Below are 72,089 nucleotides of genomic sequence, written 5' to 3'. Positions count from 1 at the left end.
CACAAAGGCTAGACAAGTACTTGACAACAGGATAAAGTGTAAGCTTTTCAAACTGTAGTTTGAAACTTCATATTGTGATATTGAGTCATAAAAATGAGTTTCGTGAGTTGTAGGGTCAGTACTTTTAAATGAAATAAAATAGAAAATATAGGCATATTAAGTGTAATTTGACCTTATATAACATTAGTTATACTTTTATTTATTTAATATGTGTGTGCATATGTACTAACAAGTATACGCATGTATACTGGGACATGTTAAAAACATAAAATTTTAAATTGTTAGTTGTGATCAAAGAAGTTTGAAAAGTATTGGAATAAATGATAAGGTCCCTCCTAATCTTAAGATTCTATGATCCCATGTCTTATCAACTATTATTTGATAGGCACTTCCAGTCTCCCCAAAAGGTCAAGAATGGGGGGTGGGGACTGATCACATCTCCAGCCCCTGGCCCTATATCTGACCCACCAAACATCCTTAAAGACTCATTCAGTGAAGGGGACAGTGACGGAAATGAGCATTAAAAATGTTTCCCTCCAGCAACAGGAACGCAGTTCAGTTCAGTTCATTCAGTTGAGTCGTTCAGTCGTGTCTGACTCTTTGCGACCCCGTGGACTGCAGTACGCCAGGCTTCCCTGTCCAGGGGCAGGAACTCAGTCACACGCAATTTACTCAGGAAGAATTAAGCCTAAAATGGTACTTTTCAGGACTTCCCTGGTGGTCCAGTGACTAAGAATCCGTCTGCCAATTCAGGGAACATAGGTTCGATCCCTGGTCCAGGAAGATCTCACGTGCCACAGAGCAACTAAAGCCAGCCCCGGGGCGACGACTCAGCCAGCACTCTAGAGCCCTTTGAGTGCTACAATTACTGAAGCCTGAATACCCAAGAGCTCACGCCCCACAACCAGAGACACCTCTGCAGTGAGAAGCCCGAGTGCACAGCTGGAGAGTAGCCCCGGCCCCGACTCGCCACAACTAGAGAACAGCCCCAGCACAGCCAGTAAATAAATAAATACATTTTACAAAATTATACTTTTCTATGGCACTCTCTCCCCAGAACTGCCCTTCCGGTGGTAAAAGTGCCCTGCAGAGCCCAGTCTGACCAAGGCAAGCTCCACCAGAATTTACGGGTGGAGACAAGCAGGGGAGTGACTTGCGGACAGAGATGAACAAGAGCCGTGCACGGGATGTTTGCCTGGAGCTCCTGCTGCAGGAAGAAGGGTAAACTCACACCCAGGTTGAGGAGAGAAGGGTGGCCAGGAGTGAGGAAAGAACAGAGAGAGCTGAGGAGAGGAGAAAGCAGCAGGCAAGACTGTGGTTTAGTCAAGAAAAGCCGCATGGTGACAGAAGACAACAGTGCCCAGGATTTGGGTACTTGCAACAAACTGCTTGCTTTATGTCCATTTTCCCCCTCTGAATTCTGAATTCTCCAAGTACCAGACTCACTGGCTGGTCTGTCCCTGTCACCTCTTCAAGAAAGCAATAAATTATTTGTTCAGTCAACAGACAGATGAGTTTATGAAGGTGGGACCTACTATAACAGAGTCCTACCACATATTCTAAACAGGACTGCCTCTCATTTTGAAAATCCCATTAATAGGTTTCAGTTCCTTGTAACCCTGGTGCTGGGCAAGGACCAGAATTTATTCAACAGATGTTTCTGAGACCCAACTTATGTCCCAGCTGCATTTCTAGGTGGCCAAGTATTACCAGCCATGCCCAGGTCTTGGTAGGATGGCCATGGGCTTCTCCTTTATTTACAAAACTGAATCCAACAGGCCAGTTTGCTCAAACACAAAGGAGAACAGTCATCTCCCAATCTCTGTAGAGAACTGGTGGTGGAGCTTTGAGGGCAGGAGGGAGTGCGTTTCACCTTTCTCATCCCTGCTCTCCCAGCTCCCAGGGAAGTGCTGAATAAGACAGAAGGCATTGGCTATCAGGGCAAGAGCTGAGTTAAAGATACCTTGTGAAAAGGTGCTAGAAGGCAGATCAAGGAGCACCACACACACACGCACCCCGCCCGAAGAGAATTTTTAGAGGACAATTGGGAGGCACTGGCTGCAGGAGGTAGGGCAGAGCAGACCTCCCCAACCCAGGGCTCGAGAGGCTGTGCGGCTCCATAGGAAGAAGGCAGGTTTGGAAGTCAAAGAAGCCAGACCTCAGCTTTTGACTTTGTCCATCACCGACTCGGTGGACATGAGTTTGAGCAAGCTCCGGGAATTGGTGATGGACAGGGAAGCCTGGCGTGCAGCAGTCCATGGGGTCGCAAAGAGTTGGACACGACTGAGCAACTAAACTGAACTGAACCAAGAAAGTTCCTGACCTTCCCTGAGACTTGATTTTGTTGCCTGTAATACAGAGCTATCATCATCTACCATCCAGAACATTTTAAGGAGTCGTGAATATAAGTGCCAAACATATAGCAGACGTGCAACACTAGTTGATACGAACGTTGAGAACTGGGTGGCAGCTGTGATCCTCACTCCCAGCCACGCCAACACTGGAGAGCCTCTCAGGGCAAGTTGCTGGCACCCCTTCGCCTGGGCAACCAGTCTCAGTGAGATACACTCACATGGCTTTTTCTGAACCCCAAATACCTAAGGTTATTCCCCATCTTGCTCCATATCTCAGAAGCATAGCAAAAGTGAAACTAATAAAAAAAAAAATGGACAAATGTCTAGTCTCACCAGGTTTACATGTTTTTCAAATATTCTGTCTACTTATATTAAAATTAGAAGAAAAAAAAATCCCTTACGGAGATAAGGTTGGAGATCAACAGCAAGTAGAATTAAGAAGAGAAAAAAATTACTTGTCCTGTAAAGAATTACTTAGGAAAACTGAGTTCAGCAAGATTGCAAGATCAATATACAAGAATCAATTGCATTTCTATATACTTGCAATGAACAATCTAAACTGAAATTAAGAACAACACGATTTACTAACAATAGCAAAGAGAATTAAATACTTTGGGATAAACTTAACAAAAGAAGTGCAAGCTTATATTCTGAAAACCACAAAACATTGTTGAAATCAAAGACGTAAAAAGTAGAAAACCATCCCACGTTCCTGGATCAGAAGATTAACATTGGTAAGATGGCAATACAGCTCGAAAGTATGTATTGATTTTATATATCAAAATCCCTACTGCCTTTTTGCAGAAATTGACAAACTCATCCTAAAATTCATATGGAAATTCAAGGGATCCAGAATAGCCAAAATAATCTTGCAAAAGAACCAAGTTGAAGGACATATACTTCCCAATTTCAAAAGTTATTTCAAAACTACAGTAATCAAGACAGTATGGCACTGCCATCACCATAAATATATAGATCAACGAAATAAAAATGAGTCCCAGAATTCAGTTTTTTATGTCAAGCATACAGACTTGCAATTAATTATTTCTAAGTCCTCTTCCCGCCATCAGCCTTGGGTACTTAGGTCCTTATGTGAAGTTCTTCCAATGCACTCAGCCAGGGCAACTTTATTAAAAATGAAACTGAAATTCCCTCATCAATTCAAAGTGATTTGATATTCTTATGAAATGGAAAAGCAGCAAGGAAATCAAATAAAGCAACACACACCACGGAATAGGCACCCTGAGCCAATGCCATGAGGGGCCACACTAACTCCCATCACACAAAAGTAGTAAGATGCAAGCCAACCCATTGTTTTGAATCACCCAACACTGTTTCTAGGACTCAGGTCAAAAGTCTGGACCTCCTAAAACCCAGAAACACAGCCCCTAAGTTTATGCTTCTAAATCAGTTAGGATTACTTCAGCTGCAAGAGAAGCAATATGACCAACAGTGGCTTAAATTATAGAGACAAATATTACTTCCTAGATAAGAAGTAGAGGTAGGTGGTCCCAGGATAAGTACCCCAGCTTGTCCATATCTTTGGGACCTAGTTCCATCAATCCTCTGCCATTCTCCTTATATTAATATTGCATTCCCCTCATAATTGTACCATGGCTGCCATATTCCAACCATCATATCATCACACAATGGTGTCCAAAACACTATTCAAGAAAGAGAGCAGCAGCATAAACAGCTCGTACAACTCAACATTAAAAAAAAGGCTGATCAAAAAATGGAGAGAAGAATTGAATTTTTTCAAAGAGGAAATGCAGATGGAAAACAGGCCTATGAAAAGATGCCCAATGTCACTAATTATTAGGGAAATGCAAATCAAAACCACAATGAGGTATCATCTCACACTTGTCAGAACAGATATCATCAAAAAGAACACAAATAACAAACGTTGACAAGGATGTGGATAAAAGGGAAGCCTTGTACATTGTTGGTGGGAAGATAAATTAGGACAGCCATTATGAAAAACATACAGATGTTTCTCAAAACACTAAAATTAGAAATACCATATGACCCAGCAATTTCACTCATGGGTATATATCCCCCCAAAACCAAAACCACTAATTTGAAATACTACATGCACCCCAATGTTCATAGTAGCATTATTTACAATTGTCAAGATATGGAAGCAACCTAAGTGTCCCTCAACAGATGATTAGATAAAAAAAAAAGATGTGATACAAACATACACACAATGGTCTACTACTCAGCCATGAAAAAAAGAATGAAATTTTGCCATTTGCAGCAACACAGATAGACTTTGAGAGTATTATGCTAAGTGAAATAAGTCACTTATATGTGGAATTTTTCAAATGCATCAAACTAGTGGATTTAACAATAAAAGTAGCAGACTTACAGGTATAAAAAACAAACCAGTGGTTACCAGTGGGGGCGGGGGGAGGGGCAACATAGGGGTAGGGGATTAAGAGGTACAAGCAATTAGGTATGAAATAACCTGCAGTCCCGGAGAAGGAAATGGCAACCCACTCCAGTGTTCTTGCCTGGAGAATCCCAGGAATGGGGTCGCACAGAGTCGGACACGACTGAAATGACTTAGTAGCAGCAGCAACCTACAGTCCAAGAATACTTTGTACAACATGGGGAATTATAGCCAATATTTTGAGATAACTATAAATGCACAATAATCTTTAAAATATATAAAAAATAATTTCTTTTAAAAAGAGAGCAGCACAAATGGCTTTTTCCTTCCATACTTCTCACTTATCAGGAAGGAAACACCTTTCCCAGAAGCTACTATTGCAGCTCATTGGCCAAAACTTAGTCACACTCACCTCAGACCATCCGACGAGGAGAACTGAAGGTAACCTACCCTGACCCCATGTTAAGCGCCTTCCCAGATTTAGTTGGCCTGGCTTGCTCCAGGAGAAGGCTCAAACCACCACTGCCTTCAACTCATCTCCTGACATGACCGCACCAGTTCAGCCTCCCTGAAGGTGAGGGTCGGGCTTTGCTGTGGCCCCCACCAGCAGCCCTGGCTCCTGGGACTGGCCCCTAGGGGACCATGGAGACCGGTGCCACTGTTTGGGTTTGTGTACTCCTTGGAAGGAAAGTTATGACCAACCTAGATAGCATATTAAAAAGCAGAGACATTACTTTGCCAAAAAGGTCCGTCTAGTCAAGGCTATGGTTTTTCCAGTAGTCATGTATGGATGTGAGAGTTGGACTATAAAGAAAGCTAAGCACTGAAGAATTGATGCTTTTGAACTGTGGTGTTGGAGAAGACTCTTGAGAGTCCCTTGGACTGCAAGGAGATCCAACCAATCCATCCTAAAGGAGATGAGTCCTGAATATTCATTGGAAGGACTGATGCTGAAGCTGAAACTCCAATACTATGGCCACCTGATGTGAAGACCTGACTCATTTGAAAAGACCCTGATGCTGGGAAAGATTGAAGGCGGGAGGAGAAGGGGACAACAGAGGATGAGATGGTTGGATGGCATCACCGACTCAATGGACATGGGTTTGGGTGGACTCCAGGAGTTGGTGATGGACAGGGAGGCCTGGCGTGCTGCAATTCATGGGGTCACAAAGAGTCGGACACGACTGAGCGACTGAACTATGTGATGACATCAGAGGTTTCTCTTGCTATGGGCCGTGAGCAAAAATAGCTTGAAAGCACCTGCCTTTCCTCACCTCTCTCACCCAAATGAGCCGTGGAGACATATACTGAAAAAGGTTCCAGGCCACCCACGGCGGGTACACAGTGAGAGAGACACAGACAGGCAGCTATGGGTCTCTCCCCACACCCGTCCGTCCATGTAATTACAGACTTCCTTCACAGAGCGTTAAGTTCACTGAGAAAAATTGATCCGTTCTCTTGTTTCTTGCTTGTTTTTAAACCCTCTTGACCTGTCTCAGCAGGCAGCCCCTGGCCCTTGCAGCCTCCATGGAGAAGTGTGGAGGGGGGTACGAAGCCCGGCTGGCAGCCAAGGTCAAGTCCCGCTTACAAATCACGCTCTGGCCAGGCTGGAGGCAAACTTCCACCTGGTACTCAGAGAACCGAAGCCTTTAGATTAATCCTGGATCTGTCAGCTTCCATCGTGTTCATGCAGGAAAGGTGGCAGCCGGGAGGGGGCTGTGAACCGGGTTCTGATTCGACTCACACTTGCCCTTTTTTCTGCCCCACTCGCTGCCCTTTCCCACATACCGGGTTCCCACACGCACATTTCTTGACTCTTGGCATGCCCTTCCCCCCTTCTCTGATCTCCTCCGGTCTCTGTAGCAATATCCCGCCTCTGCAATTCCCAGGTGGGTGGGAGCCTGAGCTTGGGGGTCAGCCAGCCAGGGGCTCAGCCCGGGTGCACCGCTGCTGGTTGGGTTTCCTAGACAGAGTTGCTTGGCCTCCCTATGACTTGGCTTCCCTTATGTAGAAACCACGATGATAATGCCTCCCCTCCCAGGGCTGCTGTGAAGATGACAAGGAACATTGATGGGTAACGTGTTCCCAGCACTTATCAAGGGCAGTCACCCTTCTAGATTTACAGATTATCCCCACAGACGTGGAAAAGGCTTAAAGCAGTATCTGGGATATGTAGGTGCACAACGAGAGCTAGCCATGGCTAAGACAGTGTAATTAGAGGTCTCATTCCCTCTCCCCACCCCACCCCAGCCCACCCCATGGGCACTTGGGAATTCATTCATTCATTCATTCTTTCAACAGTCAACTGGTGCTCTTCCACTCTTGGGGTGGCCCAGAGCTGAATACGGGAAACACGGCACCATACCGGCGTTTGCAGACTAGCCAAGGGTCCCCCTTCTCTTGTTGGGCTCACTGATGACTGTTAAGCCCTCATCAGAATTAGAGCATGCTGATGGAGCTGTATCATTGCTCAGAGTCACAGTGTTTTGAAAACTGCCTCTCCAAACAAGCAGCAGCACAGGCCACTCTCCACGGAGCTGGCGATAAATCCTGTTGGGGGCACCCGGACCTGTAGGAGGCACAGCATGGGATTTCTTCACCCCCATTCACCACACAGAGCCTCTCTCCTATATCTCAAGTCAAAAAGGAGAAACGAAACCCATGGGGAGAGGGGGTCCTGGGCAGGACAGATAACACTGGCCTAGAAGGCCAAAAAGCCCAAGAGTGAGAACTCACTGCCACTTCCCTGTGGCTTCATGAGAGCCCCCCAGGTCTCTGTGTGCACATCCCTAAAATGGGTACAGCAATCTCCCTGACCTCTCTCCTGAAACACTGTGACTGTTCAATGAAACGTCAGGTAAAGAAAGGCTAGGAAATGCCCAATGTGCAGTGTCCATAGAAGCGATGAGCATTACTCATGTTGCTTTTCAACACAAGGCAGGTGAGTTGAGAACAGAGATTTCAGACCGTGGCCCCATCCAGCTCTTAGCTGTGTTAGGCTTGGCCATGCTCTGGGTGGCGTGTTTTTTAAGTGTGGTTTTAAATGCTGGTTTGTTGCCAGCATTTAAAACCCAGGGCATTTCACATAAAAGTCCAGATTTCTGGCTCATTCTAAAAATCGGAGGATCCAGCAACAATTAGCCACAACTAAACAGCATTGGCCCCTTCAGCCAGGGTGGACACACACACACACCCGCACCCCGTTCTCTCACTCCCCTTAGTAGCCTTGGCCCTGTGTTTGAGACTCCACTGGCAGGACCTTAAGCTCTGAAGACGAGCAGGTGCTGGTGGTGGTTTATTCGCTCAGTTGCATCTGACCCTTTGCGATCCCATGGACTGTAGCCTGCCATTGGGTCCTCTGTCCATGGGCTTTTACAAGCAAGAATACTGGAGTGGGTTGCCATTTCCTTCTCCAGGGGATCTTCCTAACCCAGGATTTGAACCCACGTCTCTTGCATTGCAGGCAGATTCTTTACCGCTGAGTCACCAGGGGATCCCTAAGATAAGCAGAATGAAAGCTAATTTCAGCTAAGTCACTTTACATCTCACGTGACCCAGAGAATTCCTTCACCACTCTAAGCCTCAGTTTCCTATTCTGTTCAATAAATATTCATTTCTTCAACAAATATTTCTTGAGCGCCTATCCTAGGCCAGGCAATTCAGCAAACAACATAGAAGAGGCAGACACTTCAGTTCAGTTACATCCAACTCTTTGTGACCCCATGAACTACCGCATGCCAGGCTTTCCTGTTCATCACCAACTCCCGGAGCTTACTCAAACTCACATCATTGAGTAGGTGATGCCATCCAACCATCTCATCCTCTGTTATCCCCTTCTCCTCCTGACTTCAATCTTTCCCAGCATCAGGGTCTTTTCTAATGAGTCAGTTCTTCACATCAGGTGGCCAAAGCAGACACTAAAAACAAGTGGAAAAAAAAAAATCATAAGATAACTGTCTGATTATGATCAGTGCTAGGAAAGAAGAAAAATATGGTGAGGTCCTAGAGGATGGCTAGTGGGTATTCAGGTGTTAGGGCCCCTTTGGCTAAGGTGCTCAGGAAAGCTCTTACCAAGGAGCTGGAGGAAAATGACTGCTCTCACCCCCAGTTTGGGGGGATTAAATGTGAGGCATTTAAACACCCTGTGAGAACACTCCTGGTGGGGTGGGGTGGAGTGTAGGGGGTTGGTGGGGGGGTTGGTGGGCAACACTGTTTGCCCAAGCTAGGTCCCCTAAGAAGGAAGGAAAGGAGGGTGGGGGAGGGGCACCGCCCAGAAGCAGGTGGAACCTCCCCGCCCCCACCCACCAGCCCCTCTCTTCCAGTGTGCCCCTTTCAAAGCCTCTGCAATTATCCCATCTATAAATCCAGCCTGCCAGCAGACAGGGGCAGACACACTGGCAGGAGGGATTAACCCTTGAGTGAGCCTCCCCCAACTCTCACCCCCTGCCAGGTTTTGTCTCCCCCTCCACCCCAGAACCCTTTCCCACGAACAGCTGAATCAATGTTTGCCTTGAAGACGCAGTCATCTCACTGTGAGCGTGAGGGATTTAGAGGCGGCCGCGGGCAACAACCTATTCTGGATGTTGTTTCTCCTCGAAGCCTGCAGCACTCAGCGTCAGCCTGCCCACCAGCCCTCCGCTCCTCCTTCCAGACACCCAGGGCAGGGCCTCGCTAGCGGCCTCTTTCAAAGGGCATGTCTCCAGCCTCCCTCTCCCCTGGGAAGGGGAACTGGTTGCTGCAGGCCTAGGATTGAGTTACACTAAAAGCAAGCCTGTGTTTCAATAAAAAGCCATGGTTAGAGTTCTTATTTGTCCACAGGGACCCATGAGGTGCCCCTTCACCCTGGCTCCTAGCTCACTGGCCTTCTCTGAGTTTCCAGAGCATCACAGCTTCCTTCTACCTCAGGGCACTTCTGCTCCCAACGTCGACAAAAGCAACCCACTGTGTCCAGGGAACATCTCCTCATCTGTCAGATCACAGAAGCCCGCCCGGGTACCCCAAGCTCTAGCAAACTCCCTTATGCAGCTTGACGTGCCTGTGGCTCTCTGTCCATTCCCCTCTACCCTGTCTGGAGAGTTATGTATCTGCTGACACTCACTGTTTTATGCCTACACCAAGCACAATCTCTAGAACCTAGTTGGTACTTAAATATCAATGAATGAGTAAGTCATTGATGATTGAATGAATGAATGAATGCTCAGTTGTGGGTTAACACCACGGGATGTGCAGAACCACCAGAAAACTCCTCTAGGATGTAAGCATGGGGGCTCCAGGGTGATACATGTCTGTTCAATCCTGACCTCAGCACCTCGCCTAGTGCCTGGCCCATTTACATGCTCGGTGAACCCCTGGTGATGGAGGTGAGTCAGTGAGAGCTCCTGCCACCAAGGAGCCCCTGTTTAGGTGTGACCAGCCCAGTGAAGGGCTTCTCAGCAGCACTGAAGCACAGTTCAGAAACTTCCTTTTGGCAGCAAAGCTACAATAATCATTAGAAAGCAATCATTAGAAATCATTAGAAAACCACCCAATTAATTTTAACCATCGATAAGAAGGGAATCCTCAGGTAAGTCATGATCCGCATGGGGAATGACGTTCCCAAGCAGTAAGTGGTGTGATGGAGGAAGATGGCTAGTGCTGGCCAGAATAGTCAAGGCCCAAGGACTAGCCGTGGGCCAGAGACGTGTGTGTGTGTGTGTTGGGGTGGGGGGTGGGGACAGTGTTTCATTAATTTAGTCAACAAGTCTTAAAAATGAGAAAACACAGGGAGAGGTCCAAGAGCAGTGCCTGTTCCAAGGGAGGGACCTGAGTCGCTCCCATAGACCCAATGGCCATCAGCTATTAACTTGTATGAAGGAGCTGATTGACTGTGGGCCTACCACGGTAGAGAAGATAAGATCCCAGGTCTCCTGGAAATCTCATTCTAGCAGAAGGACAAGTAAATAAATTAACTTCCGAAGAGGAGAATCCTTTTAAAGAAAACAATTGCAGAGGCCAGCTTTATGCAAGGCGGTCAGGAAATCCTCTGCGAGCAGGTGAGGCGACCGTGGAGGCAAGGATGAGGCAGTCACTGAAGAGCCAGATGGGGCTGGGGGGGGCAGTGAGGGGATGGGGGACTGTTAGGACAAGGAACCAGCCAGGCTGCTCATGCAAAGGCACCGGCTAGCTGGAAGAGTGTGATGGACTCTAGAAACACAAAGACCAGAATGACGGACCTGGTCGAGTGCGTGTTGTAAAGAAGGACCCACAGTCTCTTGATTCCTGTTACAGACCAAAGGTTTGTGCCACCCACCGCCCCCCAGCTGGTTACCATAGTGGGGCCTCCCACGGCAGAGCAAACTGAGGGAAAGGTAGGTAAAATTCCACCGCTTTCTTCATTGCTTCAAGCTTTTAAGAACTTTCAACATGCTAATGGCTCTTCAAGATAGGGATGCAGATGTAGTATTTTCCAAGCTTATTTGAAAAGGGAGGGAAAGCCCCTCAAAGAACTGTGCTATGAGGAAGCCTCTTCCGGAAGGGCTGCACTAGACACTGGAATGACATCCTTCCTGGCCCTCCTGTCAAAGGCCAAGATGCTCTTGAGCTTCTGAACCAAAATCTGACAAAATCCCCTCTCTGGGAAGGGTCAGACACAGAAGGGAAAGAACAAAGGCTGTCCTCGATAAACCTAGCTCCTCAGCCCTCCTTCCAGCACCCACACCCCCAACCCCGACTCTACATCTTCAGCTGACTCACTCACCCTCCCACTCAGAAAGAACTTCTGTTGTTCCAGGCCTGGGCAAGGCCACAGTCACAGAGCCTCAGTCCCTGCTGCCCCATCTCCTTTGGCCTCTTCCTTCCCTGCATGGCTACTTGGCTCCCCAACCACTGAATTCTGCTTCCCCTGATGCTTCCCTGGTGATTTAGACCACAAAGAATCTGTCTACAGTACATGAGACCAGGGTTTGATCCCTGGGTCCGGAAGATCCCCTAGAGAAGAGAATGGCTATACACTCCAGTATTTTTGCCTGGAGAATTCCGTGGACAGAGGAGCTTGGTGGGCTACAGTCCATGGGGTCACAAAGAGTCAGACACGACTGAGCGACCAACACTTTCACTACTATCATACACCCTACACTCACCTCTGTGGTTTCCCCAATGTTACACACTCCCTCACCTCCTGCATCCATCAGACATTCTCAGTAGCCACCAGCCAGACCAAACAGCCCTAATCTGGAAACACTCTGACGTCAGCACACACAGCTGCTCCCTGTTGGAGGATGGTGATGGGTCCTCAAGCCTCAACCGATGGGTTACTCATATCAATTACAGAGACACCAATCAGCCTCCAATAAGATCCATTAGTAAAAGGGAGGTGTACTTCCACTGGGCAGAAAAGTTATCAGTTTCAGCTGAACAATTTGGCAAGTCTTGGATAAGTTAGTGGCTAAGCTATAGACTCTGCTTTATTTTATTGTCCAAGGAATTACTCGCCACAACCACCAACCGTATACTTTACTTGTCATTTACAACCTTTGTGCCATTAGGGTGGAGCGGTCAGTTTAAACAAACAAACAAGGAACAAAATCAGAGGGCTTTTACTCCTGGGCAAGAAGAAACAAGACAATGGTCAAGAAGCTTCCATTGTGGCTCAGACAGCAAAGAGTCTGCCTGCAATGCAGGAGACCCTGGTTTGGTCCCTGGGTCAGGAAGATCCCCTGGAGAAGGAAATGCAACCCACTCCAGTATTCTTGTCTGGGAGATCCCATGGATGGAGGAACCTGGTGGGCTACATTCCATGGTGCCGCAAAGAGTCAGGCACCACTGAACGACTTCACTTTCACTTTTCACTTTCAAGAAGGAACAACAGGGCCTAGAGTTACTCTCATGCCTTAAGCAACTTGGAAAACCAGACAAAACGTAGGAACAGAGGTTTTCAGAGATTAGGTAACAGGCAACACAGGGCTGTGATCTCTGAGCAAAGGAAAACACACCAGAGGAGCCCTCCTATCACACCAGCCTACTTTACTTCGTAGGGTGAATTTCTGACCACAGCAAAAGAGGGGGTGCACAAACAGAGGCTGGCAGTCTCTCTCGCAGAGTTGGGGAGCCAGAAATCAAAGCTCAAGGACCCCATGATGGCTAAAATTTGTGGGCAGAGAACCAGAGAGAAGACACTGCTGAAAGCTCTTCTCGAGTAATCTGCAGAGCACCAGTGTGCACCTTTGTAAGAAGGAACCACCTGAGACCTGGGGAAGGACGCTTTGAAAAGGAGTAAGCAAGATGCCCCCCAAAATGGAAAGAGCTCAGTTTCCAACCAGCCAGAGTTCAAAATGGCACTCCAGGTCTCCAAGGATCCAGGTCTCCAAGTATCAATGTCAATTCTGATCCTGTGTCAACCATCCTTCACAAGTTCAGGTCATTCTCCTTTCCCCCGTGTAGTTATACCCGAGTAAACAGCCGTGATGATCATCCTGTTGCTTCGTTACACAGTTCGAGTAGTATCCTTGTTGGCGGCCCCTCGGAGAAGGGAATGGCAACCCACTCCAGTGTTCTTGCCTGGAGAATCCCAGGGACAGAGGAGCCTGGTGGGCTGCCGTCTATACGGTCGCACAGAGTCGGACACGACTGAAGCGACTTAGCAGCAGCAGTGGCCCCTAGAGATGCCACGTTCAATTAACCACCCCTCAACACAGCTGAGGACCCTCTGACTGCCCATGCCCTTTCTAGGCACTACAACAATGTGTCCACCTGGCTTCTGACGGGGAGCCCCATCACCTGGGTTCTATTGCCTCAGGTTCCTCTCTTCCCCATTGCTCTCATTGATCCCTATTCTGTGAAACATCTCCTGCCACCCATCCTTGGTCTCTGGAGGAGAGCCACCTCACTGATGAGGGTGTTTCTCTTAACATATTTCTATACTGCTTCCATAAATCCTCAGGGTCTTCCATGGATCATCATCCTTTGTGGGTTTTCTGGCTTTAATAGTATATCCACTCTACCATGCTCATTTCTCTCACCCTCTTCTTCAAATCCCTCTTCCCTCCCACCGAGCCCCAGAAAAATCCAGGCATCTCTTTATGTGGGCCAACACTTTTCCCAACCCTATGGACCTATCTTAGCAGTGTACCCCAGGCAGAGGACATACTCCCAAAGTGATAAAATCTCCATTAACCAACTCTACCTTCTGCCCCACCTGATCAAGCATCTCTAAACTCAGCCCCAAGCATGCTCTCTTGGCTCTCATTGGAATATACTATTTGGGTCCTGCGGCTTCTTGAAATGGCCTCTCTTTCCTATCAGGCTCAATTTGTCCCTAACCAGGTATTGTGATCATACCCTAATTTTTGGCCCAATGACCAGGATAAGAGTTGGGGCATTCTTGGGCAGGCACACACCATCTTGCAGAGACCTTTGCATTGTCTTCAAGGAAAGGGGAGTGCTAGCCCTTAATAGAGAGAAAAAGGTCATTCCTGCAGACTCAGGGAGTATGGGGAAATCTGTGATTTAAGATTTTCACGTATTATACACCAACCGGAAGACCCCATTCCATGTGTCAAGGTCCCATTTTTTCCTAACTAGGGCCCTGACCTTGGTTAGACTCAACCTAAGCACTTGTGTGGGCTTCTCTTGTGGCTCAGCTGGTAAAGAATCTGCCTGCAATGCGGGAGACCTGGGTTTGATCCCTGCATTGGGAAGAGCCCCTGGAGAAGGAAAAGGCTACCCACTCCAGTACTCTGGCCTGGAGAATTCCATGAATTGCATAGTCCATGGGGTTGCAAAGAGTCGGACATGACTGACTTTCACTTTCACTTTCAAGCACTTGTGTATGTGGTTATTTAACTTTCTTTGAAGTCACTGCTCCTTTTTAATGATTAAGTCCTGAGCCTGGGCCTCAGATTTCCCTGTTCTCCTTCTGCTGGTGATGAGAACCTCTTTACATAGCCACAAGGAAGTCCTCTGGTCTTCACACTTAGCTTTATAGTTGTAATCAATCACTCTCAACTCTTCAATATCTTCCTCCAAAGCATTATTTGAGCTTAGCAACATTTATCCAATTTCACTGGCCTCACAGCTACTATTTACCCCTTATTTCTCAAATGCTGATACACTGCCCCAGCTAACCCATCGTTTCCACTGGGATTACTTCCCAAATCTCCACAAGGTAAAGCTTGTACTGCCCTGCCTACCATGAGTAACATGATCCTTGGGGCCAGCCAGGCAGAGGTGATTCAGCTCCTAAATCCCACCCCAGAATCCCATACCCCAGACTATGCCAGGCGGCTACAGACATGGGTCAGGTTCACTATGGAGGGTTCTAGGAATCAACACCACCCATGGAGGGAAAGAAAGGGGGAAGAAACACCAGGTTAGCCTGCACTGATCCTCAGAGTTTTGAAGCTGAGATGACGCCTCCAGTTTCAAACTCAGCCTGAGATGGGGAAAGGAATTAGACCTTTGTGCCCCATCTTTCATCAGTTTTTGGATGTAAGTACCCCCAGAAATGAGTGTCACCTTGAGCTGGGTGGCTCTTGGTAACTGAAGCCACCCTGTGTTGGGGTAGGAGGGGCATCCCTGACAGCCAAGGGCTCTCAGCCACAGTGCTCCCAGCAGGTAGCGAATCAGCCCTTCGTTCCTAAGGGGAGATCTGATGGTGCGTCCAGCGTCCACCACCCCTCCCAGATAAACTACCTCTCCACAAGTCCTGGCTTCAAACTCTGCTCTCAGGGAAACTGAAATGAAAACAACACAGACCAACTTGGGTGTTCAGTTCATTCTTAAGGGAGGAGAGATTCCCATAGCCCACTAAATTGGTATTTAGGAAAAGAAGAAAAGGCATGCTTCTCTATGAGACATGGGGTCTTCCCAGTCTCTGGAAATAACTAAGTGAAGCCTCAGAGATTTTATTTCCTAGTTCTTTTCCAGGAAAGTCCTTTATTTCATCCACACTGGACCGACTATTCAAGGAACTCTTTCTGGGACTCCGAACAACATCAATCTCTGTGAATGAAGCTCCGAGCATTCAGGAGCCAAGACCTGGTGGGAAGCTCTGGGCTAAATGTGAGAACAGAGCAAGGCCTGGCTGGGTGTTCAAGCCCAGATAGAGCTTTAGGCTTGGAGCGGAGCCACTGGCAGGAGGGCAAGCTCAACCCAGCTGTGCCCAATATTTGCCCTTTCCTCCTCTTCCCGCAGCACGTTTTTCCAGAGCACAACTTATCTCCAGGCAACCCAAGAGCATGGGGAGAAATCTTCGCGCTTTCAGCAGCTGGTAGAAACTGGGAGGACTGGTTACATTGCAAGTCCAATGTAGGCCTGAGGGGAAGTCAGGCTGGTGTGATGTGATGAGGCATATCCTTGGGGCTGGCATCATTTACAGCATCATTCTAGCCAGAGTCCTGTTCCACTGGCTGCCTCAGCCCCACCCAGCAACCTCAACCAGAGCCTCCAGCAACCATAGGTCAGCATCTACACGGCCCCAGCCTCCCTTCTCCCTAGCATGGACTCTAATCTACCCTCCTTTTCTGAAAACATCCTCTCCTTATTAAAGAACAGAAAGCTTGGATGAATGAGGCATGGTGTAAGAACCAGTACTGTTGGCATCAGACTGACAAAGATTCAATCTCTGCTCTTGGTTCTTGGGCAACTTCCGTATGCCTTGTTTTTCTCATTTGTAGATTGTGACTACTGCTTCCTAACTTATAAGGTGGCTGTGAGGATTAAATGAGATCATATATTTGAACTTTGCCCAAGATGCTTAATGAAATCTACTAACTACCCCTCCTGCCATAGCTGATTTTGATTGCCCTAAACTATCCAAAGAGCTTCCTTGGTGACTTAATTAGTAAAGAATCCACCAGCAATGTAGGAGACCTGGGTTTGATCCCTGGATTTGGAAGATTCCCTGGAGAAGGGAATGGCAACCCACTCCAGTATTCTTGCCTGGAGAAATCCATGGACAGAGGAGCCTGGTGGGCTATAGTCCATGGGATCACAAGGAGTTAGACATGACTGAGCAACTAACACTTCACTTCATACAAAGAGCTACTGAGATACTACACATGTCATTTATCAAAGAATTTACAATCTGTACACTCCACAAAGACAAGGACCTTGTCTATTTTATTCACCAATATATGCCCAGCCTCTGGCTCAATGCCTAGCACATGTAGGTACTCAGAAATATTTGTTGATTAAATAATGAATGAATTGTGTAACCTGAATCTTAATATCTTAAAAAAAGTATCTGTCTAGACCAGGAATGGCAAATCATTTACTCGTTGCCCACGCCAACTAATACATAATTAATACCCACAGCAGTGTGTTGAGAAAGAGTCTGAGGACATGTCTGTCTTGGCAGCAGAGAGAGATGTGATCAGTTAGCAGTATCTGCCAAAAGTATGAACGAGGATCAAGCATCACTTGTGCCTATACTTACCATTTTGGGTTCAAACTAACGTATCAAGCAGCGAAGGCCTGATGTAGAGGAAATGGACTCCCCCAGTTAGGAGGAAAGCCAGAGACTCCAAGCAACCTTTTCTTCCAGCCACTGTCCCAAAATACATATTTCTGCTCACCCCCCATCAGCAGAGGCACAAACAGAAATCCAGAAGCAATGCTGAGGGACAGCACAGACTGAGAAAGTTCAATTAGGCCCAGTGACCAGACTCCCCGTAAGTCCCTCTTAGCCGCGTCACTTCCCTTTAGGCCACTCAATTCTTCATCCACTTCCTCCTGCTTCACTTTTGGTAAGTGGCCACCCCTCCCTCATCCTCAGCCTCCCGGTTTCCTGAGTTGCAGCTCTCACTAAAGATAGATTTGTCCCATCTCTCTCAAGATCACTGCTTAGGAGAAGGAGAGAGAAGAGTAATTAGCAAATTCAGCATTCCGGTACCCCTTCTACAGGGAAGGATAATCATTTGTTAGCTTAAGTAACTCCCCACACCTCGATCAGCTGTCAGACGTGGAGGAAGAAACGAGAATGGGCTCATTCACTGCACCTGGGAGGCAAACAAGGGTCGAAATAATTTTTTTTCTTTTAAAACTTTTTAGACTCCTCCCAAGGAAGGGGAGCCTAACTTCCCACTCCATAAGTGTGGGCTATACACAGTGTGACTACTTTCTAAAGAGTACAATATAAAAGGGACAAAAACACCAATAATAACTTAACATTGGAGAAACCTGACAAACACTGTCTTAGCCAGGTGGTCAAAGTCAGCGTCATCAGTGGAAAGTCACATTGAGACTACGTGATAAGAAGGTACTTCATCTCTGTGGTCTTCCTCCCCAAGAGCCACAACCCTCAGTCTGATCATAAGAAACACATCAAGCAAAGCCCAACTGAGGGACAGTCTACAAAACCCCTGACCAGTGCACCTCTGAACTGTCAAGGTCATCAAAATCAATGAAAGTCTGAGAAATCATCACAACTAGGGGGAACCTAAATGTAGTGTGATATCCTAGGTGAGATCCCGGAACAGAAAAAGAACATTAGGTAAAAACTAAGGAAATCCGAATAGAGCACAGACTCTAGCGAATAAGAACGTATCAGTGTCGATTCATCAACTGTATTAAATGTGTCATACAAACATAAAATGTTAATACCAAAGGAAACTGGATAGAGGGCATATGAGGATACTCTATTATCTTAACAATTTTCTGTACACCTAACATTACTCTAAAAGAAAACTTGTTTTCTTCATTGACAGAAAGAGTCTAAATGGTCATCTCTAGAAGAGCCCAGGCAGGTGTTTCTGGTAGCACTTCTGGCAATAGGGATGATCCACATTCTCCCTCCCCCTGGAATGACTTTTTCTCACTGAGCGGCCAACTGGCCTCTTCTTTTCCCATAGTATTGGTCTGAGGTCTCCGAAACCCATAGAAAAGTCTGGAGTCTAGACTGTCTTCTCCAACACAGCTCTCAAATGTCTCAGAGTTTTGCTTTGTCAAACCCAAAGAGACCGGTAAACATGCTATAGTTCCAAACCTTCGCTGTTAAGACAAAGAAACTCAGACCCAGCAGACGGGCCCAAACAGCCTCCCAGAGTTCCCCAGGTGGCTCTGAGATCTTCATTTGCAGGAAGCCAGCAGAAGTTCTGAAGGTCTGAGACCAAAGGAGAGGTAATGAGACAAAAGAAGGAGAGAGACAGGTGAAGGGAGGGAAAAGGAAGCTCCTAAGAGAGAGGGAGAGAAGAAACAGTTACCCTGTAAGAGCAGCTTTGGCTTCCAGGCACTGCTCATAATCATGAAATGCTATTAATAACACCATATTTATTTCCTTTTTCTTCTTAATCCCACTAAATCAGAGAGTTTCTTTTTTCTTTTTTTTTTTTTTTTGGCCACACTGTGTGGCTTGGGGGATCTTTGTTCCCCAACCAAGGATCATACTCGGGCCCTCGGCAATGAAAGCATGAAGTCCTAACCACTGGACAACCAGGGAATTCCCTAGAGTTCCTAAACTATAGCACTGTTGACAGTTGTGACCAGTCAAGTCTTCAGTGGGGGAAGAGGACCACCATGTAAATTTAGCAGCATCCCTGGCCTCTACCATATGCCAGAACTACTTGCCAATAGCACCCTTCCCCAGTTTTAAGAAACAAAAATGTCTCCAGATCTTGCCAAATGTCCCATAGTGGGCAAAATCACCCCTAATTGTGAACCATTGCCCTAAATGTTATTTGGTGTCCATCATCATCCCATGCTACCATAAACCCCAAGTAAGCCATTACCCTGCAAAACGAAGACATAACCTCTCCTGGGTATTAATGCTTGGGCTCCAAACTGCTTTCCAACAGAGCTTCACTGCTTACTGTCAGGTTCTTTGACTTCTAATCACTCCTGAGGGACCATCTCAAACCTCACCATTTCCTACCATGAAGTCTTCCTGCCAACTTGAGTCAGCTGTGACCTACCCTCTTCCTGTGCTATCCTACCACTCATGATACAGTACCATACAATAGTGGTACATGACTGACTTGAAGATCTACACATATTTCACCTTGCACTGCCCCATAATTCTTTCTGAGTGTGCAAACATTGATAGATTGTGTGTGATATGTCAGAAACATGCTGGTGTGGTGGGATGTAAGAGACGTAAGGGCATGATCTTTACCTTTAAAAAGAACACAGTCTCATGGAAAAGGCAGACCCAGATTTACAGTCCTACTGAGCTGTTTGTCTCATCTCCTCTATGGAATCCCTGAGCGTGAAGGCAAAAGTCCAGTCTTTCTTTTATGTCCAGCACAAAGCTGAGCACACAGTGGATGCCCAAGAGATTGCACTGAACTTGAATCAGCTCAGAAGGAGAACTGCTGCAAGACCTCACCTCCACAAAGGCAACCGCCATGCTTCCTGGACTCTACTGGGCAGCTTCTTTTATGAAGTGATGGTAAAAGTAAAGGGTATTCATCTTTATTTGGAAAAATTAAAAGATAGCAACCCTACATAAGTTCCCTGCCTCTCTTTTTTTAACTTTCATACCATGAAATCCAAAAATCCATAACCCACTGTTTGAATAGTGAAAATACAGGAAAGCAAAGAGGGAGGCAGCCAAGAAACACTTTTAAACAGGAAGTGAAGAAGACTTTGTAAAAATAACTATCAACGACAAACAGGCTAGGGGATACTTGGAAAATATGGACACGTACAAAGTCAGTAAATCTTGCATCTGCATTACTGAGTCTTTGGGTGGGAATATACTAAGGCTCTCACATTTTTGAGAGGTAATGAAAAACAGCAACAGAAAGAGTGTGAGAAGACAGGTTAGGTTTTCACCCTCCTAAGCCAGAAATTAACAAGAGTCCATGATTTAAGAGAGCTAGCTTTCAGTTCAGTTGCTCAGTCATGTCCAACTCTTCGCAACCCCATGGACTGCAGCACGCCAGGCCTCCCCGTCCATCACCAACTCCCGGAGCTTGCTCAGACTCATGTCCATCCAGTCAGAGATGCCATCTAGCCATCTCCTCCTTTGTCATCCCCTTCTCCTCCTGCCTTCAGTCTTTCCCAGTATCAGGGTCTTTTCCAATGAGTCAGTTCTTCACATCAGGTGGCCAAAATATCAGAGCTTTAGCTTCAGTGTCAGTCCTTCCAATGAATATTCAGGACTGATTTCCTTTTACATTGATCCGTCTGATCTCCTTGCAGTTTAGCATTTCAGAGAAACAATGGAAGAGAGTTTAACATGTTAAAACAATAAAGATGAATCAAGGTCACCTGAACCGCAAGATGAGCAGAGATACAGCTAACCAGTTTGAATCAAGAGATTGAACTCACTGTATCAAAGCTCAGAAATGCTCAGTAAATAGTACCAGCGGTTGTTAGTACTATTACTGACACATTGAGTTCCCCCTAACCACGCAGCCTGTCTCTTTCCTCTCCTTTGATTTGAACTAGTAGCACATGTGGCATTTATACAGAGGCCTTGAAAAGAACTAAGATGATGGCTAGAAAAGTTTCCCAAGGATTCTGTCCTTACTGTTAACCTGAGAAAACAGAGAATGACCAGAGACAGTGAGCATGGACCAGGGCAGCAGGTGATGCTCAGGCCCACGCATTTCAGAAGGGCTGTCTGGAGCCTGCATAGTTCTAAACCCACATCAGGACATGTTCCACCCAGTCTCTCCTTCCAGCACTCCACAGCTCATCCCACCCCGTTCTAAGCCATTAATAATTTGGGGTTTTGTTTTGTTTTTTTAATCCAGAAAATATATAGAAACCTTTCCACACTTTCCGTCTGATTTGTTCATGCAGATTGTAGTTCTATTAAAAATCCCTTATTTTACCTTACAGGTATTTGTTGCACAGGTAGACTGCTACATTTAGAAATTTCTATTTCAGTTCATTAAAAAACTGCAAAACTAATCTGTTTCATGTACCAAACTGATTTAAAACAAATCTGCCTGATTATCGGGCTGGGGGCAGGGCGGGAATGGATCTCTTTACTATCAGTCACTGTCGAAAAAACAACTTGCTTTCAAGTAAACGTTGGTGCGTGTGTGCGTGCTAAACCACTTCAGTTGTGTCCAACTTTTGGAACCTTACAGACTGTAGCCCACCAGGCTCCTCTGTCCATGAGATTCTCCAGGCACAAATACTAGAATGGGTTGCCATGCCCTCCTCCAGCAAATCTTTCCAACCCAGTGATCGAACCCGTGTCTGTTGTGTCTCCTGTCTTGGCAGGTGGGTTCTTTACCACTGACGTTACCTGGGAAGCCCGAAACAATGGTAGAGTCTAACAAAGTTTCAGTCAAACTCATCATTCATTCATTTATTTGTTCATTCAAAAATATGCATAGAGCACTTGCTATGTGCCCCACCTCTGCTAGGCACTCAGAATACAATGCATTTAATAGTCACAATAGCACAGTTCTGGTACACCTCTAAGTTCCTTACATACACAAATATATCAGCCCTCGAAACAAGCCTGTGAGCTAGGTTCCATTGTCATGAATATCTTGGTCAGATAAGTAACTTGCTCAATGTCACAAAGTTAGTATCTGGTAGCTCTGGAATTTGAACCATCCAGTCTAGCTGCAGAATCTCTGCTCTTATCTACCAAGCAATATTGCCCAAGGACTTGCCCTATTGTTCCAAATAATATCTTTGTTGCAGCAATGAATTGTATTAACCCGAAGCCACAACAGATTGGACCTGTGTCACTAATTCCCCTGGGTCTAAACTGTTTGGCTGGCTAGTCAAATGGAGGCTTATACTTTGGCTTCCTGAGAAGTCTGCCATAAGAGATAGAACACACTGTCCAGAGTACCCACTCCCCTTGGCATTTCTTGTCACACAAATCAATGGATTGTCATTCTCTCAATTATGTGCATTCATGTCAATGAGCTTCACAGGCTGACAGGTCAGTATCTGGGGCTGCAAGTCTGAGAGTCAGTCTAGGCCACAGAGACTTCAGCAAGGAAATGCCCCTTGAATAGCCGTGTGCCCTTGGCCAAGTTACCTTTCTGTGCCTCAGTTTCCACAACTATGCAATATGGATGAAAAGAGTATCTCATAAAATTGTAAGGATTTAATGAAATAGTAAATGTAAGGTGTTTAGCAAATGCCTAGTATTTAGTAAAAAAAAAATTATTTAGTGTTTAGTAAGTGCTCATTAAATGTTTGCTGTTAATTTAGCGCTTACTAGTATCAAATTTTTCAACCAACGTGAGAAAGAACATGTAAGCAAGATCATGCCTATACAATGCTATGCCAGGCTAGAGGAGTTCAGGGAAGAGGCACTTAAGTTAATCAGCAAATTTCAGAGAGAAAGCATTATTTTGAGATGAATCTTGAGGACTGAACCAAGAGGTGAAGAATGCAGGAAAGAATATCCCATCCAGACAGACAGAGTCAACAACTTGGCAGAAACCCAGAGGACCTTCGTGTGCAAAGTATATACACATAAATAAAAACGTGTAAGCACAATTTCCCCTGATGCAGGTATACCCACGTACAAATATCACCAAAGAAAATTCCAACAAAAATTCCTGCAGCACAAGTTTTTCCAATGTTGTTTCAGGCGCTGAAATACATATGCAATGTGCATTTCATATATACTCACTTCTACGCAAGCAAATGGCAACCCACTCCAGCCTGGAGAATCACATGGACAGAGAAGCCTGGCGGGCTATAGTCCTTGGGGTCGCAAAGAGTCAGACACGACTGAAGTGACTTAGCAGGCAAGTGACAGCCTCAGTCCTAAAAGAAACTTAAGGGGGAAAGTATCTGTCCCTACATACATTAGAAATGGGACTCTCTCCCAGAGACTGGACAGGCTTTAGAGAAGTGGGCCCTCATCCCCTGACACCTGGGAACTTGTTACTGAGTTGCTCAGTCGTGTCCAACTCTTTGCGACCCCATGGACTATACAGTTCATAAGTGGGTAGCCTATCCCTTCTCCAGGGGATCTTCCCAACCCAGGAATCAAACCAGGGTCTCCTGCATGGCAGGCGGTTTCTTTACCAACTGAGCTATCAGGGAAGCCCTCGTTAGGAATGCAGATTCTCGGCCTCACCCACACCTACAGAATCAGAAATTCAAGAGGTGGGGCCCAGCCACCTGGATTTGAGAACCACTGCTTTAGAGGACTTTGCCAAGAAGGAAACACAGATAAAAGCAACAGCAGTCCAAGCAGCAGCTCCTGTGAAGAGCTGGGATTCCTGTTCCCAGAACCAGGATCAACTAAACACAGCAGCTAAACATCTCAGGCTCCGTACATCCGTCGCCCGGGTCTGAACCCCAGTTCTGGTGCCCGATGGCTGCTACTTCCCTTCACCACTGCATCCTCATTTGCAAAATAGAGATAATGATTCCTGCCTCTGAAGACTTTTCTCAGATTCGGTAAGGCACTGCAGAGAGGAGCTCAGTGAGAGGCAGTATGCCTAAGGGGAACTCAAGCAAACTCAGTCTCTCCAAGAGCGATAGCATCTCTATGAGCTCTGAAAGCCTCTGGAACAGCAGTCTTCAAGTTGGGGTACACAGGCTCTTGGTTTGGGGACACGGAGAGACTGATGAGGATCCATTTTCAAATCCTCAGTTTTCCTACAGACCCTCCTAAACTTGATCTGCCTGCAACTGGGGCAACAGGCAAGTTCTCCTCCCCATCATCCCTAGTTCTCTTTCACAACAGCCCTCCTCCCAGCAAGAAAGGGTTCCCTCATCCCGAATCTTACTATGATGTATCCTGGAGCACAAACTTCCAACCAGGGGGTAGGAAATAGAAATACTGAGGTTGTGAATGTCTCTAATAAGCAGAGAAAGTCTATTTGCAAGAGAACAGCTCAAATGACTGGTTGCAAGTTATTTTCCAAGTCAGGTGTTTTCCACATAATCAAAGGAGGACCTAATTGAGCAGTCAGCTGATAGGTCATTAAAATTAATTTTTGATGACAGGCCACTATGTGATTTTTGATATACAACTTGGAAGTAGTTCAAATAGTTCAAAGATAATAATATTCCTTACATTCCCATTTACGTGAACGTGTTTAGCACTTTCATCTTTTTTTTTTAATTGAAATATAACATTACACTTGTTTCAGGTGTATAATGTAATGATTCAATACTTGTAAATATTGCAAAATGATGATCACAATAAGTCTACTTAACATTTGCCCACACTTATGTCTTAATAAACAATAACAGGCTTGCAATTGATGCCAAACTGTTTCATTCAAGCAATAAGTAATATTCATACATAGATATGCGATACAAGTTTTTAAAATCCCATCCATCTCACAGCATATACATTTGCAATGAATTTCACTTCTGTGTTTAATAATTCTGTATCAAAAGGTGTAATATATTTATGTTGCTTTTCTCAATTATATAGTATAATAATTTCAATGATAACTCAATCCAGAAGTAATGTTTTAGCACTTAAAGCCTTTTAGTCACATGAAATGCTTTAAATTGCTGTTTCAACTTATGTGTATGTTTTTGTTGCAAAGAAGCATGATACACAAATCAACAAAGCAAACTTTCAAGCCTAAAAATATATTACATTAGAATAAAATTCTGTGAGGAAACTGGAATGAAAATGTGAGTACAAGGAGAAAAAGAAAAGATGTAAACTTTTCTAACTACTAAAGGAAAACTCGTTTGCAAATTTTAAAACAGAAGACAGTAGTATCAAATCAGTATGGTATTTAGACTGGAAATTTTAAAAAGCAATATAAAGATTTATTTTAAAATTTCAGTATTAACTACTTGCCAAAAATTACATTCTTTGTAATTTTTTATGTAAATTTATAACAAAAACTGCAAATACCAGGTTAAAAATGTACAAGGAGATACATTGTCTCTCAAAATGTTTTCAGGGGCTATGCAGGGAAAAAAAATGTGAAGACTTCTGCTCTGGAAAAATCACCTCCTTATTATGTTCCTCTTTCTTCAACAGGTGAATGCATTAAATAGAAATGACATTCACAGTGCTATGTTGGATGCTAAGAAGCATTCCAGAGAAGTAATCATCATTATCTCTGTTTTCAGTAACTCACTACCTAGTTGAACCAACCAGAAAAAATAATGCAAAGCAATTGAGGTATGTGGCAGACACTGGCCTTGCCCACATAGTGCTCATGGTCTCTTGTGTCCTTGCTAAGCAAATTCAGACTGTGTTTAGAACAGCAATATGCCAGATAAATGCTCATTTTTTCCAGCCTCTCTTCCCATCAGAGTGGCCATATGACAAAATTATAACTGGTGAGACATAAGTAAGGACATGAGGGTTTCTGGGAAAGCTTTTGCTTTCCTAATAAAACTATATAGATGAGGCAAGCTCTGCTGTCCTTTCTTCTTCCTAACTTGAATGCTGATACAATGCCTGGAGCTACAGCATTTATGCCAAAACTATGAGGCAACAAGCATGAGGACAAAAGGTAACATTAAGGAAGGCAATATGAATGGATGGAAAGATCCTGGGTCCCTAATGGCAGAGCTGAGCAATGAACTAATGCCAACAAGGGCTTACCTCTGAATATCTCACTTCATTAAGTACAGATATATACATATTTCAATTGCTGTAAACCAGTGCTAGCTGGATATCCCAGTTACTTGTACAATGTAACAAGCTACTTTAAAACTTAGTAACATTAAAATAAGTCATTTTATTAAGCTCACAGACTGCAGGTCAGGAATTCACACAGGGTCCATCTGGAATGCTTTGTCTGTATGGTATCTGGGGCCTCTATTGAGAAGGCTCAACCAGGTAAGTGACTCAAACAACCAGGAACTAGAATAACTGGACTTGCAGAATCCAATTCCAAGAGTACTTCTTCACTCACATGTCTGGTACTCAAGCTGGAAGGGCCAAAGACTAGACTCATGTGGGACTGTTGACCGAGTGCTAGCATGCGTGGCCTCTCCCTGAGGTTTAGGCTTTTCACAGTTATAGCAGTGTTCTAAGAGCAAGCATTCCAAGAGGCCTATGTAGAAGTTTCATGGGTTTTTTTATGATTCAGCCTCATGCAGGAATCAGTGTCATTTCTTCATTATTCAATTGGTCAAAGCAGTTATCAGGTTCAAGGAGAGGGGACAGAGATACTAGATCTCAATTGGAGGTGTATCACAGAACTTGAGACCTTTTTTTTTTTTAAACACCACACTGGTTGAGGTTTTATCCTTGTGCCTTAAAGCATTTCTAAACTGAAACAGTGGAAAAGAAAACAACACAGATGCAAAGTTGAACAGTTCAGTTCAGTTTAGTTGCTCAGTCTTGTCCGACTCTTTGCGACCCCATGGACTGCAGCACACCAGGCCTCCCTGTCCATCACCAACTCCTGGAGTTTACTCAAATTCATGTCCTTGGAGTCTGTGATGCCATCCAACCATCTCAGTACAAGTAGGCTATTGAACTCAAAGGAGGAAGAGATAATGAGAGACGTAGTTAAGAAAGCCTTCATTATAAATGCTGATTGAGGGTCTCTAAGTGCACAGCCCAGAATAAAATGCCAAGAGGATTGCATAAATCAAGACTCCATATCTATCCTGCATGCTAGATAAATCTCAATCTGCTCTTCTCAACCAACGTGGCTTTGAAAAATCCTAGCTGAGACTCAGTTTGTGTATCAACAAAATGGAGACCATATGCCAAGGTTATGATGAGACCTAAATAAAATAGAATGAGAAGGGCCTAGCATGGTGCATGGCACTCAGCAAGTGCTCAGTAGTGAAAGTGTTACTTGCCCTGTTATGTCCCACTCTTTGAAACCCTGTGGACTGTGGCCCCCAGGCTCCTCTGGCCATGGGATTCTCCAGGCAAGAATATTGGAATGGGGAGCCATGCCTTTCTCCAGGGGATCATCCCGACCCAGGAATCGAACCCAGGTCTTCCGCATTGCAGGCAGATTCTTCACCATCTGAGCCAGCAGGAAAGCCCAGTAAATGCTATGCATATGCTTATTCATTCACTGAACTTACCCATGTGTGAAAATTGGTGTAGAATTAGAATTCCCCAAACATAAGTCAAAGCCCCAAAACCTCCCTTAAAGACTTAGCAACCTTTACTCACATTTATGTAGTGCAGAGCTTAGATGACTTGGACCAATTTTTCTGGAGGGAAACTAAAACAGATTTGAGAATATCTTCTAATGTCCAGGCTAATGTCAAGCCTTTTCCCTGCAAAGTCCATCCCCACCATTGCTGCCAATTTGGAAAAATCTATAGCATTTCTCATGAGAGGCCAACCATTCCAATCTGGGATAAGTTTTCTAAATATTAGATCTGAATTGATTTATTTTATCCCTAACTGCATTGGGCCACAATCTTCCTGAATGGATAAAGTCAGACCTTCTATTTTTTAGCAGCTGGCTCATTCAGTCCATTTCCTTACTATAAATACCTGAGTGCACTTGTTTTAAAGTAGAACTCTTTTGTCATCTGATTGTCCCAGTCTAGATTAAAGGGGGATCAAGGAGAGAGAATGAAAAATGAGACAGAGGACAGAGAGAGACTGCATTGCTATACTCCGCTCAGCAGTCGTTTGCAGTCTCCAAGACCCACAGCTGCCTGGATGCAGGAGAAAGCGGAGAGGTTGTAGTCTTTCTCCACATGTTAACCTTGAGAAGTTGATAGCTGTTTGGGACTTGATGGAGCCACCCAGACTCTTTTCTATCATTTTATCCACTGAAAGTATCCTTTTCAGAATCCCATGTCTCAGTCTCCCTACTCATAACACACAGACACTAACCCCAGCCTCTGAAGTAGGCCAACAGAGGCTTTTTCTGGTCTTAATGCCCTTGAGTGAAAATAAATTATCATAATGTCTCATACCCATCTCCCTGGAGTCTTGAAGAAGGGGACACTGAGCTCTCAACAAATACTGATCAAACTCTTACTGACCTCAGAGCACTGAAGGGACACAGGCCAGAGTCAGAATAAGGAGTGGCTCTGCCAGGCACCAGTGCAGAAGGAAAGGTATGCTGAAACATCACCGGATGCCGGTATGCCACTGGAAATTAAGGAAGAGGAAAACTGCAATTTCAAAGCTCTTCCCAGGAAAATAAAAGGTGTGTTTAAAGAAATAATGTAAAATGATCCTGAAGTTGTGGCTAAGATCCCTAAAGGCCATGATTTCAAGAGTAAATATTTGTCACTTAGGGTAGCTAATATCTTAATATTCTCCCTATTTTGAGGTTTCTACCAGCAGCCCTCCTTCTCCATTCTTTTTTTCACTATCCCAGTTTTCAACTCCTCTTCCAAATTAAAGTTGAACAAACATTTTGATTGCACAAATATATTGATTCAAGCGGACAGGAAATTATCAACAGTTTACCAAAATTCCCACATGTCTCAGTCTGGACACTTCCCTCAAGGATCTCAAACAGTTATGAAAACCCATTTATCCAAGTTTCAAGCACCAAGGAAGCACTGTGATCCCAAAAGCAGCCAATGGGAGCAGAGTCTCCTGGTTTCTCTCAGATGAAATGCAAATGTGCCTCAAATAATAGAAAAACTGGCTTAAAACTGAATATTAAAAAAACTAAGATGATAGCATCCAGTCCCATTACTTCATGGCAAATAGAGGGGGGAAAGGTGGTAGTAGTGACAGATTTCCTCTTCTTCAGCTCTAAAATCACTGTGGATGGTGACTGCAGCCATGAAATCAGAAGACGTTTGCTTCTTGGCAGGAAAGCGATGACAAACCTCGACAGGATGCTGAACGGCAGACATTACTCTGCCGACAAAGGTCCATATAGCCAAGGCTATGGTCTTCCCAGTGGTCGTGTACTGTGAGAGCTGGACTGTAAAGAAGCACTGAAGAATTGATGCCTTCCAACTGCTGGAGAAGACTCCTGAGAGCCCGTTGGATGGTAAGGAGATCATATCAGTCAATCTTAAGGGAAATCAACCCTGAATACTCATTGGAAGGACTGATTCTGAAGTCGAAACTCCAATATTTTGGTCATCTGATGCAAACAGCTGACTCATCAGAAAAGTCCCTGATGCTGGGAAAGATTGAGGGCAGAAAAAGAAGAGGACATCTGAGGATGAGATGGCTGGATGACATCACTGATGCAACGGAAATAAACCTGGGCAAACTTTAGGAGATGGTGAAGGACAGAGAGGCCTGGTGCGCTGCAGTCCATGGGGTCACAAAGAGTCAGACACAACTGGGTGACTGAACAACAACAATTCATCAAATATTTTCAGAAACAATTCATACATGATGATCAAGTGGACTTTATCTCAGGAATGCAAGGTTGGTTTAACATTCAAATATCAATCAGTGCAATTCAACATGTTAACAAAGCAAAAAGAAAGAACATAATTATCTCAATAGACCCAGAAAGATTAGTCGAAAATTATTCATAATAAAAGATCTCAGGGCTCTTGGAGCGGAGGAAAAGTGACACATATGGTAACTGTGTCATTGCCTTCACCACTCCTCTGACACCCCATCCCCATTGTCCACCACCACAGAATAATAATCCAGATCTACCATTCCTATTGAGCAATCATAGATGAATTTTCCAAAACAGAGCAAGTTGGAGAAGGTATCTATGGAATTATGTGTAAGGGTAAACTACAGATCAAGTGGTAACCATGAAGAAAATCAGACTAGGAAGTAAAGAGGAAGCGTTACCGTGTTGCAATTCAGGGAATTTCTCTTTTAGAACACTGTCACCCAAATATAGTCCACCTTCAAATGTGGTTATGCAGGAATCCAGGTTACATCTCATCTCTGACTTCTAAACTCTATCCCTCCAGGTCTCTTCATGGGTTCTCCACTTGTTAATAGTTATCTGCACCAAATCCTACAATGGACTGTGCTTTGTCAGCCTAGGAGAATTCCTCACAGAGATTTAAAACCTCAAAACCTATTGATAACAGAGGAATGTTTAAGCTTGCTGATTCTGGTTTTGCCAGAGCTTCTGGAATGCCTATTAGAATATATAAACATGAGGTAGTAACACTCTGGTATAGATCTCCAGCACAACTGAAGTCAGCTCACTGCTCAGCTCCAGTTGACATTTGGAGTACAGACACCATACAGAGTTAACAACAAAGAAGCCACTTTTCCATGTGAATTCAGAAGTTGATCAACTCTTCAAAATGTTCAGAGCTTTGGGCACCCCAATATGAAGTGTTGCCAGAGCAACTTATAAGAATATATGACCATAAAACTATAAGAATACATTTCCCAAGTGAAAACCAGGAAGCCTACCATCCCATGTGAATAACTTGGTTGAAAATAGCTTGGATTCGCTTTCAAAAATGTTAGTTTATAATCCCATCAAACAAATTGCTGGCAAAATAAAACTGAACTGCCCATATTTTAATGGTTTAGATAATCAGATTAAGAAGATGTATTATAGCATTCTGACAAAAAGTTTCCACATGCTGTGTTAAGAACAGATGGTTTTATTTTTACTGTTAACTCTATTATTACTTCATGTATTTTTCTTTTCTTTGTTGTAAAGCTTAGGCTGTACTTCATCTTCTAAATTCAAGTATAACTTAAAATGTAAATATTGTTCTATATGAATTTAAATGTCATTCTGTATATGTGTGTAGGTCTCACTGTAACAACTACTTTTTACCATAATAAAACTATAAATCTAGTATTGGTAACAAAAAAAAATGAGAGAAAAAATTTTAAACTTCTCGGTAAATTAAGAACAGAAGAAAATTTCCTCAGCCTGATAAATGACCTCTCAGAAAAACCTACAGCTAACATTATACTTATGGTGAGTGACTGAATGACTTTCCTCTTAAGATCAAAACAAGGCAAGAATATCTGTCCTCACCATTTTATTCAACATTATACTAAAAGTCCTACCAATAAGGTAGTAGAATAAACAAAGTATCCAGATTTGAAAAGGAGAAAAACTGTCTTTGCCACAGATGACAGGATTGCTTATGTAGAAAATTCTAAAATCTCTGCCAAAAGGCTAATTTTCAGAAAGGACACGGAAAACAAGGTCTCTTTTTACATATGTGTACATGTGTGTATGTGTATATATACATGTCTGTGTGTTTGTGTGTGTGTGTGTGTGTGTATCGGAATTTCTAAATGGTAAAAACAAAGTGTTAGAAATTGAAATAAAATAGATACCATTTTTTTTTAACTGCTGTAGTAGTTCTCAATTGCTACACAATGAATTCTCAAGTTGTCAGCTTGAAACAACAAGCATCTATTACCTCACAGTTTCTACAAGTCTGGAACCTGGGAGAAGATTCAACAGGTCATCTGGCTCAGGATCTCTCAAGAGGTTGCAGTCAAGATGTTGGCCAGGGCTGCTGTCATCTGAAGGCTCGACTGGGTCTGGAGGCTCCACCTTCAAAATCACTCATTCATGGCTTGTTAGTGGAGGCCTCAGTTCCTCATTTATGATGGCATCTGCCCTTAACCCCACTGGACCGCCAAGTAGAGGTGTTCTCATATCTTCTAGAGCAAGCAATCCAAGAGAGAGCAAGGAAGAAGCCGTGTTGCCTTTTTACGGCCTACTCTCAGAAGTGGCGTTCCATCACTTTGCCGTATCCTGTTAGTCACGCAGACCTGGTACAAAGTGTGTGTGTTCCAGGGGGTACTGTACAAGGGCATGAATACCAGCAGAGGAGGAGCACTGAGGGCCAACCTGGAGGCTGGCTGCCGCAAACACTACTTGTGACAGCATCAAAAAATATAAAACACTTGTGGATAAATTTAACAACATATATGCTAAACCTCCACACTGAAAATGACAAAATACTGAAAAAATTAAGACCTAAATGAAGGAAGTATATACAACATTTACAGATTGTCAGATATACAGATACAATATTATTAAGATGTTTAATATTTTCCAATGTATTGGGATTCAATGTAATCTTGGGGTTTTTTAATAGAAATTGATGAACTGATAATAAAATACATATGTAAATGTTAAAAATTTAAAATAGCAAAAACAAGGTTGAAAAAGAAGAACAAAGTTGGAGGACTTACCCTACCTCCTACGCTACATCCGAAAACAGTGTAAGAACCATACTTGGCTCTTACACTGCTTTTGGATTTATCATAAAGCTACAATAATAAAGACAGTGTGCTATTAACATAGGATAGACGTATAGATGGGTGGAATAGAATAAAAGGTCCAGAAATAGACCAAATCATATATGGTCAATTAATTTTTGACAAAACTGCCAAAGCAATCCAACAGGAAAGGATTTTAAACAATTGTTGCTAGGACAATTGAATATCCCAGGAACAAGTAAACTTTGAACATTGCCTTACACTATAAACAGAAATTAACTTAAAATGATCATTGATCAAAACTTCATGGATGATTAAAGAATATACTATGAAGAAAGATAGTCTCTTCAGTAAGTGGTGCTGGAAAAACTGGACAGTTACATATAGAAGAATGAAAATACAACATTCTCTAACAGCACACACAAAAATAAACTCAAAATGGATTAAAGACCTAAGTGTAAGACCAGGTACCATAATAAAAAATTCCTAGAGGAAAATATAGGCAGAGTACTCTTTGACATAAATTGCAGGAATATTTCTTGGGTCTGTCTCCTAAAGTAAGATGAAACAAAAGCAAAAATAAACAAATGGAATCTAAACTTAAAAGCTGTTGAAAACCATTGATAAAACAAAAAGATGACCTACTAACTGGGAGAAAATATTTGCAAATGATATGACCAATAAGGGATTAATGTGCACTATATACAAACAACACATACAACTCAAAAAAAGCAAAAACCAATTAAAGAATGGGCAGAAAAACTGAATAGACATATTTCCAAAGAGGAAATGAAGACAGCCAAGAAAAGATGCTCAGCATCACTAATCACCAGGGAAATGCAAATCAAAACCATAATGAGATATCACCTCACACCTGTCAGAACAGTTATCATCAAAAGGAACACAAATAAAAAATGTTGGTGATAATGTGGAGAAAAGGGAATCCTTGTACACCATTGGTGGAAAAGTTAGTTTGTGCAGCCACTGATGAAAACAATATGGAGGCTTCTTAAAAAACTAAAAATAGAACTACCATATGATCCACCAATCCCACTCCTGGGTATATTAATACATCCAAAAACCCACTAATTTGAAAAGATACATGCCCCTCAATGTTCATAGTAGCATTGTTTACGATTGTCAAGATAAGGAAGCAACCTATGTGTCCATCAACAGATGAATGGATAAAGAATATGCAAGATAAGATAAACACTCACACACACAATGGTATACGACTCAGCACCCAAGTCCTTGTCTGAGGCTTTCTTTCAAAGAAACCCAAACCAAAACATATATACTCTTTGTTTTTTCAACTTAATATATTTTGTAGGTTGCACCATATTAGCCCATGTGATCTGCCACGTTGCATCTCATATATACTCTGCTGTTTATGGATGTACCACAGTTTTTATAATCATGCCCCCAGGCTGTTTATGGAGAAAGCAATGGCACCCCTCTCCAGTACTCTTACCTGGAAAATCCCATGGACGGAGGAGCCTGGTAGGCTGCAGTCCATGGGGTCTTGAAGAGTCGGACACAACTGAGTGACTTCACTTTCACTTTTCACTTTCATGCACTGGAGAAGGAAATGGCAACCCACTCCAGTGTTCTTGCCTGGAGAATCCCAGGGACGGCAGAGCCTGGTGGGCTGCCGTCTATGGGGTCGCACAGAGTCGGACAAGACTGAAGCGACTTAGCAGCAGCAGGTTGTTTACAGTCTCTTCCTATTGTATACAGTGTTTTTCAAAATATCCTTTTTCATGTATCTTTGTAAGTTAAATCTCTGGAGATGCAATGGATAAAGCAAAGGGTGAGTGGTAGTCTTATATAGGAAGCAACCCTAATACGATTCACTTATAAAATCTTACCTGTACTCATAGCTTTCCAGTCACAAATCCAGGGTGTAATGATGCACAACTCTCCCTATCAGAGTTGATGCAAGACTGCAGTCCTACATCCTAAGCCCCCTCTGCTCAACTCTCTAGCCCCCTTTTCCTTGAATCAACCTGTCCTCTCACTGTGAACAGTCAGGAGGAGGCCCGAGACAGAAAGAGTAAGAACATAAGCCAAAACACAGAGAAATGGAATCAGAGGGAAAATATACATAAAACCACTCATCGATCGCCAGGAAATTTAGAAAGAACTCTCTTATTCCCAGGCTTCCCCAGCGGCTCAGCGGTAAAGAATCCACCTGCAATGCAGGAGCCACAGGACACGTGGGTTCGATCCCTGGGTCGGGAAGATCCCCGGAGAAAGGCAAGGCAACCCACTCCAGTAGTCTTGCCTGGAGGATCCCATGGACAGAGGAGCCTGGCAGGCTAGAGTCCATAGGGTCACAAAGAGTCGGACACAACTGAAGCAACTTTGCACATACACACTCATTCCAGAAGTAAAGAGCACTGGACTAGGAGTCAGGGAGTTCTAGATACTCTCAGTCAAAGCAAGTGGTGTCCTTGAATAAGGTAGTCTCCATTTGCCTCAATCTCCTCATTTTTAAAATGAAGAGGTAGGCCTAAATAACTATTTCTGGAGCCTTCGTCATCCTGATATTCTGATTTATACAATCTGGGCAGCTTATAGAAATGGCTACCGTATATACCAAGGTGTCAACCCAGCCACCATCTGTTTAAAACTCCTCTCTGAACCACGGGCAGAAGATGGGAAATACAGGCACACCTTGGAGATAGTGCAGGTTTGGCTCCAGAACACCATAGCATAGCTAATATCACAACAAAGCAAGTCACACAAATTTTTTTTATTTCCCAGTGCATATGAAAGTTGTTTACACTATACTGTAGTCTATGAAGTGTGCAATAGCATTATGTCTAAAAAAGCTTTGTACATACCTTAATTAAAAAATACTGCCTTGCTAAAGAATGCTAAACATGATCTGAGCCTTCAGCGAGTTCTAATCTTTTTTGCAATAGTAACAGCAAAGATCACTGATCACAGAGCACAATAACAAATATAGCAATAATGAAGAAGTTTGAAATATTGTGAGAATTGCCAAAATGTGCACAGAGTCAGGAAGTGAGCAAAACATGGCACCGAGAGACTTGCCTGATTCAGGGTTGCCATAAACCTTCAATTTGTAAACAAATAAAACACTTTACCTGCAAATAAATACCAGTGAAATGGCATGTGCCTACACTGTGTGAACTGTCTCCCACTTTAAATCACAACCAAAATGCAAATTCCTCAAAAACAAATGCAAATATCCCTAGGAATAGGGCACATTTTTGCTGATAACCATCCATAGGAGCAGATTTCTACAGAGCACACTTTGGGAACAATGTTTTAACCCCCATGAGCAGCTTGAGCTCAGGCTTTTAGGGTCAGAAGGACCTGAACTCAAATTCTAGTTCCTCCATATGTTAGCTATATGTCCCCGACTAGTTCTACAGGAATGAGGCAAATAATGCCATTTTTTCGGGGTGCTATGAGAACTAGAAGAGATGTTAAATAGTAAACTTGTACCTAAGGCTGAGTGTTAGATTCCAAATTTGTGGTAACAAAAAGCTAAATCCCAAAGTGACTGACTTGCATTTGGGGGCCATGTTAACCTTTATCACCTTTTTAAGATCCCTATATTGGGTCAATACTTGCTATAAACTGAATGTTTGTCCCCCTCCCCATTTACATATTAAATCCTATGCCCCAGTGTAATGCTATTAAGACATGGGCTGATTGTGGGTGGCCAAGGCCTGCAACGGCTTGAATCAGGGTTTCAGTTCTGGGCCAGAGATTGAAGTCAGGCCACTGCAGTGAGATCACTGAAACCTAGCCACTAGGCCAGTGGCCAGTGACAAGGCCTTGCCCATTGACTTTGTAGAAATGAATTTCCACAAAGAGATGGAAAGTAGTGAAAATAATCAAGTGTTTATTAGGAGGAAAAATTTATGTGTGAATAGACTCTCACGGGTGGCCTCAGAGAGTCACGCTCTCATGGTAGTTTGAATCACTTACATGGGGCTTCCTCTGGCCAATCGTCTTGCCTTGTGGGCTCTGAGTCCATATTTAATTTACCCCAAGGTCCTCACAGTGTGCACATGCATCTCTTAGCCAAAAAGGATTCTAGTAAAAAGGCCTATAATAGGTTGACATCACCTACTACAGTGTGGTGCTCCCTTCCTTTTTGACCCCCAAGGAGCCTTTCTGTGCATGTGAAATTGGGGAGGTCTCCTTGATCTCAAGAATGATAAATATGTGGTCCATTCATCTCTTATCTGGGCAGAGTTCAACTCCACTTCACTCCTGCTATTATCTTCATCTTGGAGTATCTGTGCCCAGGGGACAAACCCCAGCTACTCAGCCTGGGGCCCATCTGTCTCCTGCTTCAAGGCCTTTGGAAGGTGATGAGTCATGAGGGCAGAGCACTCATGAATTGGGTTAGTGCCCTTATTAAAGAAGCTCCAGAGAGCTCCGTATCCCCACTGCCATGTGAGAATGCAATAGGAAGATGCATATGAATCAGGACGCAGGTTCTCATCAGACACCAAATCTTCCAGAACCTTGATCTTGGCCTTCCCATCCTCCAGAACTGTGAGAAATTTAAGTTTTCTTGTACAAAGCACCTAATCTGTGGTATTTTTGTCATAGTCCAAACAGACTAAGATAATACTAATCAGTTCAATCACTCAGTCATTTCCAACTCTTTGTGACCCCATGTACTACAGCATGCCAGGCTCCCCTGTCCATCACCAACTCCCAGAGCTTGCTCAAACTCATGTCTATTGAGTCAGTGATGCCATCCAATCATCTAATCCTCTATCATCCCCTTCTCCTCCTGCCTTCAATCTTTCCCAGCATCAGGGTCTTGCTCTATGATAACCTTTCATCATTATTTAATAACTTTATCTCACAAATTTAACAACTAAATTCTGTTGCTATGGTTATTTAGTGTATTTTCCATTTCTATTTGTAAGAATGAATTATCTCTATATACTAATCTTTGACAGCCTCACTTAATAGGTCCTAAATAGATGTCAGACAACCAGAAGCCTAAAGAGTAATTGCACAAGACCCAAGTTAGCCCCAAGTTCATCTAAAAAGTATTTGCTGAGCTTCTAGAGGCCAAGCGCTGTCCAGGCACACTTCCATATCTTCCAACACTTACAGTGCTGCCCCAAAAGGGTACGTGTGCCCCTTTTTGTACAGAGGATGTGGCTTTGTCCTATAAATTAGACTATCAAATGGGAGATAAGACAAGAGCTAAAGATATTACTGTCTCAGCCTCAATGGGCCAGAAAGCTAGAAGAAACTTGAGAGAAATAAAAGGAGAGGACAGAGCAATCTGGAACACAAAGGACCCCGAACTGAATATGGTATATCCTATTTCCTCCAGTCATCAGAACACGAGAGTCCAGCCACCTGGATGCAGTTTCAACATAATTTATTCAACTCATCAACTATTTACTGAGCATCAATTACAGCCAATTATAACTCAGCTGTCATTCACTGAAGCAGACTCGAATAAGGGTTAGGATTGCAGGCTCTGTCTTTAAAAGACTAAGGTCAATCTATAGGGAACAATCTGCAGGATAATAAGAAATTAAAGTAAGGTGCAAAACTGCAGCAAAAAGAGGAGGCTATATATGCCTGTTTACGCACTGAATATCTCTGGAAGCTTTCATAAGTCCTGGTGAAATGGTGCAGTAATGGAATGAGATCTACCCTCTTTCCTTATTCAGTTGTGGTTTTTTTTTTTTAATGACAAAAGGAAATAACAGTTTAATACATTGTGCAGCAGACAGTGCTGGAAGAGTTGCTGATGGCTAAGAGAAGGGAAGCCTGGCATGCTGCAGTCCATGGGGTCGCAAAGAGTTGGACACAACTGAGCAACTAAATAACAACAACAAGAGAAGGAAAAGGAAGGAAGTGGCCATACAGTTGCCCCAGCTTACTGCTAGGCCGTCCTTTCCAGGTGGAACCTGATGGCCTCCCTGAGCTAAGGAGGCAGAGATTGTATCAGGGTGTCCACGTCAGCTAGATGGACAGGGCAGGGTGTGAGCGAAGAGAGAGCTCCCGTAACTTGCAGAGGGATTCCCTCCAGTTACTGCCTGAGAACTGGCCAGGACACGTGTGAGAAGCTGCTAGGGGCTGACAAAGAATCACTGCAAAGCAGTAAGTCCAACAGCTTCTCAACATCACACCCGGCTGGAACTAGTTTGTATTCCTGCCAGCCCAAATGGAAACACCTCATAATAAACTGGGCATGGGGTAAAATCCTTGGAAGTGGGGACATATTAGACCTAGATGACAGACTATTCTGGATCAGCATAATAAAGCATAGAAGTGATGAAACCCCCTGGCTGAATGATTATGGGGAAGAAAAGGGGAGTTGAGGACCAGGGTCAGGGCTTGAAGTATAGCTTCCTGTTCACTACACACCTTTTTTCACTGTTCGGAATTTCTACTGTGTATATAAATTCCTTTTAAAAATCTTGTTTTTTAAGAGGGCAGGCTCTGGAGTCAGACTGTTTGAGAATCAGGCTCCATCTCTTGTAAGCTGGTTAAACTCAGGCAAATCACTGAAACACTCCAAGCCTCGGGTTTCTCATGGATGAAACGAATTTTGTCCTTTTGTTTCAGGTGAACATGACCATCCCTCAGTTCCAGAGATGGGCATATTATTATGATCTTAGGTGGTGGGATCTCTGGGGGGTGATTAGATCATGAGGGTGGAGCCCTCAGGAATGCAGTTAGTGCCCTCATATAAGAACCCCTGGATTTGAAAAAAAATTGAAAAAGAATAGATGCATGTATGTGTATAACTGAATCACTTTGCTATACACCTGAAACTAACACAACATTGTTAATAAACTGTTCCAATATAAAATAACAAGTTAAAAAATTAAAGCCAGTTGGTTAAACAAACGATTTGTTAATGAAATCTATGTAGTCTAAATCTACCTTTAGCTGAATTATTACTAATTGTAGTTTTTTTATTTCTGTAAAGCAACAGGTCATATATATTATTAAGACTGGATTTACTTAAACAAACCAAATACAAATTATCTGATGATTAAAAAAGAAAAAGAGAGAGATGCTGGAGAGTTCCATCATCCCTTCTGCCATGTATGATTACAGCAAAAGATGAGCATCTAGGAAGTATAGATACAGAATCTACCAGCACACTGATCTTGAACTTCCAGCCTCCAGAACTATAAGAAATAAATTTCTATTATTTCTGACCGATCACCACATTTCATGCCCCTGGGACAGCAACTAAATCAAATTGGTCTAATGACAGTAGTGTCCAGACTTTCACTGAAAATGTTGGGAAAGAGATGCCATTAATTTCAGGATTTCTCAGGGTTGCAAAGCTCCTGATGGTTATTTTCAGGGCACTAGCTTAAGAATGAAACCAAGACAGAAGAAAACAAAGCCAAGAGCTGGAGACAGATATTGTCCTGATGGTGTCATTTGAGTACAGGGATCCAGTTGATGCCTAACGCCAATTTCTGTCACTTGCAATCAGAAGGCGCCTGACAAATTCAGTAGAGATCATTATTCAATTAATTCAACAAGCCCTGAGCCCAGATGAGGTGCCAGAAACTGTGCCAAGAGCTAGGCATTTGAACATGATATCCTTGCCTTTAATAAGTTTATGGTCTAGTGGAGGAGACAGACATGGAAATTGACAAATTGCTAGGACAGAGATATTCCCAGGGTGCTGTAGGTGAGGCATCTAGACCATCCTGGGAGGAGGGGTTAGACATCCAGAAAGACTTTGTGAGGAGTGATCCCTAAACGAAAGCTCGGTGGATGCCAAATAAAAAGGGAGTAAGAGCATTCTAGACCAAGAGGGAAGGGCAAGCAGATATGTTTAGGCGTGAAGGGTCAGTAGAGATAGACGAGACTAAAGAAATAAGCAAGAAAAAAATCATGAAGTACATTGTACATCATACTCTATGAGTTTGGATTTTGTTGTATCCTCATCATTGTGGGTTGCCGTTCGAAAACTTAAAACGGGATATATATGATCAGATTTTTGTGTGGAAAATAGATTAGAAGGCAAGACAGATAAGGAAAGTCAATTAAAAGAATGAGGGAGTAATCCATGCTGGATATGCTGAGGGCCTGAGTTAAGAAAACAACAAAATTCTGTAAAGCTACTATCCTTCAATTTAAAAAATTAATTAATTAAAAAAAGAAATTAGGAGGAGGGAAGGAAAGCAGCAAAAGAATGAATTCGAGAAGTTTTAAGGAGAAAGAATTGACAGGACATGATGCTGAAGGATAACGTATTTCAGTTTGGATCATTAAAATAGAAATAATAGTTAACAATTTTATAACACTCCCCACCAAGTCCTATTCTAGGTGCTTTACACACATTAACTCACTCAATACTACCGAGATTTCTCATTTGTACATTTTAGGCATTTGAACATGAGAACCTTGTCTTTAATGTTTATGGTCTAGTGGAGGAGACAGACAAGAAAAATGACAAATTCCTAAGATAGAGATATTCCCAGGGTGCTGTAGGTGAGGCATCTAGACCATCCTGGGAGGAGGGGGTTAGACATCCAGAAAGACTTTGTGAGGAGTGATCCCTAAATGAAGGAACTGTGTCCCTGAGAAGTAGAATAACACCTAAGGTTACACTCTCACAAGTGGTGTAACTGCAACCCCAATACGGACAATGTAGGACCCACACCTGTGCTATTGACCATGCAAATGCACATTGTTTACTATGTAGGGAAAAGGTAAGAGGAGCTGGCCAAGAAAATAAAAATAACTAGGGAGACAGAGGGGAGCCTGGAGAGCTCATTGTCACAGAAAGAAGGAGGTGAATGCCTATTCCTTACTTCCGTGGTAATTAAATACCCATCACTCAGTTGGAGGACAACAGTCTGGGCTTAGCCAAGAAGAGATTTTCACAGTTCTGTAAAATAGGTGTTTTCATAGCCCCAATTTCCAGATGTGGAAACTGAGGCTTAGAGAGGTCAGGGCACTCCACAAGGTCACTCACCTGGTAAGGACCCAGCCATTTCTCAGACTCACCTGCACGCTGGGCTGGGTCCCCCAGAGTGCCGTCCAGGCGCCGAGGGCTGGATCAGGGCGGGAGGGGAGCACACAAACATGGTCACATCCCTGCTCCCAGTGGGTCTATAATCTTGCTGCTCAGACAAGGCTGTAACAAACAGAAACATAAATATCATCAGAAAGCAGCATAATGGTGTGTACCTGGCTAAATGACAGATTCTGGGCACCTAGGGCTTCCCCTGGTGGCTCAGCTGGTAAAGAATCTGCCTGCAATGTGGGAGACCTGGGTTTGATCCCTGGGTTGGGAAGATCCCCTGGATAGGGGAAAGGCTACCCACTCCGATATTCTGGCCTGGAGAATTCCACGGACTGTACAGTTCATGGGGTCACAAAGAGAGGGACACGACTGAGCGACTTTCACTGGGCACCTAGAACAGGTGAGGAGGCATCAGAGAGCTGATGTACATGGGCTGAGTATTGAAGGACAGGCTGAGTATGCCCTTCCGCCAAATGTGGTTTGAACAGGCCTGGCCACACCGCCCCCTCAGACTCCAGGCGTGAGGGTCTGATGCCAGTCTGGTCAATCACTGACTCAGCAGTCTGAACCCCATCCAGCCCGATGCTCTCAGGTGTGTGCTAGGACTACGGGAGGAAGAAACTCTCTCCCTAAGACAGATGGCTCTAGGAATGATGTCAGCTTGGGGATGCTGGGGGGCCACATTCTATAGAGGTCTGTCTAGACACACACTGAGAAAGGGGACAGGAGAGAAAAAGACCTGAAAATAAGATTTGGGCTCCTGGATGTAGCCATGCCTGACTGCAAACTAGTAAATTCCCTTTGTTGTTTATGCCAGTTTGCCTTGGGGTTTCTGTCACTGGAAGGGGAAAGGGGTCTGACTGACACAGACCCCCAGAGGTAACAAACTCCGGGAATCCAAAGCCGGGGTCTGTCTACCTTCTCTGAAGAACAGGAGTTGGACAGGAAGTATAGGAAGTTAAGTCCATAAACAAGACAAGGCCCGTGGGCCTCTGTAGAGGGGTGAGATCGCTATCGACTTCACAGAAATGGCTTTAGTTTCAAATGTGTCTCAAAAGGTGGATAATGTTTCACCACCTGGCATTTAGGGGAGTGCAGCACAGGAGGAAAGGGACCATCTCACAGGAGAAGGCAGAGAAAGAGGAGAATGCAGCACATGTTTAGGATGTATCGAAAAGTCAGATTTGGCTAGAGGATGAAGACATGAGGGGCACTCCGAGAGGTCAGGTTGCAAAGGTGTGGTTGAAAACTCCAAGTGCCCAGAGGTGTGTTTTGTGGGGTTCCTAGGGACATTGCCAGCATATTAAAAAGCAGACATATTATTTTGCCGAAAAACATTCATCTCATCAAAGCTATGGTTTTTCCAGTAGTCATGTATGGATGTGAGAGTTGGACCATAAAGAAAGCTGAGCGCCGAAGAATTGATGCTTTTGAACTGTGGTGTTGGAAAAGACTCTTGAGAGTCCCTTGGACAGCAAGGAGATCCAACCAGTCCATCCTAAAGGAGATCAGTCCTGAATATTCATTGGAAAGACTGATGCTGAAGCTGAAACTCCAATACTTTGCCCACATGATGTGAAGAACTGACTCATTTGAAAAGACCCTGATGCTGGGAAAGATTGAAGGTAGGAGGAGAAGGGGACGACAGAGGATGAGACAGTTGGATGGCATCACCGACTCAGTGGACATGGGTTTGAGTAAACTCCGGGAGTTGGTGATGGACAGGGAGGCCTGGCGTGCTGCAGTCCATGGGTTCTCAAAGAGTTGGACACGACTGAGCAACTGAACTGAACTGAACTGGGGACATAGACATGACAGTTTCATGGGACGGGAGACAAGTTTCCTCCTCCAATGTCTCTAGACTCGTGTGGATCCCAGGGAAGCCAGAGAGACTCTCAGGATGTCACAGAGCAGGTAAAGAGCTAAGTTCGAGGTAAGAGGGGAAAGAGGGGATTTTGTTCTCTGGCCGCACTCTCTCTGGGCCCAGATCCCCGCTCGCTGCTCTGGCTGAGCCCTGGGCAGGAGATGAGATGGATCCTTACACAGGCACTGTTCCCGGAGGGGCTTCCCAGCCGGGCCCCTCCAAGCACCCCGGTCCTGGGGAGGGGGAGCGGTCTGAGTGTCTTGGGGGGGGCTCCCCTCGGCCTCCCCTGTGGTGCCTCGCAGCGCCTCCCAGCACCTCCCAGCAGCCGCTGCGGGGCGAGGGGATTTGTCCCCGCTGCTTGAGTTAATTACAGTAATTATACCTGCTCTCTCTTCGGCTCTGGTTCCCTTTGTTCCCCCGTTTCCTGCCCGCTCATTTGCAAATCTAATCGCTCTGTGGATTGATTTTTTTTTTTTTTTAAAGAAAGACGGGGATAAAGAGACAAAGATAGGGTGCAGAGAATGTGGGAGAGAAAAAGTGGGGGTGGGGGTGCGCTGAGAAGGGGGCAGGGAGGAGGCGAGGGAGAGAGGTGGGCAAAGTGGATGCGAGCATCAGAGGAGGGAAGGAATTAAGAGCACCTTGCGCAGGTCAGGAGGTTCAGGGAGCTGTGGGCAAGTGTTGGGTACTGAGCATGCACGTGTTCTTGCTTAGTCCTGTCTGACTCTGGGACCCCATGGACAGTAGCCCACCAGCTCCTCTATCCATGGGATTTCCCAGACAAAGAATACTGGAGTGGGTCAGGGGATCTTCCCCACCCAGGGATGGAATCCACATCTCCTATTGCCTCCTGCATTGGCAGGAGGATTCTTTACCATTGAGCCTCCTGGGAGGCCTAGCGTAAAAGGGTGTTCTAGCAACAGTCCCAGCGAAGGTACCAGCCAAACAGCCGGCGTCAACTGTCAGATATCAGAGTGAGGAAACCTTCAGATAGTTCTAAACCCAGATGTTGAGTCATCCCCAGCCTCTGAGTCTTCTGGTTGAGACCCCAACATTGTGGAACAGAAAGAAACCATCTCTACTTCTGCCCTGTTCAAATTCCTGACAGTCTGTGAGCAGTTATTTTACGCCACTGAGTTTTGGGGTAGTTTGTTGCATGGCAATGGATAGTCAGAACAGAAGGTGTCCAGAAGCTGGAGCAGATAGTCCCCAGATGAAGTTAGCTTCAGTTAAAGAAGCAATGGAATTCCAAGAATAGAGTTGATGCCATGAATCCAGGTCCTCAGCTATCACTTGGATTCACCCCCGGCACTGCTAACAAATTCTCAAAAGAGAAGGTCAGGGTTCAGGTAAGCAAGAAGGCATAAGTGGGATGGGAGTGTGTGTCAGCTCCCCACAACGGATCAGACGATGTTTACTAAGTACCTACCATGAGTCAGACACGGAACAGCGTCCCCGCCCTTGGGGAGACAGACACATCCACACTCAGAAGTAATTATAATGCAAAGTTCAGTTGCTATTAAAAATAAAAGTACTCTGGGAGACTTTGGAAACAGGGATGTCAGCCTTAAATGTTCCATATTCTAGAATGATTCCTGTTTTCTCATAGGTATAAATGATACACAGCTCCTGGTTCTCAACTCTTAGAATCCAAATCTCTTAGTCCAATCCTGTACTTGAAGGCCTATTGCACACCCTTGCTTAGAAAAGTCAAGGGCTTCATAAATGCCTTTTCATATTTTATATAACCCTGTGGAAGTAGAAGTTATTTGTTCCCCAAAATCCACTCTCCTGTTCTCCAGAATAATATGATCTGTGATATTTCCTGGTTAATAGTCACTTGGAATGAGGATTATGTTTCTAGGCCTCCCCCTCCTTGAAGCTATATGTGGCTAAGTGACAACGGGATGTACAGTAGGTGGTGTATGAAACTTCTGAGTTATATCCTTAAAAGGAGAAGACATGCCCTTCTTGGTGCCATTTCTGCCTCCTTCTTAGCTGGAATGAGGATGTGGCATTAAGCCATTTTAGATGATGAATGAAATGCCTTAGAAATGCCAGAACCCAGGTCCCTTGTACCTTGGAACCCCGTTTTAGCTGCAGTCTGCCTAGTAGATCCTGGCAAATAAACCTCAGCCTTATTTAAGGAAGTACTATTTGAAGGGTCTCTGTTACTAAATCAAACCCTACCCCAAAAGTCCATTAACTTAAACTGTTAGCTCTTGACTTCTGTGCACACACATGGTGGCCCAGCCCCCAGTAGATACTCAAGAATTAATTGAGGAATTTGTTGTTCACTAAGATCAACTGTGGGCTTCCCTGGTAGCTTGGGGATCTTGGTGGTAAAGAATCTGCCTGCCAATGCAGGAAACATGGATTTGATCCCTGGGTCGGGAAGATCCCCTGGAGAAGGAAATGGCAACCTACTCCAGCATTCTTACCTGGGAAATCCCATGGTCAGAGGAGCCTGACAGGCTACAGTCCATGAGGTGACAAAGAGTCAGACATGACTTAGCCACTGAACAACAAGAAGACCAATTGTTCATTACTGGCCCCCTGCTGCCAGGGGCTACTATCTCAGAAGAGTGCAAGAGCACGCTTTCCCCTGGGCTCTGATGCCCCCAATGGTACCTTGCGGTAGGCCGAGTGATATGCAAGCAGCACTTGCCTAGAGACCATTCTGCTCAAAGGTCTGCTGAAAGGGGTTTTGAATTGTTTATCACTTAAAAGGTTTTGTCATGTGCACAAGACAGAAGCAGCAAAACTCCACTTTCCAGTGTCAGCCAATCTTGTACTTTTCATGAATACTAGGAAAGCAGGTAATGTTTGCTTGCAGCGAGTGACTGAAAAAGTTGTTCTTTGTGTCATCAAGGAAACCTCAGTGGTGTCCAAGTACAGTGGGCTATATTACTTTAGGGAGGGAAGAGTAAGCCAGCCTTTCCCTAAGCATGTTGCTGGATATTCCATGGGGAAAAGAAAGAAAAGGTTTCATGGTCAAATGAGTTTGGGAAAAGCCAGATTAAAACAAAAAAGTGACTGTGATGGGATTTCTCATGGTTTTCAATCTGATGATTCACATAATGAACCTCCAACAGGGGGATATAGCATGCAGAGGTGCATACAGCACACCTTCACATGGACAGTTCAAGGTGGGGTATCTCCAAGAACTCACTTGCTGAGTTATGTACTGTGACTCTCATTGTTGGTTATGTCTGCCAAAGCCAAGGAGTGGGAAGGTGATTTTAGCCTATTAAATTCTGGAGAGAGTAATGTTCCAAATCAAGCTCTCTGCTACTTTGTCACTTCCCTTTCCACCCCCACTTCCTATTGGCGATGGTTAAGTTTTGTATATCAGCATGGCTTGGCCATAGCACCCCGTTATCCAATCAAACCCCAATCTAGGTGTGATGTCCAAGGTGTTATGTAGATCCAGTTAATATTTACAGTCTTGATAATATTACCTGGGCTTCATCCAACCAGTTGAGAGGCCTTGAGAGCAAACCTGAAGTTTTCTGGAGGAAAAAGAAACAGCCTGTATCCTGCAGCAGTGACTCCTGTCCAAGAGTTTTCGAGACTCCCAGCCTGCTCAGCATTAATTTGTAAATTTTGGACTTGCCTACAATCAAATAAGCCAATTGATCCACGCCAACTATTTTTGTTGCAGAGCAAGCCAAAGCTAACCCCCACATACTGTTGGAGTAAATTCCTCAATAATACAAAGTTCCAAAAATTCTGGAATTTTGCATGTATCTTTTCCAAGTGTAATATTATGAAATTTGAGTTGCAACTTGGGAACTGGGATAGATAGAAAAAAACCAAAAGTTTGAAACACTAACTTGATAACCAGATATTCAGAACATTCCAAAAATCATCCAAGATGGTAACTGACTTGGTATTGTCCTTTAGGCTGCCACTGATGACCTTGACAGTGACAGTGAGTCATAACCAACAATCAATCTTAAGAGTGTAAAATTTACTTAGGTTCATTATATGGATTCCATATATAGGCTCATCATATGGTTTTTTGTTTTCAAAACTCAATTATGAAATAAATGAATCTAAACTTCGATGTTTCTTGTGTGAGAAACCCCTGTGCAATAATTGCACGTAACCTTCTCTCTTGTGGCAACATTCAAAAACAAGAAGCAAGCTCTGAAAGAAAATCTAAGTTTCTACACTGAAAGAAGAGGAATGCTAACAAGGATCAATATAATGAAAAGCAAAATCAAATTAGCAAATCTAAACATTGAAGTCCTCTGTGAGATCAAGTTCAGAATTGTCTGTGAAAGTGAAACACGTGTAATGACAAAGTGTGGTTCAACCTTGCTCTCTATATTTTTGTCTGAAGCTGTGTACAAATAAGCAGTCAAGCTAAAAGGGGGTGCTCTTATTAAACTTATTCATACAGGCAGATATTAATAAACTCAAAGGCAGACATGAACAGTTGGTCAAGACAGTGGAAATACTGAGATCTCTTTGCCTTATAAGTCAAAGTATTTTTTCTGATTGTAAAAACAGTGCAGACTTCTGGATGGAATCACCTGAGTGAGAACACAGAATCTCTCTCTTCAAATACTCAATGAAACAAAGCAAAAAAGGGAAACAAGCCAGGAAAAAGTCATGAGCAGCAACCACTGAAGAGGAGTCGAAACTTATACGATAGAATTCCAAAATGATATCCAAGAAAAGAAACACGATATTCTGGTGTGATCAGAATGACTGCTTACATCACTTTTTACAAGAGTGGAATGTAGGAACGTATTGAGTCCAAAGATTCCTGAGAATTCTCACAAATACTCTGTAATTTGAGGAGATGTGACCTGAGAGAATAAGTAGACAGATCTAGGAGGAGCTGTGGGAAAATTCCAGTGAACAGAAGCCCTTCCATCCATGAGGCCTCTGCAGAGGCAGGAGTGGCCACAGGGAGAGAGACAACAGGACAGAGAAAGATTATAAACCCAAGCTAACAGTCAAGGGAAAAAAGTAACCTAAGGAAGACAACTGAGTTCCCCATGAGAGTCTTAGTCTATGAGACTCAATAAAAATACAAAATCAGCAAATACTGCATGATAGAATAATAAAATGAAATTACAAGGAATTTCACAAAGCTGAAGAGACAAATTGTGAACCAAAATAAACTTTCTACAAATCTAATAGATAAATTAGAAAGAGCTGCATGAAATGAAACAGACTCAGCTGACAAACAGAACTATATGTTTGGGGGAAGACCTGATGTAATCACAGTGAATGAGGAGAAAAGAAAACAGAGATTAAAGAAATTAGGGAATTACAGGTGTAGAGGACTAAGATTGACAAGTGTAAGAATAATTGGTGCCCCTAAGCTTTAAAAAATAAGAATCAAGAAATATCCTGAAATATAATACAGGAAAATTTCATGGCAATGAAGGAAGAATCAGCCATTCAAAATGATACACATATCATAAAATATCAAAAATAATTATTTCAGAATAATAGACATCAAGATGTAGCCTATTTATACTATTGAACATCCAAGAAAATAATAATCAAAATAAATAAATCACAATAGACATCAAGAAGACACATCCTAGTTGAATTATTGGGCCTCAGAGATAAAAATAAACAGAATAAGCAAGAAGGAAAACATCATATGCATATAATTATTATTCAAATAAACTTGATATGAAATAAACTTGATATGGCATTTAAAATTTTTTTTAAGTCTGTCTTTATTTTCCATTAAAAAGAAAAGGGGAAAACATCAGGCTGGTTTCAGACTTCTCATAGCCACACTCAAAGCCAGAAGACAGTAAGATGTCCACAAATGTCTACTCATGCATGCGAGCTCAGTCATGTCCAACTCTTTGGACCACATAGACTGTAGCCAATCAGACTCCTCTGTCCATGGAATTTTCTAGGCAAGAATACTAGAGTGGATTGCCATTTCCTCCTCCAGGGTATCTTCCCAACCCAGGGATCAAACCCGCGTCTCCTGCACCTCCTGCATTGGTAGGCAGATTCTTTACCGCTGGGCCCTGGGAAGCCCACAGAATTCTAAAGGAAAGCAAACTTGACATAACTACAAATTACACAGATTGTTGTACAAACATAAGGTTATGATCAGCTGTTCTCAAACATGATAAAACAAGGAGTCAAGCATCCCAACACCTTCTTTTAAAAACTGCTAAAGTAAGAAACTGAAGTAAGAAAACCAGGGCAATGAGTATGTCAGAAGAAACCCTCATGAAAATACTCGAAAAGGAGCCTTCGATCTCTGGCCCAAGGGCCCATGTGTAGGTTTTCCCTTCCCTGGAGGAAAAATGAGACTGATAAACCTGAGCCTTGTTTGCAGGCCCTGGGTTTCAGGTGCATCTGCACGGCAGCAAAATGAAAGTATCTGCAAAGCCTGTAATTGATGTCTCTTGGTTTGGAATCTGGCTCATCTGGTCACTGTCATATCACTTTCCAACACAAAACAAGGCAAAATAAAGCTGTCGTTGGGTTTCACTCTGGGCCCACAATTTCTGCCCTAAAGAAAGTGACTAAAATCGTGGATGACCCTTCCTTTGGTGGGGACAGCTTCACTGCAAACCCTGCTCTCTGCTCCCAGCCACTGCATGAGCAAGCCCAGCTCTGGAGTCTGGGACCTTTCAGACAGCTCTAGAAACAAGGCTGGAAGCAGGGTGGCTGGCAGCGTCTAGACACTGTCTGGGTGCTGCGTTTGATCAGGAACAAAGGGCATGTGAAGTTCTTTTCTCCATCTGTCTCTTAAAGTGCTAAAATTGCCACCTCACTGCAAGATAAAAAAGAATTACAGCATGTCTGGCCCAAAAGACAGGCACGGCAAGCTAAGACACCCCTCAGTACCCTGCGTGTGGGGACAGGTCCCCAGAGCACGCTCCTAGGAAGACACAGCATGCACACGGCAGCTCAGTTCTCCTCTGAGGCAATCTCCTGCTCCCTGCCAGATAAGAGTGTGGGGGACAGGGACCCGAGTGGAGAGGCAGTGTAGCAGGGTGGTCAGGATGAGCACTTGGCACCAGAGGGCCTGGATTTTAATCCCCTCTGCAACTCCCTGCATAACTTCTGGCAGTTTCATCTGTGCCTCAGTTTCCCCATCTATAAAATGAGACTAACTGTAGTCCCTACTTTATAAGGCAGTTATGAGGATTAAATGTTAATCCATGGGGTGTACTTAGAAAAGCACCCGGCATATTGGAATCTCAGTATTAGCTATGAGTAGCTCCAATACTTCGGCCACCTGAGGCTAACAGTCGACTCATTAGAAAAGACCCTGAGGCTGGGCAAGATTGAAGGCAGGAAGAGAAGGGGATGAGAGAGAATGAGATGGTTGGACGGCATCACTGACTCAATGGACATGAGTTTGAGCAAGCTATGGGAGCTGGTGATGGACAGGGAAGCCCGGCATGCTGCAGTCCATGGGATTGCAAAGAGTCGGACATGACTGAGTGACTGAACAACAAGTAATTCTGGGCAAGAGTAATCTTGAAGTGTTTACACACACACACACACACACACACACACACACACACACACACACACACACACACACACACACACACACACACACACACACACACACACACACACACACCAATGCCATCCAGGGCAAGGAGGCATCTCTGCCCAGGAGCTGGAAGCAAGCAAACTTCCCCTCTTAAGAAGTCCTCTGAGAAAATAAAATTCAGGTGCAGGAGACTAGGGTTTCCTCCCTGAGTGTCTGAGACCACCTATGCCCCCTACCTGGTTCAGTATGAATCAGGACCTCATCTTCTCTCTTAAGGTCTGGTTAATATCAGGTATCATCAGTTCAGTTCAGTCTCTCAGTCACGTCTGACTCTTTGCAACCCCATGGACTGCAGCACGCCCGGCTTCTCTGTCCACCACCAACTACCGGAGTTTACTCAAACTCATGTCCATCGAGTCAGTGATGCCATCCAACCACCTCATTCTCTGTCGTCCCCTTCTCCTCCTGCCTTCAATATTTCTCAGCATCAGGGTCTTTTCAAATGAGTCAGTTCTTCGCTTCAGGTGGCCCAAGTATTGGAGTTTCAGCTTCAGCATCAGTCCTTCCAGTGAATATTCAGGACTGATTTCCTTTAGGATGGACTGGTTGAATCTCCTTGCAGTCCAAGGAGCTCTAAAGAATCTTCTCCAACACCACAGTTTAAAAGCATCAATTCTTCAGCGCTCAGCTTTCTTTATGGTCCAACTCTCACATCCATACATGACTACTGAAAAAACCATAGCTTTGACTAGACAGACCTTTGTTGGCAAAGTAATGTCTTTGCTTTTTAGCATGCTATCTAGGTTGGTCATAGTTTTTCTTCCAAGGAGCAAGCATCTTTTAATTTCATGGCTACAGTCACCACCTGCAGTGATTTAAAAGCCCACAAAAATAAAGTTTTATCACTTACAAATGGACTTCCTCTATCCATTCCAGATGGTCTTCATCCTAGGGGTATAGATAAAGTGCAATTATTCCCATTTTCAGAAGTAAAAACTGAGGTTCAGAGCAGTCAAGTGACTTTCCCAACTTCATAGAGCTTGAAATAGATAAGTGAAAGTAAAAATGTTAGGGGCTCAATGGTGTCTGACTCTTTGCAACCCTATGGACTGTAGCCTACCAGGCTCTTCTGTTCATGGAATTCTCCAGGCAAGAATACTGGTGCAGGTAGCCATTCCCTTCTCCAGGGCATCTTCCTGACCCACAGGTCAAACCTGGGTCTCCTGCAATGCAAGTGGATAATTTTACCATCTGAGCCACCAGGGAAGCCCAAAGATCGGATGCAAATCCATTCTTTTGCCTCCAGATCAATGACCCTGCCAGTGTGTATGTGTCACTATCTCTCACTGTATTGCTCTTTGTTTTTTCTCTCTGATGTCTGACTGTCTCTTTCCCCTGTTCTCTCCTCTGATTTTCATTTTTCCAATCCCTTTCTTCTTCCTTCCCAGTCCAGATCTTAGATTCTCCATAATCCATCTGAAACAAAAAAAAGGACTTGGGGCAAACAGCAACCCAAGGGGAAAACCTAACCGGGGACTGGGTTCTGTGTGCAGAAAGTTTGCTCCTTCTGGAATAAGAGCAGAGGGCTGCTTGTAACACGGAGAGAGGGAAGAAACCACTGCAAAAAGCAGCCCCTCACCACCCTGTCCTCTTTTCCATTTCCGTTCTACCCCTCATCACAGTCCTCTATTCTGATCATTCTCTCAGAACAGAGTGCTCATTCTAAGGGGAGAAAGTCCCAAAGAAAAGAGGTGTTAGTGGCACCCCTAAAGGGAAAGAGCTGCAGGCCATGCCCTGGACAGAGAAGTGCCTCTGACCCTGCAGAAAAGAAGCCCCGCACAGGATCCTGCATCCAGGGAACTGTTGTCTGTTCAGAAGAGGGAAACAAGGGCCCCTGCATCTCAGCACCTCTGAAACGACAGCCCAAGCAAAGCTCTTCTTTTTCCCTCCCCACAGTAAGGACCAACTACTACCAACTGGGCAGAGAAAGGGCGCCACCTCCTGGCCAGATACAAGTTTAGGACCAATACAGGTAGTTGACAAGGAAGTCACACCTTCTGAAGGATGCTGGCACAGTCTTCAGGGCCTTATATGATGGTTACCCTCGGCCCCTTCGAGGCTTTGGAAATTAGCAGCCTCTGTTGAACCACAGCATAAGGTTGCCTCTTCCACAATTAGGGTCAGCAAGATCACCACCCTTTGTGTGGTCAGGTTTAGCTAGAAACTATCTAAAGAATGTCTTGAACTTGCTGTTATATTTTTTTAATAACTGCGAAAGGATTTGAAGAAAGAGCAGATACTAGTAAGAAGGTAAAATTCTCATAAGCTTAGGGCAATAGAGAAAAGGTGAATCATTAACCTTGACTGGCCACCCAAGTCTGTGTTCAATCATGGCGGGAAAAATTGAAATGAAAGGCATTCAGGGGAACCTAGAGCAGCAAAGATTACTTCTAAGAAACAAGATGAAATTAAGGATGATATAGTTTGATCAGAATATCTTTGATAATATCTAAGTCTATTCTGGCTTTCAGATATTCTGCTTCTATATGTGTTCAAGAGTATATTAAAACAAAAGGAAAGTGGCAGTGTCCTCCTGGCTCATGGAACAGAGCACGTGGGAACTGTTTAGATCCTGTTTTCCCCAGTGTCAGCACCACGTGACAACATCAATACACCATGACCAGAAAGGAGCTACTGGTAACATGTTGTGCGGAGACAGTTATGGGGACCAAAGACCCAAATTCAAATCCCAGCTCTCTCACTTGAAAGCTCTATGGCTTTAGGGAAGTCAGAATATACCTCCCTGGTCTCAGTTTTCCATTTGTGAAGTGGGAGGATAACAATTTCTGCCAAACCTGCCCCTCACAGATGATATAAAGCTCAAATGAGATGAAGTTTAAAAAAAAATGGAGACGGAAACTAACATTTAATGTGTCTATGATGCAGTGGGATAAGTACCTCACATACCTTGATTCATTTAACCATGTTATTATTACCTGCAGTTTACAAATTAGAACATTTGTAGAGGTTGCCTAAATTTTCCAAAGACCCCACAGGTTAAAGGTGGTAGTTAGAATCCAAATTTAGGAGCACCTGACTTTTCAATGCAGAATTTTATAAACTATGAAGTGCTAGACAAATAGCAGATTATATTTGTTGAGCACTAGATTAAATTTCTTTAAAAAAATTTGTGGACAGTGACTTTAAAGTGAAAGTGAAGAATATTCAGTATATATTGATCTTCATGCTCCCCCTAGGTCTTTGCCCCAGACCTCAGATTCTCTCTGTTTCCAAAATTTGGCTTCTGGAAGGTTTCAATGTAAGTCATATACCCATCTCTGAGGACAGACTTGAAATGGAGGGGCCTCCTCATAGGAGTACTTGCTTTTTTAGCTTCTATCTATGACAGACCTAGACAGCATATTAAAGAGCAGGAACATCACTTTGCTGACAAAGGTCCAGTATAGTCAAAGCCATGGATTCTCCAGTGGGCTTCCCTGGGGACTCAGTGGTAAAGAAGCTGCCTGCAACGTAGGAGATGCAGGCTCGATCCCTGGGTCAGGAAGATGCCCTGGAGGAGGGCATGGCGACCCACTCCAGTATCTTGCCTGGAGAATCCCATGGACAGGGGAGCCTGGCGGGCTACAGTCCGTGGGGTCACAAAGAGGCGGACACGACTGGAGAGCCTGAGCACAAGCATGGTTTTTCCAGTCACGCATGGATGTGAGAGCTGGACCATAGAGAAGGCTGAGCGCCGGAGAAATGATGCTTTCAAACTGGTGCTACAGAAGACTCCTGAGAGCCCCTTGGACTACAAGGAGATCCAATCAGTCCATCCTAAAGGAAATCAACCCTGAATATTCATTGGCAGAACTGTTGCTGAAGCTGAAGCCCTAATACTTTGGCCACCTGATATGAAGAGACAACTCACTGGAAAAGACCCTGATGCTGGGAAAGACGAAAGGCAAAAGGAGAAGGGGTGGTAGAGAATGAGATGGTTAGACAGCATCACTGAATCAGTGGACATCAACCTGAGCAAGCTCTGCGAGATAGTGGAGAATAGAGAGGACCCTGGTGTACTGCAGTCCACGGGATTGCAACGAGTCGGACACAACTTAGCAACTGAACAACTAGTGGCCAAGTGAGCAACTCCCCTCTAAGGGAATTTCCAACAGGGAATTGGAGGAGACTATGGTTCTGGAAACAGCCACGTCTTCATAGTTCCTGAAGCCATATCATTTAAGGCTCTGAAATTTACTGTTAATATTATGGACTGCCACAGCTATTCTCCCCTCAGTGTCCCCTTTTTCACCATCAGAGATGGATTGCCAGATTGGATGGACTGGTACTGAGTCCCGGGATAGAATTCTGTATGTTCTATTATGCATTCCTGCCAATCTCTCCGAAACCTTGAATTCCAAACCAGGATTACAACTGCCTTTCTCTACCTCTACCTGCTACTCCCAAGTTTTAACCTAACTGTCCCCCATCCTCTCCATCTCAACACCTTGTGTCACTAAATAGTATTAATAAAATCTTCCATATATTAAAAAAAAAAATCTTCCATGAGACACCAAAATCAAATCCAGTATTTGGCACACAGTAGGGACTCAGTGAGTCCCACAGTCTGGCATACAGTGGGGACTCTTGAGAGTCCCTTGGACTGCAAGATCAAACCAGTCAATCCTAAAGGTAATCAGTCCTGAATATTCGTGGAAGGACTGATGCTGAAGCTGAAATTCCAATGCTTTGGCCACCTGATGTGAAGAGCTGACTCACTGGAAAAGACCCTGACACTGGGAAAGATTGAAGGCAGGAGGAGGAAGGGACAATAGAGGATGACATGGTTGGATGGCATCACCAACTCAATGGACATGAGTTTGAGCAAGCTCCGGGAGTTGGTGATGGACAGGGAAGCTTGGCGTGCTGCAGTCCATAGGGTTGTAAAGAGTCGGACACGACTGAGCAACTGAACTGAACTGAGGGACTCAGTGAACATTTGTAGAGTTCATTCACTGAACAACATTGATGAGCATCATTAATGTGTCAGGATCTGGTGGGGGGGTGGGCAGGATACTGCAGTGAACAAATAGATGAAAGGCAGAGATAGATGAAGCATATGTATGTAATGAAACCTTACGTAGTGATGAACACTAATAAGAAAGTTGACCAGGACAGGAAGTGGTGCATGATGAGTGATGAGGTAGACAGGTCTGTTTTAGATAGAATGATCAGGACAGGACTCTCTAAGGAACTGACGTTAGAGGCCAGAGCAGATTGAAGCAGGAGCTTAAGGCATGTCTGTAGCTGGAGAGAAAGCATCCAGGCAGAGGGAATGCCAAATAAAAGGCCCTGGGGCACATCCAAACTTGGGAATTTGAGTCCAGACAGGGCCAAGGATACCAGAGCAAAATGAGTAGAGAGAAAGACAGTAAAAGAAGAGGTTGGCGAGACAGACCAAGGAGGGTTCTTATAGCACCTGAAGGCCCCAGGAGGGACTATATTTTGGCTTGGGCCAAAGTTGCTGAGAATTGTTCAGACTCAGATATGTTTTGAAGGTAAGTTCACAGAACTTGATGGGAGTGTGTAAAGACAGGTAAAAGACAAGGAGACTCCCAGAGGGTTTGTCTGAGCGAGTAGGAGCGCCATTATAAGGACAGGGAAAATGTGGGAACAAGCAGGTGCTGGGGACAAGGCAGCTTGGATCCCAGTGGAAATGCTCAGCAGCCAGTTGGATATAAGAATGTGAAGTTCAGGATAAAGGTTTAAGGCCAGAGATGCAATGGCATATACGGATATTAAAGCCATGGAAATGGAGATTTCCCAAGGTATGACGTGTATATAGGAAGACAACAGGGTAACTGACTGACTGTATTCTCCTCCTTTACCTCCACATTCAGTAGACTCCCACTTCATATTTCATTACTTCTCAAATGTGGACCATCTTGTCCACTCTCTTGGTCAAAAATCTGCATCTTTACCTAGACATCTGCAATTGCTTTCAACTGGCCTCGCTACCTCTAAGATCACTTCATTAGGTCATTCTTCATATAGTCACCAGGGGGATCTTTGTCAAACAAATCTGGTTTTGCCACTACTGCTTTAAAACCCTGATACAAATTCTGTAACAAATGGATTACCCAGTAACCAAAGTTAAGCTCACTAACTAATGATTCACTGGGAAACACACACCACCACCCATGAAGCCTTCTTGCCGAAAGTAAGCGAACCTGAATCTTATCAAGCCTCTAGCTCCAACTACCAGTTTACAGTCAAAGCTGGGGTTTTAAGGAGCTTGCTAAAGGGCACCACAAAGGATTGAGACAATCAGACAAATCCAAATTTTAGGGGTACCACAGGAAAAAAACTCAGTTCCCTAACCGTGTTTTTAATTACAAAAAGATTTTTTAAGTCAAGAGGTGGATGGGTGGAGAACAAATACAGAGTAAGAGAGGCTTAAGAGACAAGTCATCTATATGCTGCATGCGGACTCTGTTTGGATCCTAACTCAAACAAACCAACTGAAAAAAAACATTTTTTGAGAAAAATAAGGGAAAACTGAAAAGGGACAGGATTTTAAATTATATTAACAATTTTTTATTTTGTTGAGTGTGCAAATTATATTTTAGTTTTATTTCTTTAAAGAAAGAAGCTGTCTGCTGTGCTTTTGTGGTTATATATTCTTCTAAAATTATTTTGAAGGCAAAAGGAGAAGGGGCAGCAGAGCATGAGAGAGTTAGATAACATCACCGACTCAGTGGACATGAATTTGGGCCAAATATAGGAGACAGTGGAGGACAGAGGGGCTTGATGTGCTGCAGTTCATGGGGCCGCAAAGATGTTTGCAATGTGACTGAACATCAACAACAAGGAAATAATACTGAAGTATGTACGGGTACTGGATCTGCTTCAGATATTCCAGCAATTAAAAAAGAAACTGGAAGTAATCAATAGAAAAAGTCATTGGTTATTAAAGCTGGGTTATAGGTATGAAAGACTTCCTTTATACTCATCCCTACTTTTATGTGTGAGACTTTTCCATTATAAAAAGTAAAAAAAGAAAAAACCTTAAAATGTGTAGCAAGTTAAGCATTAAGTTGGCCTTACATATCTTCATTTCTTTCTTCTTTCTCTCACCCTCATGACATATTCTGTTCCAGATACACCAAAACCCTTGGTTATCTAATAAAATACACTCACAGCTTATTAACATGTTTTATCAAGATCTTAACTAATACTGATCTTGGTTTCCTTAAAGTCACAAATAGCCAAAATGTCCGCAACCAACCTGAGTGTATCGCTAGTAATGGTCTACAAGAGAGCAGCATTTCTTTCGAGTTGCAAAGCTTAACGGAACACTACAGACTCCCATTTTCCTGAACACCTTTCCAGTTCTCTTTAATCCCCCCAAACCTTTTCTTATATTGTTTGCTCTCTCTGGGGGGGGCCCTTCCCCACTTTACTACGTGCAAGCTCCTCCAGTGTTCCTCTCAAATGCCAGGCTCCCTTCTGAACCCTTCTTGGTCCTCGTGGACCCCCTCCCCTTGTCCCCCACCTCCCTTCCTAAGCAGTCTGTTGCTCTCTCCTCTGCTCCCCGGTTCCTTGCACAGACGTCATCATCACTCTAGGTCGTAATTGTTGGCTGCCTCCACAGCTAGATGGAGAACTCCCTGGTGTCTTCTCCACAAGTGTATTACCCAACTTAGCACATAGTAGGCACTCAATAAATTATTGAAGGAAAAATGAGAAAGGAAGGGAAGGAGCAAAGAAGGGAGGCAGGGATGGGTGGGTAGAGGAAGGGAAGGATGATTTATTCTCTTGCTTCTAATTGCAGAGAGATTCCCAAGATGATATGTGTCCCCAGAGAGCCCAGGAGCATTTTATCCCTCACTGCCCACATCAAGCATCTCAAAGAACCTACTGCCTACCCAGCTTATGTCCCATCAAAGCAGACAAGTCTCTAGGCAGATGTAAACCTCCTTCATAGATCCCCTACTTACCTGCCTCCTCTAATTCTAAAATCAACAATGACAAAATGGACAGAATTCAATCTCCAGACTTCTGAAGACCTTTGCCTTCTCAGCCCATACCCTGTGGACCACAAGGAGGATGGACATAGCCATGTGTTTTTCTGGGCCCCTCCTGACAGCTCCCATTTGGGAAGGCCTCTAGCAGGATGCTTTGGTGTCTTGCAGGATCTAAGGTCCTGATAGAAGCAGGAAACACGATGATGGCCACTCTCTCCAGGCCATTACTGGCTCAGGCACTCTAACAGCTCTCAGCAAAAATTACCTCTCCATCATGATGAAGACAGAAACAGCAGCCACAAATGAATGCCAACTTCTGCAGCACAAAGCTGCAGAGTTAACCCCTGGGAGCCCACAGACCCTGACCCAGAACCCTAATTGCTAGAAAAGCCCTGGGTCCCGAAAGGTACTGGTATCCCTACCCCAGAGGATGTTCCCCCAGCCCTCACAGGAGAGCTGTGCACCTTCAGTGAGGTCACAACCTCTGGCATCCCTTCTAAAGCCACTCCTTCTTGGGTCAACTCCATGACCGCAGGCTGAGGATCAGTTTTGCACTTACAGTATAATTAGGACCTAAAGCTATGACAAACCTAGACAGCATATTTAAAAGCAGAGACATTATTTAGCTGACAAAGGTCCATATAGTCAAAGCTATATGGTTTTGGTTTTTCCAGGAGTCACGTAAAGATGTGAGAGTTGAACCATAAAGAAGGCTGAGCTCTGAATAATTGACGCTTTTGAACCGTGGTGTTGGAGAAGACACTTGAGGGTCCCTTGGACTACAAGGAGATCCAACCAGTTCATCCTAAAGGAAATCAGTCCTGAGTGTTCATTGGAAGGACTGATGTTGAAGCTGAAGCTCCAAAACTTTGGCTGCCTGATGCAAAGAACTGACTCATTTGAAAAGACCCTGATGCTAGGAAAGATTGAAGGTAGGAGAAGAAGGGGACGACAGAGGTTGAGATAGTTGGATGGCATCACCGACTCAGTGGACATGGGTTTGAGTAAACTCTGGGAGTTGGTGATGGACAGGGAGGCCTGGAGTGCTGCAGTCCATGGGGTCACAGAGTCAGAAACAACTAAACAACTGAACAAAATAAAGCAGTGTTTGAATCTACTTAGCATGCCCCACCTCCTTCCCCAGAATCAAAACATGGCCCCTGTGCCCAGCTAGATTTTGTCCCAGGAAAGACATTGCCCTGCATTTAGGTTTATGGGACAAACATGAAATTAATCTGGTACATAGAGAGCAGGGATCATGTTAGTGGGGCTCTTCAAACTGGAAGATTTTTGCTCGAATTGTAAGATAAAAGGAAAGATGCCCGAAGGTCCCAAAATTTGTGTTGAAATACCTAGTGACCTCCATCATACAATCCCCAGTCCCATGCATGTTCCAGAATCCCCAGCTAAGAGAGGCAATATACGTAAGTGGTTAACAGAAGGTCTTTGGAATCAGCAAAGTGAAAGTGAAAGTCGCTCAGTCGTGTCCGACTCTTTGTGACCCCATGGACTGTAGCCCACCAGGCTCCACGGTCCATGGAATTCTCCAGGCCAGAATACTGGAGTGGATTGCCTTTCCCTTCTCCAGGGGATCTTCCCAACCCAGGCATCAAACCCAGGTCTTCCACATTGCAGGCGGATTCTTTACCGCTGAGCCACCAGGGAAGCTCTAGAATCAGACAATCCCAGGTCCAAATGCTGACTCCATCCCTTATTAGCTATGTGGTTTGGGAGAAGGGATTTACACATGGCACGTGGTAAAGAATCTGTCTGCCAATGCAGAAGACACTGGAGACACAAGTTTGATCCCTGGGTCTGGAAGATCCCCTGGAAAAGGAGATGGCAACCCACTCCAGTGTGCTTGCCTGGAAATCCCATGGACAGAGAAGCCTGGCAGGCTACAGTCCATAGGTCACAGAGAATTGGACACAACTGAGCAACTGAGCATGCATGCACGCTTGGGAGAAACTTCTCCAAGCCTGATTACTCATCTGTCAAGTCTCTCTTTTTAGCCTCCCTCACCAAGAGTGGTAAATGATACGACATATAAATCACCCAGGGCCTTCTGTAGTAGCCGTTATGGCTCTTGCCCCTAATGAGTGAATTTTGTGATCAGTCCAGAGGAACAATAAAAGCTGAGCCTTACTGAGAGCTTGCATTAACAATAGCGCTGATCTCTGCCAGGCACTGTTCAGATGCTATACATACACTGTATTAACTCATGTAATCCTCATAACAATCTTAAAAGTATTATGCCTCCTATTTAATAGATGACAAAACCAAGGCACCATGATGCTAAAATATTCTGCCCTAATTCAAACAGCTATTAAGCAATGGAATCAGGATTCAAATTCAGGTCACCTGACTTCAAAATCCAGCTCTTCATGGCCACCCCACTCCGTCTGTTAGAATACACCAGCAACCTGTGTTTTCAGTCATGTGGATACACATACCACACTCCTATCCCACTGTTACGAGAAGCTCGTGCACCACAACTAGAGAGTAGCCCCTGCCCACCCCAACCACAGAAAGCCTGAGTGCATCAATGAAGACCCAGCACAGCCCACAATAAAAGTTAATTAATTACTTTTTAAAATAAAAATGCTTAATTATATGATATATGAAGCCTTCCCAGGTGGCACAGTGGTAAAGAATCCACCTGCCAATGCAGGAGATGCCAGAGATCCTGGGTCAGGAAGATCCCCAGGAGTAGGAAATGGCATCCCTTTCCAGTATTCTTGCCTGGGAAATCCCATGGACAGGGGAGCCTGGTGTGCTACAGACCATAGGGTCGCAAAGAGTCAGACATGACTGAGCACGCACACACACGTTATATGAATTTCACCTCATCTTTTTAAAAATGAAAGACATTAAAGGCTCCCTAGACCCACCCTGAGGAGTTGCCCATACTACTGTGAGCCGTTGAGGACAGACAGCCCATCCTATGTCTCATCCCAGCCACAGGGTCTGGGGCAAGAGACAAAGAGCACAGCCAGGAGCTGGAGAGCCAGGGAAAGTCTGCTGTTTGCTGGCCCACAACCTGACAATGTCCGAGAGACAGGTTCAGGGACCCACGGGAGGGCATTTTCAAGGGCTCCCTTCTGGATATGATCACCATCAACTGGAAACTGTGTGTGACCAGTTGTGTCTGACTCTTTGTGACCCCATGGACTATATATAGCCCACCAGTTTCCTCTGTCCATGGGGTATTCTAGGCAAGAATACTGGAGGGGGTTGCTATTTCCTCCTCCAGGGGATCTTCCCCACCCAGGGACTGAACCTGGTCTTTTGCATCTCCTGCATTGACAGGCAGATTCTTTACCACCGAGCCACCTGGGAAGCCTGATGATCACCACAGCCCATTGGAAACAGTAGGTGGGGGGAAGAACAGGGCCAGGGACAAAGCGTTCTAGGTGCCCCAGCTCAATGCAGACTTTGCTCATGTCCTAAAATTAAGCAGGTGTCACCTACCTTGTGAAGGATCATTCCCCCGCCACAAGTCACATTCCTATGGGCCCAACACACCAGAAAGGAGAAGGGATTCCACCCAAGACATTTCAAAAGAATGCAATTCTCTGAATCTGTCCTGCCTTCACTCCTCTCACCCAAGAGACCCCAGCCCAGCGGGGACATGCCAGCTTCTCCAAAGCCAGGAGTTTATCTTGCAACGTGAAGACCATGGTCTTCATTTCTCTTTCTGAGGACCTTCCAGAATGTTCTGTTGTCACCGGCAAAACCCATTGACAATTCCCGGGAAATAAAAATAGAATCTGGTAATAAAAAAGTCTAACCTTTTTTCCCCTTGGTGCTTAGTCTAGTTCCATGTGTTCATAGGGTGCCGTGTGCAGGGGCCTCAAACCCCACTTTTCAAACCAGAGGTCCCAGGGCCAACCAGACACCTCAGCTCGGCGGGCCGCGTGCAGAAGCGCTGCTCACAGCTCTGATTCAAGATGGCGGCGCCGGGCCGTGTGACGACACTGCACCTGGGACCGCCGGGAGCCGCGAGCGGGCCTAACTGCTCGGGAGAACTCCACCTCCCTCCCTGCTGCTGAGATCCCCATAAAGCAGCACCACTGGTGGCCTGGCCCCTAGGGAGAGGGGAGAGCAAGTGCTCTATTTTTATTTTATTTTATTTTATTTTACTGTTTTGGCCATGCCACGTAATATCCCTTGCAATGGAAGCCCAGAGTCTTAACTACTGGACCACCAAGGAAGAATCAAGTTTACCTTTGCTTCTAAACCAAACTCAGTCTCACTCTATTGGCCTGAGTGGCCCCAAGCAGAAGCACCCTTGTCTGGGAACTACTTGGGGCATCTGTAACACTGTATCCCCAAGAGTCCAATGTCCTCTCCTGTTTAGATGCTGTTTAAGCTAGCAAGTTGGGGAAAGCAAGAAGGATGATTATAGAGCCTACAGGCCTAGACGTCTATAGTGGGTACTTGCTGGTAGTCCACAGCTGAACCACCGAGCTCCTCTTTTGTCCCCCACCCTCAGTCCACATGACCTAGTGGACTCTCAGCAGCCAATTTATTCAGTGTAACTCAGCTACCCTGGCCACAGTAGATTGAACCAAGAGTGAGCACATGACTTAAGCTAGCCAATCAGAGACCTCTCCTTAAGAAATCTAGAGCTAGGACCTTGAGAAAGAACTGCGTCTCTCCATGATGCTGTGGGTATATGTATAAATGTGAGGATGGAGGGACAGCCATGTTTCACAGCCTGTGATCTGCTCTGTGGTCAGCTACTGCTGAAAGAGTCCCCAGTGGTCTACTCCTCCTGACATTCATGTCCATATATAATCCCCCCCCTTGATTGTGGGCTGGACCTAATGACTTGCTTCTTACAGACAGACTACGGGAAAAGTGATGTCACTTCTTGAGATTAAGTTATAAAAGACTATGATTTCTGTATTGCTCCCTTTCTGGCTCTTCACACTTAATGCTGCAGCCCTAAATACCCTGGTCCCAGCAGCCAGGGAGCCCACCCACGCGCTCCCTCTATAGCAAAGGGATGCCCCGGACCCCAGGCCCGCGCGGGCTGTCCCTAGGCCCTGCCAATCCGCCCGCCCCTGCCACGCGCTGTGACACTGTCTGACCCCATGTCACTTCTCCTGTGTCAGAGGGTCGCTATTAAGCTTGGTCAACAGTGGGGCCTGGGCGGGGGGACACGGCAAGACCACAAGCGGCACAAGAAGGCTCCCTTGCCGTCCCCACTGGGCTGCTTCCAGCTCATCAGCCAGTGGGACCGGGGCTTGGGGGAACCCCTCTGGTGGCACTCGTGGACCAGCCCACCCTCACTACCGAGTGGGCCCCTTCTGTGGACCCACTCAGGCCGCCACACTCCAGCAAGTGCTCGACTGCCCAGCAGGCAGCTCCAAACGCTAGTTCTAGGTCGTCTTCTCCTACAAATCTCTCTGCCACCGGGCAGGCTGTGACCATGGCCCATGCCTCCTTGTCTCCAGGGCAGCCTGGCACCCCAGATTTGGAGGCCCCCGGCCAAGTCTTCAGGTCTGTTCTTGTTCACCACCCCGAGCCTTAGAGGAAACAGGTGCTTTATGCATTTACTACCTCTTGTCGCCTTAGATTCTTCTTTTACTGCTTTTAGGAGTTAACCACTTTTTCCTAATTAATACATTTTTACATTTAAATTACAAATATGGGGACGTCTCTGGTGGCCCAGTGGCTGAGACTCCAAGATCCCCATGCAAGGGGCCTGGGTTTGATCCCTTGTCAGGGAACCAGATCCCATATAGAGCAACTGAACGATCCCGCATGCTGCAGTTAAGACCCAGCAAAGCCAAATACATAATTATTGGGACTTCCCTAGGTGGTCCAGTGATCGGGATTCTGCCTTCCAATGCAGAGGGACACAGGTTCAGTCCCTGGCCAGGGGTCTAGATCCCACATGCTGCGTAGTGCAGCCAATAATTAGATAAATAAAAATTTTAAATAAATAAATATTTTTTAAATAAAATAAATCACAGGTATGACTAGTCCCTGGCTGATACAATTCCTGCAATTGAATTTGAGTAGATTAGGACTAAAAAGGAGAGCATTTCAGGTCAAGAGAACAACACAACATGCATCTCTGTGTGTGTGTGTGTGTGTGTGTGTACAACACAACATGCATCTGTGTGTGTGTGTGTGTGTGTGTGTGTGACCTGCTCCACCATTTTCTTTAGACTAGATTCACATCTGCATTTCTCTCAGCCACTGGAAGAACACAGGAAGCATCAGCCTCACGCCAACAAGGCCTCCTCCTAGCAGGGGGCAGAGCCAGGGCCCTGCTGCCTCCCTCCTGTGCCCTGAGCCAGTCCCAGGTAGGGTGTCTCCTGGCACAGAGCAAAGGTCACCTTCACACTGTCTGGGCAATGCAGGGAGCCCCCTCTGGTCACAGAGCCCAGGACGGCTGGTCTACCTCCGACTCACTGGTTACCTGGTGCACCAGCCACTGGGACCAGAGGCCACGTGTGTCCCCTGTAGCCTCTGTGTACCCCAGGGCAAGCCATGCATGAGCCGTAAATGCAGACTGATGACAACCATGGGTCATACGCACACGCAACCATCATCCATGAAACTGAATCAGCATCTACTGCAAAGGACACCCACGTTTCAACCAGCGTCTTAAATAAACACACACACAGAGTCATATGGGGGTGAGGGAGACTCCACTCACCAACAAATGTAAATGCTCCTTGGTCAAAAGACACAAATGCTGAATAACAGAGCAGGCATTCTGATCCCCAGGGTCCCTTTCCAGCTCCAGCTCCTACAGTTCCACTGCCCCTTAGGATCAGAAGGCAGGTCTCATTCAGAATTTCAAGAAACTGCTGGCTAAGTGCAAAGTCCCTCTTTGAGCATTCACCACCTGCTTGCTGGTGACTTGGGACCGAGGACCACCCTTCTCCTGCTCACTGAGCATCTTTGCTTCTGGGATCTGTAGTAATAAATCTTGGGACTCTATTTCCTCCGTGCGGATGTGTGTAAACTGCACCTTCAATCAAAACACCCCAGTGAGTTTCACTTCCCCAGTGGCAGCTTGGAAGCCAAGAGAGCTGTCTACAGACCCCGTGTGGGTGGCTTGTGCCCCCCACTCACCAGGTCATAATCTGCACATTCTTAATTGAATACACCAGCTCTGGCTTCTCAACACACGCTACTGCCCTGAACACCGCACACCCATTTGCTCACTGGCCCCGAGGCCTGCTCTTACCCAGCACCTGGCTTCATGAGCTGGTTGGGTGTGTGTCTCTGCAGCGTGTCCTCACTGCAGAGTGTCCTCACCGCAGAGTTCTCACACTCCCGGTTCCATTCCTGCCAAAACAGGGCAGGAACAGCGGGCACCATCTCTCTGCCCCTCCTCCAACTTCATTTTCACTCCCAGCTCAGTAACTTGCCTTATGATGATCTCACTACCAATAACCTTGTTGTAATGAGCTTTACTCTGCCTCATATTAATTAAAAGCATTGTCATTAGCCAGCTTGGGTTGGGATTTGGGGAGAGGGGGGAGTGGGCAGTATGAGTAGCTAATAAGATCAACTCAGTACTAATTAATTATTGATTGGGAGAGATGGAGCAAAGGCCCAAGGAGGGCAATCCTTGACTCATGCCTAAATCCCCAAGAGTAGGGAAGAAAGGTACCAAAGCCAGCCTGAATCAGTAGGGCTCCCCCATCAGAAATGGGCAATCGGGCAGTGCCTCCAATGGGGTTTCGGGGTTTGAGTGTGAGACACAGAGGAAAGAGACAGACCCACAACAACCCCAGACATCACAGGAAGAGACAGCACAAGAGAAGGTCACAGAGACCCCAAAGCACACAAGCCCCTTGACAGATTCTTCCAGTCAAAGACTCAGCACCCAAAGGTAAACGCACTGACATGCAAACAGTGTTATCTCTGGGCAGTGAGATTACAAGAGTACTTTTCTTTATAGGTCTCTCTGTATTTCTCAAATTTCCTAAAACTAATATTTATCATTTCAATAACAGAGGAGAATTTTTTTTTTAAATAATCTCTTCTTCAACATCTTCTGGAAATAGAAGTCCAGCCCCAAATTCTCTACCACACAGACTGGACCAGCTTGGTGCAGAATCCAGCACTATTTCCCCAATTTTGCAGGGTGCTATGATCCACATGTGTGTTTTTCATCATGAAAATGGAATTGCAACTCCCCCTTCATCCCCAAGAAATCAAGCCAGGACAGTCTCCAAAGTCTCTTTTCTGGATGTCACCCTTTGCTTTAAGCTTTTACTTAATCAGCAAAGTAAAATTCATCATGTGTGGGAGGGGGGAGGGGAAACAAGTTGCAGTTTATAAAAGTTTTGAAGGAGCTTGACCACAGATTTAATCGTACCCCTTAGCCGTGTCCTCTGTCCCTCCTCTGACTGACTACCTGTCAGGTAGATCCTGGTTAAACTGCAACTCTAAACTTGAAGTTGCTGAAGCCATAATCTTGATGTCATCCTTATTACCTCTTTCCAAACGGGAACTAAAATTACCTTCTGCATCTGAAGGCTGGCCATCAGGAAAGGAAGGAGAGTGATTCCTGAGATGCAAGGCAAACACAGTGAACCCATGGTTGCCCCAATTTATAGTATTGGGGGTTTCCAGGCCACAGGGCCGGGAAGGGGGAGCCAGGCAGCACCCAGAAGACTCTGAGTTGGAGACGCAGAGCTGAGAGCCCAGCAAGACCACAGTAACTAGAGTTCACAGGACAGAGTTCTGGAGACTGGAGAGCCATCCGAAGAAAGAACTCTGAGGACCTGCCTAGGGTCTGTCTCACGCATTCGGCTGAGTAACAGTCAGCACACACACACAAGGAAACTACATAAGCCAGAAAGATAACAACCACCAAAGACCAGGGTTAACAGTCCCCTGTGTTCACACAAGGCCTATTTCCACTAGCCGGAACAGAAAAATCTCGTAATTCTTGGGGCATTTGTTATGATACCCAGAAGAAGGGAATACCCCAAACTAAACACCATTCCATTCCCAAGCAACAAATACTAAAAGACTTGAGAAAAATCAAACTGTTTCCAAGTAACTTAACTGTGTCCCAGAACAAAGCTCTAGAATATTTACAAAAATACAAATATATCTAGTACCCAAAAAGACAAAATTGCAATGTCTAGCACCTAATAAAATATTTACCAGGTATTCAAAGAAACAGAAAAATACAACACATTATGAGAAAGAAAAAATCAATCATCAAAACCAACTCAAAACTGAAACCTATATTAGTAAAAGAGGACAATTGTTACAACTGTATTTCATATGTTCAAAACGTTAAGCAGAGGCAAGGACAATATTTAAAAAAATGAGATCTGAATGAAACTTCTAGAGACTGTAATTTTTGATATGAAAAATACACTGGATGACACTTTCCTGGTGGTTCAGTGGTTAAGTCTCTGCACTTCCACTGAAGGGGGGTGCAGGTTCTATCCTACATGCCTTGCAACACATCTGCCCCCAAAAAAAATACACTGGGTAGGATAAATGGAAGACTAGACATTGTAGAAGAAAGGTTAGTGCGAGTCCTAGTAATAGAAGCTATTCAAAATGAAACAAAAAAAAAAATTTTAATGAAAAGAGCAGCAGTGATCTAAGCAGGGACAACTTAAAGCAATCTTATAAACATTGGAATGTTGGGATCCCCAAAAGAGAGGGCAGGGGGAGAATTGGGGGGAAATGCTTAAAGAAATAATAACTGAAAATTTTTTCAAATTTGATTTTTAAAAAATTATAAACCAATAGATCCAAGAATCTCAATAAGCCCCAAGCATAAGAAAGGAAGAAAACTGCATAATGAAGTTGTTCAAAGTCAGTGATAAGGAGAAAATCCTGAAAGTACCCAGAGAAGAAAAGACACATTACGGAGAAAGGAACAAAGATAAGACTGACAGCAGATCTCTCGCTGGGAACAATTTAACCAGAAGTTAGTGGAGCAACAACTCTGAAAGCTCTGAAAGAAAACCTAGAATTCTATACCCAGCAAAAACATCTTTTAAAACCAAAGGTAAAATAAAAGCTCTTTAAGACATATAAAAGCTGATAGAATTCATCTCCTTACACTGTAAGAAATTTTAAGATATCCTTCAGGCAGAAGGGAAATGGTACCAGAAATAAATACGGGTCTATCAATATATAAAGGAACAAAGAGACAGGAAACAGAAACGTCATAGGTAAACGTACAAGACTTCTTTTTTAGTACATAAAGAGTAATAGTATAACATGAAGTTTATAGCATATGTAAAAGCAAAATGTATTAAAATAGCATAAAGGCTGGAAAGAAAGCAATTAAAGTATATTATTATAAGAATCTTTATGCTACTCTGTGAAGTAGTACAATGTCACTTGTATGTAGACTATGACAAGTTAAAAGATGTATGCCATAAACTGATGCAATCACTAAAACAATAAAAAGAATTATATTTCATAAGCCAACAAAGGAGACAAAAATGGAACCATGAAAAAATTCAATCCAAAAGAAGGCATGAGAGAAAACAAATAAAACATAAATAGGATAAGTAGAAAACATGTAACGGGGTGAAAGATGTAAAGCTAACCATATCAATAACCTCATCAAATATAAGTGGTCTAAACACCCAAATTAAAAGCCAGAGATTGTCAAATTGGATTTTAAAAAAAAGATCCAAGTATATGTTATCTGTAAGAAACTGTCCTCTCAATATTAAAACACAAATAGGTAAAATGAAAAGGATGGAAAAGGATATATCATACTAATATCAATTAAAATAAACCTGGAATGACTATGTATGTAACAGACATAGAAACTCTGACTCAAGATGGTCAAGTTGGTGACTCAAGATGGTGTCACAGTTGAAGGATACCACTTAAGGAAGAAATATTGCTCTTCCAGAAAACTGAAGATAGGATACCCTTCTCTGAAACCAACGTAATGCCAATATCAAAACCAGACAGAAAATACAAGGGGGCGAAAAAAGCTATGTACCAATATTCATAATGAACACAGATGCAAAAATTCTTGTTTTAAAAAAAGTGTTAGCTAACTGAGTCCAATTTATAAATAGGCTCTGTTCTCATTAAAACCTATCATATATTGCACAATTTTGATTTGTCTCCCTACAGGCAACATTAATTTTGATGGTTATCCACCTAACTTTCTCACTTATTTGTTTTCTTTTTAAAATTAAGTATTGTATGGGGAAGTCTTTTCAAATTGTATAAACAGTCAGTTCTTTATTGAAATTTCAATTTATTCATTTATTTATATCAGTATGGACTCATTGATTTCTAATTTTTTAAGCGGATCATAATTCATTACTCTCATTGCTTGTTTAACAGCCTTACTGAGATATTTTGACACAATAAACTACACATTTTTAATATGTACAACCTGATATTTTTGACATATGCATACCCTTATGAATCTATCACCATAATCAAGCTAGTTAAACATATCCATCACCCCCAAAAGCTTTAATTTCCCTTTGTAATTCCAGTCCCATCCCTCCACATACCTCTCATCTCCAGAAAACCACTTATCTGCTTCCGATCAGTATAGTCTAGAATTTTGTAGAGTTTTATATAAGTGGAATCAAACTCTTTTTTACCTAGCCTTTTTCCCTCAGCACAATTTTTCTGAGATACATCATGTTGTTGCATGTTTATTCTTTTTCTCAACAGTTTGTTCTTTTTTTCTTACTGAGTAGTATTCCATTGCATAAATATATTAATATCACAATTTCTTTATTTATTCATCAGCAGACATACAGTTGGGTTGCTTTCAGTTTTGAAGCATAAATAAAGCTGTTTTACACATTCATGCTCAAGTCTTTGTGCAGACATGCTTTCATTTCTTATGGGCAAATACTTGGGAATGTAATGGTCAAACTGTGTGGCAGGTATATGCTTAATTTTTTAAGAAATTAAACCATTTTCTAAAGTGGTTGTACCATTTTACATTCCCACCAACAGTGTATGAGAGTTCCTCCATATTCTCCCAATGCTTGGCATAATGTCTTTTTCATTTTAGTCATTCTAACAGATGTGCAATTGTATTTCATTATGATTTAAATTTGTATTTCCCTAAGACTAATGATGTTGAAAATCTTTTCATGTGTTTATTTGCCATCTCTGTATCTTCTTTGGTGGAATGTCAATCTTTAGTCCATTTTTAATGAATTGTTTGTTTTCTTATTATTCAGTTATAGGCATTCTGTATACATTCAATATACAATTCCATAACAGACAAAGAAACTCTGACTCAAGATGGTGTCACAGTTGAATGACACCACTTAAGGGAGAAATACTGCTCTTTTTCAAATTTACTTTATCAAATAAATGATTTGCAAATATTTCCTCCCAGTCTGTGGCTTGTCTTTCCTTTCTCTTAACTTTTTTCCAAAAAAAAAATTTTTTTTAATTTTAATAAAGTAAAATTTAACACTTTTTCCTTCATGGATCATGCTTTTGGTATTGTATCCAGGAAATCTTTGCATAACCCAAATTACAACTATTTTCCCCTATGTTTCCTTCTAAAAGTGTTCAGTTTTCAGGTTTTACATTTGGTTGTGTGATCTATTTGGAAGCCATTTTTCTACATGGTGTGACACATGGATCAAAGTTCAATTTTGCACATGAATATCTAACTGTTCCAGCACTGTCTGTTGAAAAGACAAACCTTTCTAGACTGAATTGCCTTTTCACCATTGAAAAAAATTCACTGTTCATATTATGTGTGGGTCTATTTCTGGATCATTTAATCTGTTCCATAGCTCATTTTGTCTATCTTTACACCGATAGCACACTATTTTGATTACTATACTTTTATAGTAAGTCTTGAAATCAGATAGTTTTAGTCCTCAGTCCTCAACTTTGTTCTCCTTTTTCAGTGTTATTTTCTAGAATTGACTCTAAAACCCTCTGGATTCTTATATAAACTTGAGAATCAGCCTGTCAATTTCTATTTTAAAAGCCTGCTAGGATTTTGATTGGGATAGTTATGAATCTAAGCT

The 72,089-nt window shown here is 44.0% G+C and overlaps 1 pseudogene; it reads left to right on the top strand.

The window, feature by feature from the left end:
• Positions 1-26,388: 26,388 nt before the first annotated feature.
• LOC122444327 lies at positions 26,389-43,927 on the top strand (annotated as a pseudogene).
• The last annotated feature ends 28,162 nt before the right edge of the window (positions 43,928-72,089 follow it).

Source organism: Cervus canadensis, chromosome 6 (assembly GCF_019320065.1).
Source record: "Cervus canadensis isolate Bull #8, Minnesota chromosome 6, ASM1932006v1, whole genome shotgun sequence".
Classification (NCBI taxonomy): Eukaryota; Metazoa; Chordata; class Mammalia; order Artiodactyla; family Cervidae; genus Cervus; species Cervus canadensis.
This window is presented reverse-complemented; position numbering and strand designations above follow the sequence as displayed.